The 72,089-nt window shown below is 45.9% G+C and overlaps 1 long non-coding RNA gene across 1 annotated transcript; it reads right to left on the bottom strand.

Moving 5' to 3' along the window:
• Positions 1 to 46,380: 46,380 nt before the first annotated feature.
• On the bottom strand, positions 46,381 to 47,995 carry LOC125541350. Its single transcript, XR_007297494.1, has 2 exons — positions 47,341 to 47,995; positions 46,381 to 47,224 (listed from the first exon to the last, which is right to left on the bottom strand). It is a non-coding gene; the product is annotated as an uncharacterized LOC125541350 (long non-coding RNA).
• Positions 47,996 to 72,089: the final 24,094 nt, after the last annotated feature.

Below are 72,089 nucleotides of genomic sequence, written 5' to 3'. Positions count from 1 at the left end.
CTTCACAACATGAATGTATGATCTGTTCGGCTTCATAACTTATTCCTACCTGATCCTTATTACACTGAAGCTGTTTGTCATTGCGCTTTCACTCTATTGAATACATGACCATGGCTGGCCTAGTGTAATCCAACTTCCGCTGCATAGTAATAGGTATAATTTTCACTGTTTGTCTTCATAACTCTCACGTATTGAAGACGTTCATAAAAATCGCCTATTCACCCCCCCTCTAGTCGATATAACGCACTTTCAGAGCCCCTCAAAAGTCTCCTCATCATTTTCTGAAAAATTCTGAAATTTTTAGTAACTTCAAAATAAAAGTAAACCAAACTCAATAGTATTGATAGCAACTACTCCTACAAGTGCCTAGGGCCTATATCATGCATCAAAACTACTTTTGATCATATAAATTTGACATGCAAGCTCAAGAACAGGGTCACCTAAGCAGTAAAAATTTGCAATGAATAAAGCACTAGAACAAAAACTAATTGGACCAATGGAGGAGTCACATACCAAGGAACAATCTCCCCAAGCAGTTTTGTGACAGGTGCTTTGAGCAAGGAGATCGAAAATGGCAGCAAAACGAGCTTGGACTCAGGTTTGAGCTGGTTATTTGTGTTTGGGGGAGGAAGATGAAGTGTGTGGGTGCAAGAATAAGTGGAGGAGGGCCACCGTGGGCCCACGAGGCAGGGGGCGCGCCCTAGGTGGGTGGGTGCGCCCTCCACCCTCGTGGCAAGGTGGTTGGCCCCCTGGTGTGTTCTTTGTTCCATAAATCCTCAAATATTCTAAAAAAATCATATTTAATTTTCAGGGCATTTGGAGAACTTTTATTTTTGAGGTATTTTTATATTGCACGGATAATCGGATAGCAGACAGAGAAATATTTATTTTTATTTTATTTAATATAAATAACAGAAAGTAAAAAGTGGGGTACAGAAGGTTGTGCTTTCTACTTTCATCCATCTCATGCTCATCAAAAGGAATCCACTAACAAGGTTGATCAGGTCTTGTTAACAAACTCATTCCGAATAACATGGAACCGGAGAAATTTCGAATAACACTATGTTAACTCAACGGGGATATGCACATCCCCAACAATAAGAATATCATATTTCTTCTTGATAGTAGGAAGAGGGAATCCAAAACCTCCAAAAATAATCGATGGAATTTTTCCAATAGAGTTGATACTATGAACTTGAGGTTGTTCCCTCGGAAAGTGTACCGTATGCTCATTACCATTAACATGAAAAGTGACATTGCCTTTAGTGCAATCAATAACAGCCCTGCAGTATTCAAAAAGGGTCTTCCAAGAATAATAGACATACTATCGTCCTCGGGAATATCAAGAATAACAAAGTCCGTTAAAATAGTAACATTTGCAACTACAACAGGCACATCCTCACAAATACCGACAGGTATAGCAGTTGATTTATCAGCCCTTTGCAAAGATATTTCAGTAGGTGTCAACTTATTCAAATCAAGTCTACGATATAAAGTGAGAGGCATAACACTAACACCGGCTCCAAGATCACATAAAGCAGTTTTAACATAGTTTCTTTTAATAGAGCATGGTATAGTGGGTGCTCCTGGATCTCCAAGTTTCTTTGGTACTCCACCCTTAAAAGTATAATTAGCAAGCATGGTGGAAATTTCAGCTTCCGGTATCTTTATTTTATTTGTAATAATATTTTTCATGTACTTAGCATAAGGATTAGTTTTGAGCATATCAGTTAATCGCATACGCAAAAAGATAGGTCTAATCATTTCAGCAAAGCGCTCAAAATCCTCATCATCCTTTTTCTTGGATGGTTTGGGAGGAAAAGGCATGGGTTTCTGAACCCAAGGCTCTCTTTCTTTACCTTGTTTCCTAGCAACAAAATCTTTCTTATCATAATGTTGATTCTTTGATTGTGGGTTATCAAGATCAACAGCAGGTTCTATTTCTATATCATTATCATTACTAGGTTGACCATCATCATGGACATTATCATTAACATTACCACTAGTTTCAGGTTCATTACCAGATTGTGTTTCAGCATCAGAAATAGAAATATCATTTGGATTCTCAGGTGTTTCAACAATAGGATCACTAGAAGCATGCAAAGTCCTATCATTTTTCTTTTTCTTCTTTTTAGAAGAGCTAGGTGCATCTATATTATTTCTCTTAGAATCTTGCTCAATTCTCTTAGGGTGGCCTTCAGGATACAAAGGTTCCTGAGTCATTCTACCACCTCTAGTCATAACTCTAACAGCATTATCATTATTCTTATTATTCAATTCATTAAGCAAATCATTTTGAGCTTTAAGTACTTGTTCTACTTGAGTGGTAACCATAGAAGCATGTTTACTAATAAGTTTAAGTTCACCTTTGACATTAGCCATATAATCACCCAAGTGTCCAAGCATATTTGAATTGTATTTCAATTGTCTACCAAAATAAGCATTAAAATCTTCTTGCTAAGCCATAAATTTATCAAACTCATCTAAGCATGGGCTAGCAATTTTAGTAAATGGGATTATAGCTTTATCATATCTATAGAGAGAAATTACCTTTACTACCTGTGTCGGGTTATCAAGACCATGAGTGTCTTCAATAGGTAATGGATTTGGATTATATGTTTCTTCAACAGGCGGTAAATTAAGACCATGTATTTCTTCAATAGGAGGTAAATTCTTAACATCTTCAGCTTTAATACCTTTTTCTTTCATAGATTTCTTTGCCTCTTGCGTATCTTCAGGACTGAGAAATAGAATACCCCTCTTCTTCGGAGTTGGTTTAGGAATAGGCTTAGGAATTGGCTCCGAAATTGGCTCCGGAGGTGTCCAATTATTTTCATTTGTCAACATATTATTCAATAGAATTTCAGCTTCATCCGGTGTTCTTTCCCTGAAAATAGAACCAGCACAACTATCCAGGTAATCTCTGGAGGCATCGGTTAGTCCATTATAAAAGATATCAAGTATTTCATTTTTCTTAAGAGGATGATCAGGCAAATCATTAAGTAATTGGAGAAGCCTCCCCCAAGCTTGTGGGAGACTCTCTTCTTCAAATTACACAAAATTATATATATATATATATATATATATATATCCCTTAAAGCAGCTTGTTTCTTATGAGCATTGAAATATTTGGCAGAGAAGTAATAAATCATATCCTGGGGACTACGCACACAACCAGGATCAAGAGAATTAAACCATATATTAGCATCACCCTTTAATGAGAACAGAAATATTTTAAGGATATAAAAGTAACGAGTTCTCTCATCTTTAGTGAACAGGGTAGCTATATCATTAAATTTAGTAAGATGTGCCACAACAGTTTTAGATTCATAACCATGAAAAGGATCAGATTCAACCAAAGAAACTATATCAGGATCAACAGAGAATTCATAATCCTTATCAGTAACAAAGATAGGTGAAGTAGCCAAAGCAGGGTCAGGTTTCATTCTATCATTTAGAGATTGCTTACTCCATTTAGCTAATAATTTTTTAAGTTCAGTTCTATTTCTGCAAGCTAAAATGGCTAAATAAGCATCTTGATCAAATACATAACCCTTAGGAATAGCAAGTGGTTCTTCATCATCACTTTCATCAGTATCATCAGATTCAATATTTTCAATTTCTCTAGCCCTAGCAAGTTGTTCATCAAGAAAAGCACTAAGTGGCACAGTAGTATCAGGCATAGAGGTAGTTTCATCATAAGTATCATGCATAGTAGAAGTGGCATCATCAATAACATGTGACATATCAGAACGAATAGCAGAAGCAGGTGTAGGTGTCGCAAGCTTACTCAAAACAGAAGGTGAATCAAGTGCAGAGCTAGATGGCAGTTCCTTACCTCCCCTCGTAGTTGAGGGATAGATCTTGGTTTTTGGATTTCTCAAGTTCTTCATAATGATAAGAAGATATATATCCCAAGTGACTCAAAGAATAGAGCTATGCTCCCCGGCAACAGCGCCAGAAAATAGTCTTGATAACCCACAAGTATAGGGGATCACAACAGTTTTCGAGGGTAGAGTATTCAACCCAAATTTATTGATTCGACACAAGGGGAGCCAAAGAATATTCTCAAGTATTAGCAGCTGAGTTGTCAATTCAACCACACCTGGAAACTTAATATCTGCAGTGAAGTGTTTAGTAGCAAAGTAATATGATAGTGGTGATAACGGTAGCAAAAGGTAATAGTAGTAAAAGCAATATTTTTGGTATTTTGTAGTGATGATAGCAATAGCAACGGAAAAGTAAATAAGCGAAGCACAATATATGGAATGCTCGTAGGCAATGGATCGGTGATGGAGAATTATGCCGGATGCGGTTCATCATGTAACAGTCATAACCTAGGGTGACACAGAACTAGGTCCAGTTCATTGATATAATGTATGCATGTATTCCGAATATAGTCATACGTGCTTATGGAAAAGAACTTGCATGACATCTTTTGTCCTACCCTCCCGTGGCAGCGGGGTCCTTACGAAAACTAAGGGATATTAAGGCCTCCTTTTAATAGAGAACCGGAACAAAGCATTAACACATAGTGAATACATGAACTCTTCAAACTACGGTCATCACAGGTAAGTATCCCGATTATTGTCACTTCAGGGTTAACGGATCATAACACATAATAGGTGACTATAGACTTGCAAGATAGGATCAAGAACACTCATATATTGATGAAAACATAATAGGTTCAGATCTGAAATCATGGCACTCGGGCCCTAGTGACAAGCGTTAAGCATAGCAAAGTCATAGCAACATCAATCTCAGAACATAGTGGATACTAGGGATCAAACCCTAACAAAACTAACTCGATTACATGATAGATCCCATTCAACCCATCACCGTCCAGCAAGCCTATGATGGAATTACTCACGCACGGTGGTGAGCATCATGAAATTGGTGATGGAGGATGGTTGATGATGACGATGGCGACAGATTCCCCTCTCCGGAGCCCCGAACAGACTCCAGATCAGCCCTCCCGAGAGGTTTTAGGGCTTGGCGGCGGCTCCGTATCGTAAAACGCGATGATTTCTTCTCCCTGATTTTTTCTCATCGAAACTCAATATATGGAGGTGGAGTTGGAGTCGGAGACGCAACAGGGGGCCCACGTGGTAGGGGGCGCGCCCTAGGGGGGCAGGCGCACCCCCACCCTCATGGCAAGACGGTGGGCCCCCTGGCCTTCATCTTTGGCAGGTATTTTTCTTATTTTCTGAAAAGTGTCTCCGTGAAGCTTCAGGTCATTTTGAGAACGTTTGCTCCTGCACATAAATAACACCATGGTAATTCTGCTAAAAACAGCGTCAATCCGGGTTAGTTCCATTCAAATCATGCAAGTTAGAGTCCGAAACAAGGGCAAAAGTGTTTGGAAAAGTAGATACATTGGAGACGTATCATGTTGCTTCTTATCTCTCTTGTTTTTGGTTTGGTTGAACTTCTTGATTGTGTGCTTGTGTGAGATACTTTATGTTCTTGTGAAATACTTGTTTGATCATGTGTTTGATCATATGCTACCCTTAATGCTTGGTGGATGATATTATCTTTTATATCCTTATATGATCATTCACTTGCTTGGTGATGAGTGCATGCTTTTAATTTCTATCATTTTGAGCGCTCCACCAAGATGTATGTGACATGGAAGAGTAACCCATGATCCTAATCGATTGTGCATTTGCATTCAAAAGCAAATTTTAAATAATGCACAAATGTAGGGGGAGCTCTTGCTTATCACATACTTCTCAAAGTGACGAAGTTTTTCAACCTTATTATCATTTGTCGAAGCTTTGATCTATATGTTGTCATAAATTACCAAAAAGGGGGAGATTGAAAGTGCAACTATCCCTGGGTGGTTTTTGTAATTCCTAACAACTATAGCTCATTGAGCTAATGCTATTTCAAGAAAGCTCAATGATTGGCATGGCATGGATTAGAAAAGTGGACCCCTCAAAATGCCAAGGACAAAAGGATTGGCTCAAGCTCAAAGCACAAGACTCTACATTTTTCATTTTAGTGATCCAAGATCACATTGAGTCCATAGGAAAAGCCAATACTATCAAGAGGGGGTGAGGTGCTGCTTAATGAGGTTCTTGCTCAAAATGCTTAGTGATATGCTCCAAAGCCCTCAACTACTTTCTCATATCCACATATGTCCCAAACCAAAAGTTAAACTCGACCCCACCGAAATTTTCTATCTGGCGCCACCGGGTTCTCTTGACATAGCCACTGCCAGAAACCCTGGTCTTTTCGGTCTCACTGATAGGGATCTCAGTCTCACCGAGATGGGATTGTAATCTCTCTGCTTCCCTTCGTAACGTTTCGGTCAAACCGAGATGAGCGATCGGTCCCACCGAGATTGCAATGCAAACTCTCTGTTTCCCTTTCGTAACGTTTCGGTCCAACTGAGATGAGCGAATCGGTCCCATCGAGTTTGCCTAGCCGACTCTCTGGTTAGTCTATTACCAAAATCGTTCTCACCGAGTTTGTGTAATCGGTCTCACCGAGATTAAGTTATGCCCTAACCCTAATGACATCGGTCCCACCGAGTTGACATGTCGGTCCCACCGAAAACCCTAACGGTCACATTATGAACCAAATTGGTCCGACCGAGTTTCATGATTCGGTCCCACCAAGTTTGGTAAATTGTGTGTAATGGTTAGATTTTGTGTGAAGGCTATATATACCCCTCCACCCACTCTTCATTCATGGAGAGAGCCATCATAACATGCCTACACTTCCAACATACATTTTCTGAGATAGAACCACCTACACTTGTGTTGAGGTCAAGATATTCCATTCCAACCACATAAATCTTGATCTCTAGCCTTCCCCAAGTTGCTTTCCACTCAAATCTTCTTTCTACCAAATCCAAATCCTGTGAGAGAGAGTTGAGTGTTGGGGAGACTATCTTTTGAAGCACAAGAGGAAGGAGTTCATTATCAACACACCATTTGTTACCTCTTGGAGAGTGGTGTCTCCTAGATTGGCTAGGTGTCACTTGGCAGCCTCCGTCAAGATTGTGGAGTTGAACCAAGGAGTTTGTAAGGGCAAGGAGATCGCCTACTTCGTGAAGATCTACCCGAGTGAGGCAAGTCCTTCGTGGGCGATGACCATGGTGGGATAGACAAGGTTGCTTCTTCATGGACCCTTCATGGGTGGAGCCCTCCGTGGACTCGCGCAACTGTGACCCTTCGTGGGTTGAAGTCTCCATCAACGTGGATGTACGATAGCGCCACCTATCGGAACCACGGATAAAAATCTCCGTGTCAACATTGCGTTTGCTCCCTCAAACTCCTCCCTTTACCTTCATATGCAATTGTTTTACTTTCCGCTGCTATACTCTTAGAATTGTATGTGTAGGTTGATTGCTTGACTAGTGCAAAGTTGCTAAAATCTGCCAAGAACTAAAATTGGGAAAATGCTAGATTTTTATTTGGTCAAGTAGTCTAATCACCCCCCTCTAGACATACTTTCGATCCTACACCAATGCCTACGAATTTATCCTTATTGATATTGTTGCGTTACTATTGCTATCATCACTGTTACACTTGCTACAAATTACTGCTATCACTTTTACTGTTACCGTTGCTACTGTCACTACTATCAAAACTATCAAACTACTTTGCTACTGATCATATTGTTGCAGATAATTAATCTCCAGGTGTGGTTGAATTGACAACTCAGCTGCTAATACCTTCAATTATTCTTTGGCTCCCCTTATGTCGAATCTATAAATTTGGGTTGAATACTCTACCCTCGAAAACTGTTGCGATCCCCTATGCTTGTGGGTTATCAGTAGACAGTAATTTCCATCTCGCAAACACTTGCTTCGGGCAGCCCACAAATGATAGTGGGTTTTTAGTCGCTTCGTTCAAAACTTGGGCGAATTAGCATTCACATCTGCCCTGGGCCCTGGCAACTAAATTCAAATCCAATTTGTATTTGATTACGAATATCCACAGATAATTCTATGTTTTGTTATTTATTTCTTGAAAACCACAACAAAGATTTATTCCACCTTTATATATGATTATGATTTAGAAATGTCGTGATCTTCGAATTCAGTAGGTTGGATACACTTTGAGTCAAACAATTATTTCATCCAATACAATATGCTCACACGAAAAATAGTTCACCTTATGTCAATCATACAAGTACTAAGGATTACCTCGCCTAAAAATTCAGATCATTACAACACATGGACAATATAGGGGGTCTTACAACATAATCCATTCAGAGACATGACACAACATGCAAGTACAATAATCTAATGACAGTTTCAACTGGTATCTAAACAAGAACTGGGATTATCCTGGGCTTCAGATAGCAGAAACAGCAGGACCTCCTCCGTCTTCAAATGCAACATCCTTACTTCCTCCAATTCTTGGGTTGCTTGCATAATGCGTGCAACTAATTACATAATTTCCAGCTTCAAGATCAAGATTACCTCATTCATGGCAGCCACACCACCTCTTTCTGCCTCTAGTGGAGCCTCGAGAACTATAATATCTGTGCTCAGACTGCTCTCCGGCGGTGTTGCCTATGAACTGCTACCATCTGGTAACATGGATGGCGCACTGCTTCCACAAATAGATTCTGGGGTTGTACATTGTCTCCTAGTGTGAACGGCATCCTGAAAGGTTTCCGCTGAACATAAGTAAGATATAGTTATCGAACGATCTAGGCAGTAAGCTTACATGGCAAACGACATACGAATTATTGCCGAGCATGGCAAGCTATATTTAAATGGTTCAAAGCAGCATCAGCCGAAAAGAAATTAAAATGGTAAGATGAAACTAGGGATGTAAGTGGAAAATAAATGACATCCGCCAGTCCCATCTAGTTAGTTTTTGCTAGCTCCCTAGTTCATTTTCCTCAAAAAACAAAAACTCGTTTGAACTATCATACCACTAGTGGACTTCAATCGGGATTAAATGGGACCCCGTTAACATCCCTAGTTGAAAGGGAGTGTACCACTGCTATATTTAAGTTGCCAAGGCATCAAAGCAGTTGAAACAATCTGAGAAAGCACTTAAAAGTGTGGCCTCACATAAACTATGAAGACAGTCTTGTGATGAAGTTCAGAAGAAAAGTTAAGGACTCAAATGAACTAGGCGTGCATTTCTTTATGATAGTACAGTAGGCACTGCTGACATATTAGCCAACTCAGGTATAGCCTAACAAGTAACAAACAAGCATTCGAATCAAGCAATACAACAAAGCAGACAACTGAACTAGTTGTAATTTTGTAGGATTATAGGTTGAGGTTACAAGCCAAGAAAGCAGCCCACACGCATTACATTTCACATGTACTAAAACACACTGGCTTACCATATGTTGCTGTGAAGCCTTGCTGCTATTGCAATGTTCTTTGAAGATATCGTCAGCATCCCGTGGTTGCAAATCTAGTTGTTGTAGTTTATTCTGCACCCTCTATTTAGGTAAAATTAATTTTAATCGCATGCACTGGTTCGAATTGATCATCAATGGTTCATCTGAACTAATGAAAGAAGGGTGTGTGCTTACACGACAATATATCTGCTTCACTCTATTTTTATGCTTGTTCGAGGTGCCAGCCCCAAAAGAACAAATATTTTTCTTGATGGGGTTGGCAGCTCCATAATTAATAGAAGCATAAAATTAGTCATGCAACTTGGGAAGATCAAGAACACACAAAAAAGTAATGAAAAGAGGCTCAAAGCAGTGATGTAATAGCTAGCATCCGAAAATGTAGGTAAAACAAACAAAAAGCAACAGTACCACATGCTAGTTTGCTGATGTGTAATTAAGCATAGAGAACATGAAGCAGTCTGATGGAACCAACAGGTGGCATCAGAACAACACCATTATCATAAATATAGCGTGCAAGAAGTAAAATAGTAGGCAGTGATATCTAGGAAGTACAGTAATACTTAGGACAAAACTAAAGCATATTAACTATATGTGCACTGGTATGTAATTTAGCACATGTAACATGTTCACTGCCAGAAGTATGGCCCTACAGGTGCAAGCAGAATAACACGTCTCATGAAAAGTTGAATGATGCCCTAGAAATTCAAAGGTGCAGTGCTTATGCTAAGAAAGTGAACGTAGGCGCCGGCCGTTGGATAAAAGTACCTGATTCTCGGCGGCGTATGGGTATCGTTGTCATACTTGATAGCTAAGCATCGTCGATGGTGCTCATGTTGCAGTTGAGTTTCAGCCGGATGTCGCCATCGCTGAAGCGGCTCCGGTGCTTCGGTTGCAGCGCATGTCAACATACAAGAAAGCTCATCTGTGGTAAGTGAGCAGTTGCATGATAAAGCAGAGAAAAAACGAAGGGGTACAAATCGAAATAACCTGATGAGGCTACGAGGTTAGTAAAGCAGGTCCGGTGGAGTTGAATATGGCCTCCGTGGAGCGGGTCCGGTGCAGTGGACGAAGGCTATGGAGGGCGCGGTGTATAGTGCTTTCGGTGAGGCGGATCTGTTGCAGCGGACAAGGGCTTGTATGAAGAGCCCGCGATGGGGTGGATGAGGGAGTCAGTGAAGGGCCTACATTGTGGTGGACGAGGGTGCCGGTTAAGCATATCCAATGCGGTGGACCATGATGGCGGTCAAGGAGATCTGGAGCGGTGGACAAGCCAGTCATTGAAGTGGCTCTAGTGAAGTGGTGAGTTGGCAGTTGGAGGTTCCAAGGTGCATAAGGTAGATCTGGCGGGGTGTGAGGTCCACCGCTACAGCGGATGACTAGATTCGGCAGCTTGTCGTGGTTGGGGGTCGGGGAGGGGAAGGGGAGGGGCTCTGGGGAAGAATGTTGGGGGCAAAGAGGGGAAAACAATGGAGTTACCAAAGCAGCCCTTCTCCGTTCATGTGACAGGGGTAAAACATGAATATCACAGGGCTAAAATTTCGGATGCGAGATATTTTGATGTGAGCGGAAGTTTGAAAGCTTTTGGTGCATGAAATTATAAGTGTTCTGCTCTTGTACAGCCGACTATGATATCATGGCCGAGAATTATTTGTTTTGCACGCAAAAAAATTGCAAGTTTTGAAAATCAATGTCTCAAACTCGAAATTTAGATTGTCAATTCAATTCAAATATGGATCATTGAGCTAGTACAAGCAAATACCATCATACGGTCCAATTCAAATGAAATTCCAAATGTGTTTATCCTAAATATGATGACAAAAGCAAAATTGTGTATGTGTATGAATAAAGTGGATGATTATAAAGTTTGAACATGCCTGTATGTGTATATCTCTAGGTTTGATATATGAATTTGAAATCACGAAATCCCGGCTTAAAAAATGTACCTCCGTTTAAATGAATTACAAAAGCTAATGATGGAGTCGAATTCCAAAATCCCAATCTTGGGTTTGTAATTCTGGTACACCAAGGTATATCACGCATGTTCAAAAGTATCGTTATCTCATAGTCCAAACTATGAAACAAATTGATCAACCAAGAGTGCACACACTATTGACCATATATATCTCAATTACGCTAAAGTCCCTCAAATATAGACACCTAACTCTTTATCTGAAGCCCAACCCCACCCCCCACACACAAGTCGTTCTCTCCCCCAGACACGAACACACGAGCACATTAACACCCCCCTCTCTTCTAAAGTCCGGACACCAATATAGGTCTCTATCACTTTGTCTCTCGGCCATGCACACATCTCTTCCCCAACTCTCTAGGTCTCCCGGCATCTCTCTTTCCCAAGAACACGCACTATGTAGAGTGTATCTTTCCCATACACACAAAACGTCGCCCCCAAACGTCTATCTCCCTAGTTATGTCGTTCTCGCACACTCACCTCACACACCACCCCCACTGCAAACAAGCACACTTTGTGTCCTTGTGCACCACTCTCCTCTTTCTATCTCTCCCACATGCGGACCCGCCCAGCTCCTTCCATGTATACATATATGATGTGACTCTTTCCATAGCTCCCTAATGTATCATCGTTCTCAATCTCGCACATTGTTCTCTACACCATCTATTCTAGATCTCTCATGAATTCCCTATCACACACACGACGACTCGCTTCCCTTGCGTCTCTGTACATAGGCCAATTTCGAACAACATCAACATTGTCTCCCTATCTATACGCCACTTATGGACACAAACGACCCCTCTCTCCCGCCTCTCTTCCTCTCTCTCTCACTCCGTTGCTAGCTCTCTCTCTCTCGCTCGCTCGCTCTCACACCCCTCTCCCACACACACTCGATGTCTCTTCCAAATAGTCTGCTCCCCGCCCGCACCCATGCTATCCCACTACTACACATGCCTTTGTTTCTCTTTGACACACATGTCACACCATTCCCCCTTCCCTTATACTAGGTTTACATCATTAGTGGTATCTCTACTCCACATACACACACTCCCTCTCACACACAAACGCGCGCACAAACACACACAGACACACACAAACACCCATCTATCTGGATCCTTCTTTTAAGACACACACCCTTGCATATTCTCTCCAGCTCTAGGTATGTATATACCCCCCTCTCTCCAGCTCAGATGCACACCAAAATTCTCCATCTCTCTAACTCACACATCTCTCCCCATGTCCGCATGTGTATCTCACACACTCACTCTCTGATTATGTCTATGTGTATCCATGTTACACAACACAAAGCCCCATGCACATGTCTCTCTCTATCCTCCAAACACATAGACACAAAGAATCTCTTATCATTGGCTCAGTCTCTAGACATATCACACACGCACATTGTCTCTCTCTCTCTCTCGCAAACACGCTCAACAAGGGTTTCCCCATGAATAACTTACCGTCTATTCATCAACAGTCGTGGCAGTACGGCGAACACGAGACGTGAAAAAGAATAGATCTACACATGCGTAGACCACCTAGTATGAATACTAGGACTAGAGCAAGCCGAAAGCGCTCCGCCGTCACCCCCTCCTTATCGGCGACGGGAAAAACTTTGTTCTACACAGTCGAGAAGTCATTGTGCAAAGGCCCCACATATTGAGTCATTGAATAGAATATAGATCCTAGTTTACAGAAACAAGTATCGATAATACGTTCGTATCTCCATACTTATATTTCTTCTCTTATAAAAAACCGAGTTGGTGATGATGGATGCGTGCCATCTTGCAATATAGACCGTCCGATCTATATCTGACGGATGGAAATTAAACTAAAAGATACCCGCACCTCTTTCCACATTTGCAGACAAGGCCTTCCCTCGTTCATCCTTATCTCCAACAACCTCATTGTTGAGCAATTAAAAAGGGAAGCCTTTGGAACAAACTGGCCTGGTGGTCGCTGTCGGCGTCAAAACCGGCGGATCTCGGGTAGGGGGTCCCGAACTATGCATCTAAGGTCGATGGTAACAGGAGATAGGGGACACGATGTTTACCCAGGTTCGGGACCTCTCGATGGAGGTAGTACCCTACTTCCTGCTTGATTGATCTTGATGATATGAGTATTACCAAAGTTGATCTACCATGAGATCGTAGAGGCTAAACCCTAGAAGCTAGCCTATGATTATGATTGTTTTTTCTATCGACTAGCCTGACCCTGGTTTATATAATGCACCAAAGGCCTAGGATAACAAGAGTCCTAGCCGAATACGCCAGCGGGGGAGGAGTCCTTGTCTTGACCACCAAGTCTTGTGGAATTTTCCTTGTATGCGGTAGCTGTCCGAACTGGCCCATGAGTATACGGCCATGGGGGTCCTCGGCCCAATCTAACTGACCGGGAGACGACGTGGTGAGTACCCCCTAGTCCAGGACACCGTCAGTAGCCCCCTGAACCGGTCTTCAAGTTGGGGATGCTCCTCGATTCTTCTGAACTGTTCTTCATCTTCGGTCGTCGGTCTTGAAAACTGGTTCAACAAATCTTCTTCGATCTTGAGGATCACCAACATGCATCCGAAGAGTTTATACGTCGGGTATCCGAGGAGCCCCTTTAAGTTTTCGGCCTTTATCAATGCCTTGTTATTTTTATGCCACGCATCGGGTTTGAAGTTGTTCCTGGGCGGCAGCGCCCTCTTGTGTCTGAGCTCCAATGCCGGACTGCATTCGAGGTATCTTTTGTAGACGAGCACCAATGCCGGACCGCTTCCGAGCTCCAACGCCGGAATGTATCCGAGCTCCAACGCCGGACTATATCCGAGGTGTCATAAATCACCTTGGTTCAAAAAGGTTGAAGGAGTTTAGCCGAGATTAATGCCGGAAATGCCCTCTATGGAGCCAGCCACTAGCACCCGAGCTTTATGCCAGACTGCTTCCGAGGTGGTGCACCACCCCCGACTGTGGGCCGATTTGTTGTCAATATTTTTTATTGGTGCAATTTATTCTCTGCCGAGATATATGTTGGAAATATGCCCTAGAGGCAATAATAAATTGATTATTATTATATTTCCTTGTTCATGATAATCGTTTATTATCCATGCTATAATTGTATTGATAGGAAACTCAGATACATGTGTGGATACATAGACAACACCATGTCCCTAGTGAGCCTCTAGTTGACTAGCTCGTTGATCAATAGATGGTTATGGTTTCCTAACCATGGACATTGGATGTCGTTGATAACGGGATCACATCATTAGGAGAATGATGTGATGGACAAGACCCAATCCTAAGCATAGCACAAGATCGTGTAGTTCGTATGCTAAAGCTTTTCTAATGTCAAGTATCATTTCCTTAGACCATGAGATTGTGCAACTCCCGGATACCGTAGGAATGCTTTGGGTGTATCAAACGTCACAACGTAACTGGGTGACTATAAAGGTGCACTACAAGTATCTCCGAAAGTGTCTGTTGGGTTGGCACGAATCGAGACTGGGATTTGTCACTCCGTATGAACGGAGAGGTATCTCTGGGCCCACTCGGTAGGACATCATCATAATGTGCACAATGTGATCAAGGAGTTGATCACGGGATGATGTGTTACGGAACGAGTAAAGAGACTTGCCGGTAACGAGATTGAACAAGGTATCGGTATACCGACGATCGAATCTCGGGCAAGTATCGTACCGATAGACAAAGGGAATTGTATACGGGATTGATTAAGTCCTTGACATCATGGTTCATCCGATGAGATCATCATGGAACATGTGGGAGCCAACATGGGTATCCAGATCCCGCTGTTGGTTATTGACCGGAGAACGTCTCGGTCATGTCTGCATGTCTCCCGAACCCGTAGGGTCTACACACTTAAGGTTCGATGACGCTAGGGTTATAAAGGAAGTTTGTATGTGGTTACCGAATGTTGTTCGGAGTCCCGGATGAGATCCCGGACGTCACGAGGAGTTCCGGAATGGTCCGGAGGTAAAGATTTATATATGGGAAGTCCTGTTTTGGTCACCGGAAGAGTTTCGGGGTTTATCGGTAACGTACCGGGACCACCGGGAGGGTCCCAGGGGTCCACCAAGTGGGGCTACCAACCCAGAAGGTTGCGTGGGCCAAGAGTGGTGAGGGACCAGCCCCTTAGTGGGATGGTGCGCCTCGCACCAAGGCCCAAGGCGCAGGGAGAGTGGGAGGGGGCAAACCCTAGGTCCAGATGGGCCTTAAGGCCCACCCTAGGGGCGCCTCCCCCTCTCCCCTCTCTTGGCCGCCACCCAAGACCCATCTAGGGCTGCCTCCCCTCTAGGGGTGGGAACCCTAGAGGGGGCTCAGCCTCCTCCCCTTCCCCTATATATATGAGGCCTAGGGGCTTCCCATAACACACATGATTCGATCTCTCGTTGGTGCAGCCCTGCATCTCTCTCTCCCTCCTCTTCTGTGGTGCTTGGCGAAGCCCTGCAGGATTGCCACGCTCCTCCATCACCACCACGCCGTTGTGCTGCTGCTGGATGGAGTCTTCCTCAACCTCTCCCTCTCTCCTTGCTGGATCAAGGCGTGGGAGACGTCACCGGGCTGCACGTGTGTTGAACGCGGAGGTGCCGTGCGTTCGACACTTGGTCATCGGTGATTTGAATCACGACGAGTACGACTCCATCAACCCCGTTCACTTGAACGCTTCCGCTTAGCGATCTACAAGGGTATGTAGATGCACTCTCCTTCCCCTCGTTGCTGGTCTCTCCATAGATAGATCTTGGTGACACGTAGGAAAATTTTGAATTTCTGCTACGTTACCCAACAATATATAGCCATTAGCCCTCAAGGTGTATATCGTTCTAAAACCCGAGATGCACCTGAAGGATGACATAAGACCACTGATCCCAGTAGACTCAGGTTGATTTGCAAAATCGGTCTGAGGATCAACTCCTAGCTCGGTAGAATACTTCGGGACACAAAAAGCGGTGTGCAGAGTCCTTGAGACTCAGGTTGGGTGCGGTCGACCAACCTGAGGATCATAATCTCCTCAAAAACTATATTGCACTTAAATTTTCCGCACTGGATTGCCAATGCAGTAGCCCCCGAGACACTGGTCGGGTGGCAACACTAGATCAGGGGATCGATACGCCCCTTTAGTATTAGTAAATGATAAGCCCGAAGCCCAGTAGCCCCCGAGCCTTAATGCGGGCACGGGTGGCCGAATTAAGGATCGATATCCAGAGTAAAATCACAAATTATGTGTAATGATTCTATGTATCCAAGTACTTTACATCATTAATGCTCGGATCCGCATTGTACAAAACTTTGTTGACCGACCATCGGCTTCCACCTCCTCGGCCAGTAGCCGAGGAGTGTTTGTCCTACTTTATAAAGCCTTTATGAGGGCAAAGATTTACGACAAACAAGGCAATCTGGCCATACGGTTTTATAAACAAAGGTACGCAGAGAGATATGTTATATCACTGTTTAAAATAAGAAATGTCTTCCAAAGAAAATAGTCCCGCTATCGGTTCCTTTCTTTGGGTTTTCATGCTAAGCATGATCATGAAACCTCAGCTCTAATGTAAGAGCAAAATATTGAGGATTTTGTTTGGGAGGCGAGTTACTAGCCCCCGGTAGTGTTTGGCGACAGTCGAGGTCAAGCCGTAAACACTTCGGCCAATGTTATGAATGGCCCGTCATTTAACACAGTCATCGAATCGCTGACCAGTTTACGCTTATTGTGACAGTCAGTTTTCAGCTTTCTCCACTGAGGTGCTTAACCATGTGAGCTAGAAGCACAATCGCAGTGCTTCTCCCTTTGCACACCTAGCCGAACAAAGCGGAACGTAGGAGGCAAGCGCAGGAGCCGGGCAACCCAACTATTGACCAAAGACACAATTCGAAACCGATGCATATTTAGCAATATCCGAGAATGTTTTTGCCGAATCTCTATAGGTGTCCGGCGTTGCACTGCGAGACTTGTGCTGAAAACACACAAATAGTTTAAAAGTGCCATAAGCTTAGAAAACCAAAAAACGTCAGTAAAAACTTGACGCCCGAACAAGATCAAGTGTTCGGTGCCAATCCGAAAATTGGTCTTACTTTTGTGCTTCTATCGTGCATTAATATGACACATCCGATCTCAAGACTTCAAGCGGGTCAGCCTACGGCTGCAGCCTCCTATCCCGAAGGCGGAGTGTTGCTTGTTAGACCAGTTTAGCGAACTAAACTCGAGCGGCCACTAGAGAGAAAATGGGTTATATGGCTATTGACCACACACTCGCGTCGAAAAAGGAGTGATAGAAAAAGATTTTGCAACGACTAGGAAGAAAACACATTTACTATAAAACAACTCCTATAGATTTTAAGAGCCCCCAAGTGACTTGGGTAAAAGAATTTTATGTATAATGATTGTATGTACCGAAGTACTTATATCATATATGTGTTCACCCGAACTTTAAACGCGTCTCAACCGACCGTCGGCTTCTCCCTCTTCGGCCAAGGGCCGAAAAGTGTCACGTACTCCACCTGTCGAGAGTATCAACGGTGTGTCCGATGATCGGGCAATCAGGCCATAAGGTTGTAACAGACAAATCGCGCTTAGGGAACTTATGCTATATTACTAACGAAGTGTAAGAAGCATCTTCGAAGAATATAGTACCTCCACCGATACCTTTCTTCGGTTGCTCATTGTTACTATGAGACTTGTGCAATAGATTTTTTTTGTACTTATGAGTTCCGTTGTGTGCCGACCATAATTGAAAACAATAAGAGCGCTAGCTTTCGGCTTCATCCAGTCTGAGGTACTAACTCGGATGACCCGGTAGTAACAATTGCAGAGGTGCTCCCTTTACTCCCTAGCCGAACAATCAGGAATATAGGGGTAAGCACAGGAGCGAGGCAACCCAGCATGCAAATCGGTTAGGTCAATAAGGTGCATATTGTGGTGTAATACACAAACAAGGAACGAAGCCGTACAAGTATAATCATATGCAAGAGGAAAAGCTCCATCAAGGGAGCCCCCAAATAAATGGGGTATTTGAATATGCGCGTCACAAACAAAGTTTTGACAAGGAACTTTGTCACAAACAACTTTGTGCCGAAAATTATAATGCTTGGTCGAACCGAACAAAATTTAAAACTGGAAGTTTTTGAGCATGAAAGCAACTTAGCTGGTTAATGTGCTCGGTGTTGATGACGCGATTCGGGCTTGTGGCGGGACGAAGACGCCCATTGATCTGTGACAGATCCGACAAGGTTCGCAGTCCTAGGCATGGCCAAGTTCCAGCCCCCAGGCTCGAGGTGTCCGAGCAAGGAGTTCGGCACTCCGGAGTAGTGACCACCTAACGCAGTCAAAATCGATTACCTGCACACATAAAACAGTGCGGTCCAGGAAATAATATATATATATATATAATCCTTGCATAATTGCTTTACGCAAAAATAATTTATTTAAAGAAATGTGGTCTGGCGCCGAAGCTAATGTCGATGCAGGGCGTCAGCGTGATGCAGTGAAGGCGTGACAAAGCCTGAATTTATAGGGCAGTCCAGGCTCCGGATGCGGCATTCGCCGAACTATGTATGGAAACTGACCTAACCACCACACGACTGTTTTTAATGTGGCCGCCGTTTGATAGACCTGTGTACAGATGATGGAACAAACTAGAGTAATAATTCCTTAAGAAAAATAATCTCAACAAGCAAAAATTGTTAGGATTAATAGCATCTGGTTTATTTGTTGTAGCATTCCGAAGAAAAGCGACTCCCAAAATCGGGAATTGATCCGCACACCCATTTCCAGATGGGCGATAAAGCGATGGCCTGGTGATGCTAGCAAAGGTTGGCTTGCCGAAGCGAAGCCCTCGGTCTAGCTAATGTGACGAAGCTGGTCGACTGGTGGCGCCGAAGTCACCGGAGTATGTTGATGAAGAAATAGCCAAGTCCCCGGTCTAGCCGAGGTGACGGAGCAGGCCGGTGAGGAGTTGTTGTAGCTGCCATGTCAGCGGACGTGTTGAAGTAGTTTGGCGTGATGGACATTGGCTCGAAGAAGCAACAGTGCGGCCATGCCGACCTAGGTCGTAACTTGTGACGCGGCCAATGCTGGTTTGATGAAGTGACCATGCGGCAATGCCGGTGTGCCTGCTCCGTGTAATCCGTGGGGCGGTGATGTTGGTGATGATTTATCCTTGGCGATTCCGAACTCTTATTTGGCTCGCCGAGGTGAGGATCTGAAGAAGTTGACCTCGGATTAAAAAGCGATGACATGTCTAGCGCAGGTCGGCAGTCGTGAAGCTATATTACCAGACTGGTTTGACACCAGCGTGATGGCGAAGATTACCTCAGAGGAGGATTAAAATTTTATGGGCACATGTTAAAAACAATGCACAATACCTTAGAGGAAAATTCCTTTTGAAAAGGTTGTCAAATATCACGTTCATAAAGAAACATGAATTCGGGTCGGATCCGTATTCGCGCAGGAAACAGATCTGAAAAGTGATGCACTAATCGGAAGGTTACCGGAGTTTGAATGGTCGGATCGAGCTGAAATTTTGAGGGGTGGTAGATATGGGAGTTCCGCAGCAGATGAACGGTTGGATCTTCCAAAGGACTTCCGAGCTACGCTCTGGAGACCACTCCCTAAACTCGTCCAGATTCCCGTCTGGATTTGACAGGGCTCTGGTATATCGTAGATTCTCAGAGATTCCTACATCGGAACTCGATGAAATTTTTCAGGGTTGTTGTAGAATCGATTCCGCACAATTCCAGCGAAAGCGATCGTTAAAACGACACTCGAGGAGGCGGTGGCGGCGGATACACGTTTGCTGTCCAGAAAAACAGCACGGTTGCCCAAGGGCAATGTTGACGTTGAGCCCCCAGGCTCCATGGACGATTCCTCCATGATCTTGATAGAGATCGGAGTTGGTGTTGATGAAGGCCCTCATCCTAACATGACGATCGGAGGCAGGGCACAGTCCTCGGTCAAGCCAAGGTGACCAGTTGAGCCGGTGACGAAGATGTCGACGTCGAAGTTAATCTGCAGACAAGCCGTCGGTCCTTTTGCCGATCACACAACGGAACTCTCAATGAAAGCATCATTGTCGGTGTCAAAACCGGAGGATCTCGGGTAGGGGGTCCCGAAATGTGCATCTAAGGTCGATGGTAACAGGAGACAGGGGACACGATGTTTACCCAAGTTCGGGCCCTCTCGATAGAGGTAATACCCTACTTCCTGCTTGATTGATCTTGATGATATGAGTATTACAAGAGTTGATCTACCACGAGAGCGTAGAGGCTAAACCCTAGAAGCTAGCCTATGATTATGATTGTTTTTTCTATCGACTAGCCTGACCCTGGTTTATATAATGCACCATAGGCCTAGGATAACAAGAGTCCTAGCCGAATACGCCGGCGGGGGAGGAGCCCTTGTCTTGACCACCAAGTCTTGTGGAATCTTCCTTGTATGCGACAGTTGTCCGAACTGACCCATGAGTATACGGCCATGGGGTTCCTCGGCACAATCTAATTGACCGGGAGACGGCATGGTGAGTACCCCCTAGTCCAGGACACCGTCCGTCGCTGCCGGCATCATCCATCCCCATGCCTCCGCTCAGTCTGACCACCAATCACCACCACGCCCCACTCCTCTTCACCTTATCTCCTCTTTCTCGAGATATCATTAGTTTTTACACATGGGATTACTCCCGCATGGGTTAATCACAACAAGTGTTTTATAAAAAAAATGCATCTTGATGTTCTGTGCAATGCATGGACATCTTCCTAGTACTCCTACAGAAGACTAAGTTGGTGATGATGGTGTGTCTGACATCCATCATTTCTGACCATTAGATCTACATTTAACGACCGTGAGGTAAGTTGTTGCCTTTACTCACCAACATCCCACTTCTCTACCAATTTGTAGAAAAACCCATAATTAGTATCTTAAAACCAACCACACCCCTCCCTCCCTCACCTCACCAAAACAGCCCAAGGAATATTTTTTGATTGAAACATAATATATCTCTAGTGATATATGTATATCAAAATTAGAGTGTTTTGTATCAAGTTTGTGAATAAGTATTATTGTAATTATGATCTGTTGCAACGCACGTAAACATTGCTAGTATTTCCAACCATGCAAAAAATGCTAGTATTTCAATAGTTTTGAGTTTTCCATCAAGATATTAGTCACTCATGGTTGATATTTACTTTCAATCACATACACAAAGGCACAATGCAACTAGCCTTGCTTATTGCCTTCCAAAGCTTAACTTTCCCTCCTACTTACAATATGCAGAGTATTTAACAAAAAACTACCACTTTCAACCAGCCCTACGAAGAAACTATTGTACAAAAAATAGCAAAAGCATACCCACAATTTCTTAATCCGCGCCAAAAACTACTACCTAGTGTCGATTAGGCTCATTTAAACCCGTCTATGATAGTGTTGGCCCACACGTCCGCGCTGACGAGGCAGCTTAAACCAACACATTTTGTTTGATCGTTGACACGAGGGACCCACATCTGACCTTCTATCCTGTTATTCCCCCTCAAATCATTATTTTTCCTGAACATTACTTCAAACAGTACTGATGCGTGTTCGTCGGTGGTGTCGGTGATGAGCGAGTTGGCCGCCGCTCCGCCGGACGGGCCGAACGCCATGCTGGCCTTAGCACGGTGCACGCGAGCAAGCCACCGCGCCGCCGTGCCAATATAGCTAGCAAACCTTGCAGACAAGCAGCTGGACGGAGTTATCTTGGCTAGCTAGCGGCCGCGAGCGCCGGACGGAGCTGGCATCCGGGCTGCCGCAAGATGGGATCCACGCCGCCGGCGATTTTGACCTCGCCTTCTGCCGGCGGCGGTAGCTGCGTCCCATGGTCGAGGATGACTGGGTGGATGGACCGAAGGTATGTAGGAGGTCACTCGGGGATTTTTGTGCAGACTCACATGTAGGTCCCACAAGTCATAATGCCTAACTTGCATGTCGAAACGTGCCTATAACGACACTTTGTAGAGTAGTCGTAGCTTGGTAGGGCTGGTTGGTAAGGGCATGAACAATGGTTGATAAGGTAGTCTTATCTTAAGTCTGTCACGTATGCAAGTGGTAGTAGTTTCTTGGCATTATTAGTGGTTTCTTGGCATTATTAGTGGTTTCTTGTAAGGAACAATGTACTACTAGCGACAAAAAGGCGGTTCTAGGTTGCGTTGTACTCCAACGAGTACTACTAGTGGTCGCGGGAGTGTATACCTCGTTTTATGGGTTCAATCCCGGCCGAACGCACGGCGGCCTTTTTTTAAATAGTAACTTCGCTGCGAGCCAATATTGTACACAGGTAGTTTGAGTTTTGAAGTCGAACGGACGTGTCGCACCACAATCTGGGTGCACTAGATAGCCCAGCCACGTGAACGGGTTTTCCTTCCCATCATCTGGTGGCTCGTGTGCTCGCCCTAGCCGCACCTCGCTTGAAGCTTCCTCATCAGCTAGTAGCATATTTAAACTAGCACCTCCCAATTAAGCCCGAGGAGCCGGAAAAGCCTGGCACGGCATTGGGAAATGTGCAATATGGCTATGTACATAAAGTGCTAGTACTCTACTACTCTGTAGCTTGATGCATTGCATGCATGGACTTCACTCCATTATCGGCTCTACAAAAGAAATTCCTCTTGACATGATTTTTTGTTTTGAAACGAAGGCAAAAGCTTTGCCTCATCTCATTCATAAAGAAGGAACTACTAACAAAGTTCAACGAGATCCATTACACCTCCACAAATGGAAGCGAAAAGCCTAGTCTTGCTGTATCAAATAACTCAAATGTTCTGCCCTCGCTGTAACCGTCGCTCATAAACAGGCTGCTAGTGTGTGCGTGAGAGGAGCGGCTGAGTAGGCCAGCTACGCGCTTGAATAGAGCACCGAGAGTACCCACTACGCAGGTGTACTTTCCCTGCATTGATAGTACAACGATGGTTCTAGAGAACAGTACTACCCTCCACTTCCAACTATAGCTCCTTGGCCCTGAGATTCAAGAGTTCAAAACTGGTGCACTATACTAGAAGTACAGTACATCGCACTACTAGTTGAGAAAGTAGTGCTAGTACCGCTACAGTATGAGTACGTAGTAAATAATAGCCTCACCCCTTCGCTAAGGAACGATCGAGGAGCTACAGTTGGAAGGGACGAGGCCCTGCGGTTACTACGCTCTTATCTCCTCCTCGCTAGTTCCCCTCCCCTCGAAGAGAAGGCAGTTCGTCGCTGCTCCCATGGATTCGCCAAGCAGTTCTCCTCCTTGTCGGGGCTGGGAGTCATGGATTAGGGGGTCTCCAGATAGACGGACTATATCCTTTGGCCGGACTGTTGGACTATGAAGATACAAGATTAAAGACTTCGTCCCGTGTCCGGATGGGACTCTACTTGGCGTGGAAGGCAAGCTAGGCAATACAGATATGCATATTTCCTCCTTTGTAACCGACCTTGTGTAACCCTAGCCCCTCCGGTGTCTACATAAACCGGAGGGTTTTAGTCCATAGGACAACAGACAACCATACCATAGGCTAGCTTTTACGGTTTAGCCTCTCTGATCTCGTGGTAGATCAACTCTTGTAATACTCATATCATCAAGAACAATCAAGCAGGATGTAGGGTATTACCTCCATCAAGAGGGCCCAAACCTGGGTGAACATCGTGTCCCCTGCCTCCTGTTACCATCCGCCTTAGACGCACAGTTCGGGACCCCCTACCCGAGATCCGCCGGTTTTGACACCGACATTGATGCTTTCATTGAGAGTTCCACGGTGTCGTCACCATAAGGAGCGATGGCTCCTTCGATCATCGGTAGCGATGCAGTCCAAGGTGAGGCTTTCCTCCCTGGACAGATCTTCATATTCGGCGGCTTTGCACTGCGGGCCAATTCTCTTGGCCATCTGGAGCAGATTGAGAGCTACGCCCCTAGCCATCAGGTCAGATTCGGGAACTTGAACTACACGGCCAATATCCATGGAGACTTGATCTTCGACGGATTCAAGCCCATGCCGGACGCGCCGCGCAGTCACGACGAGCGAGACGTAACTCTACCATCGGACAGTGTTCGGGAGATCGCATCCGCAGCTACTCCGGCCTTAAATCCGGAGCAAGTCGTGCCATCTGAGAGCGGAGGGATGGACCCCGCCATGGAGGCCGCACTCTTGGTGGCGATAGAGCCGGATACTGACTTCACCCCTTACGAGAGCCGTGTCGCTGAACCACTGATTTCATCTCCGGCCACGGACTCCAAACCGCTCATATTCGTGCCCGTCGAGTCCGACTGGGCGCCGATCATGGAGTTCACCTCCGCGGATATCTTTCAGCACTCTTCTTTCGGAGATGTGCTGAATTCATTAAGGTCTCTCTCCCTGTCAGGAGAACCCTGGTCAAACTATGTCCGGCTAGAAGCGGATGCGGACGACGAAGAAATTCGCTGCCCACCCACCACCCACTTGGTAGCCACTATCGACGACTTAACCTACATGCTCGACTTCGACTCCGAAGACATCAATGGTATAGACGACGATGCAGGAGACGAACCGGAACCACCACCCATAGGGCGCTGGACCGCTACTTCATCACATGACGTATACATGGTGGACACCCCAAACGAAGCCAATGGCGACGAGAAAATAGAGGATGGCCCCTCCAAGAAGCAACCCAAGCGCCGACGTCAGCGACGCCGCTCTAAGTCCCACCATAGCAAAAACAGCGATAATAATAGTCCACGCGACTCTAGAAGAGACGACAACTGCACCACCCCGGTGGCAGAAAATGATCAAGATGCAAACTACAAACATAGTACGGATCCGACGTCCGAACACGATGATGCCAAAGATAAGCCTCATCAATCCCCATCTAGGGAAGAAAACAGTCCGGACGAAGATGCACCCATCATCCCGGAAACACACTTGGAGCAAGAGAACCTCCGCAGAAGGCTTACTGCCACAACGAGAAGCCTGAAGAAATAGAAGCAAAGGCTCAAGGTCGCACAAGATACGTTCAACAACAAGTGGAACAAAGTAACAAAGTATGGTAGAAGCTACCACCCAAATAGCTATCCAAAGCGCAAGCTATTACCGGAATTCGACGATGAGGCCTTAGAGCCCATACAGTCGATAAGTGATATGGCCAACCGGCCGGATCCACCACCCTGTGAACGTGATAGAGTGGCTAACAAAGTCACGCATAAGTCAGCACACGTTCTACGTGAGAACTTGCGTCAAAAATCCGGTGCGACCAGATCTATCTATGGATCTAGGAAGCGCGCTATGGTACACAACCAACACCGAATACTACAACCGTCCAAACACTATGGCGCATCCCAATACAGGGGTGCCGCACACCCATTATGTTTCACTGATGAGGTGTTGGATCACGAATTCCCAGAGGGATTCAAACCGGTGAACATAGAGGCGTACGACGAAACCACAGACCCGAGAGTCTGGATAGAGGACTTCATCCTCCATATTCATATGGCTCGTGGAGACGATCTCCATGCCATTAAATACTTCCCCTCAAGCTTAAAGGGCCAGCTAGGCACTGGCTAAAAAGCCTCCCTGAAAACTCAATTGGAAGTTGGGAGGAGCTCGAGGACGCTTTCCGGGCCAATTTTCAAGGGACTTATGTCCGACCTCCGGATGCAGACGATTTAAGTCATATAATCCAACAGTTCGGAGAGTCCATCCGAAAGCTTTGGAACAGGTTCCTCACCAAGAAGAACCAAATAGTTGACTGTCCGGACACCGAAGCCTTAGCAGCTTTTAAACACAGAGTCCGAGATGAATGGCTCGCCAGACACCTCGGTCAAGAAAAACCGAGAACAATGGCAGCCCTAACAAGCCTCATGACCCGCTTTTGTGCGGGCGAGGACAGCTGGTTGGCCCGTAGCAGCACCAGCGGCCCAAGCACATCCGAAGTAAGGGATGGCAATGGTAAACCACGATGCAACAAAAACAAGCGTCGAAGTAAAGAAGGTAGCCCAGATAACACAGCGGTAAACGCCGGATTCAGGGGCTCCCGACCAGTTCGGCGGAAAAAGCCTTTCAAAGGCAGCAGAGAAGGACAATCTGGCCTAAACAAAATTCTTGACAAACTCTATCAGATTCACGGCACCCCAGACAAACCTGCAAATCATACCCATAGAGAATGTTGGGTCTTTAAGCAGGGCGGTAAGCTAAACGCCGAACACAAAGGGGAAGAGACACCAAGCGAAGACGAGGATGAACCTCGCCAGGAAAGCGTCGGAGGACAGAAAAAGTTCCCACGGGAGGTTAAAATAGTAAACGTGATCCATGTGACAAGGAGGAGAAGCAATCACGCACTCCGAGGCACACGCGCCATAGAGCCCGTCACCCCTAGGTCCAACCCCTGGTTGGCCTGCCCGATCACTTTTGATCATAGGGATCACGATACACATATCTAGCGCGAAGGACTGACGGCCTTGGTGTTAGACCCAATAATAAACTGGTACCATTTCACAAGGGTCCTCATGGATGGCGGCAGTGATCTCTATCTAATATATCAGGACACAGTCCGCCAAATGGGGATAGACCCGACACAAATAAGCCATAGTAATACTACCTTCAAGGGAGTAATACCCGACCAAGAGGCCCACTGCACGGGCTCTCTACTACTAGAGGTGCTATTCAGTTCTCCCGATAACTTCCGAAGTGAAACGTTAACTTTTCACATCGCTCCATTCCGAAGTGATTTTCAAGCACTACTCGGAAGGGCGGCTTTCGCTCGCTTTAACGCAATACCACATTATGCTTTTCTCAAGCTCAAGATTCCCGGTCCATGAGGCGTCATTACAGTTAGCGGAAATACCAACCGTTCTTCATGTACGGAAGAGGACGCAGCGGCTCTAACAGGCGCACACTAGACGGCCTCACCAACCAAAAAAATGGCGGGTCGTCAAGACCACAGATACGGTTAGACGAGTTCGGCGTTCCATCATACTTGCATGAGATTGGTTTTTGAACCCTCATAAAACGATACCAGGGGCTTCCCGCGTGTAATCAGGGCCAGCCCGGCTCAACTAGGCTTCTCTGGAATTCTGATAACTCATTCTTCTTTTCGGCACGGCAACTTTCACCTAAGTTCTTTCCTTTTGCAGGTTACAATCGTGCTACACCTGTCCAGGACACGGCACAACGGAGACACGGGCGCAGACGTGCAGCAGGGACCCGCCCAAAGGTTTCTTTTTAGATTAAGGCCCTGCGGAAACCTTTTTTACTATCTCTTGTTGCTCTCATCCTCTGGATACTCCACACAACCGAGAAGGGTGCCGGCGGTATTGGCATGTGGCCACGCCAGGATTTTGCACGTACCTGGACACACGGGGTTTCTTATAAAGGGCATTGTTTAGCCTGGTATATGTTATAAAGACCAAACACCTTAGGGAGTGTTCGGCGTCACGAGTTTGGCCCTATATGCATCAGCTCCGAATCATGTCTTTGGTAAAATGTTCGGTTTGCCTGGCTCCCACGTTTTGGTACCTTACGTTCCGTTATATCGGCTAAGGTAGCACTGGGAGAACTACTGCGATTGTGCCCTGGTTCATCTGGATGAGCACCTCAGTAGAGAAAGCCGAAAACTGACTGTCATGATATAGCGAGAGACTGGTCAACCACTCGATGAATAATCGAAATCTTCGGGATTCCTCCGCATTAACGAAGGACCGTTTCCCGGTCATGTACGTACGCGCACCGTATTCGGACGAGCGCAGAAGTACCAGGGGCTATATAGTAGCCCCACTATCAAACTCCTATGGCTAAGTGAAAGTGTTAAAGCAATATAGTCTGATTGCCTTGTTCGCTACGTTATCACCTCCTTAACGGACCAAGACGTTGGATCAAGTGTGGATATGCATCTTTTGCGAACACCCTCGCATTATTTGTGTGGGGACGGAAGCCGACGACTGCAAACTTTCAGGTTATATACATATATACATAAACGGCCGCACAGGAGGCATCATAGTACTTTCGGGCAAAAGTATAAATACAGCCTTGATTAATTCAGAAAAACATTGTTTGTACAATGGGACTACATGTCACTGGAAAATAATATTCTTATAGCACTAAGCCTCTATCGAACGAGCGCCTTCAAGGACTTCTTCAAAGTAGTGCTCGGCAGCCACTCGGCCTATGGCCGAACCCTGTGCTGCAACAGTGGTGGCCTCCATCTCCGCCCAGTATGTTTTGACACGGGCAAGGGCCATCCGCGCACCTTCTATGCACGCTAATCTCTTTACAGCATCGATGCGTGGCACAGCTTCAAGGAATTGTTGCACTAAGCTAAAGTAGCTACTCGGCCTTGGCCCTCCCGGCCACAGGTGATCCACAACGGACCTCATGGCAAGTCCGGACAACCTATGGAGCTCGGCCCAACCGGTCAATCACTCATTCAGCAGCAGCGGACGGACTGGAGCGTGAAACTGTGACCAGAACAACTTTTCCACTTCGGGACCTTTCTGATCCTTGAAGTACTCGGCTGCAATAGCAGCACTTGCAGCCAAATCCATGTACATGTCCGCAGAACTCCATAGCCGGTCCATAGGAGCATACTTCGGATCTCCGAACTTAGTCTGCAACAAGAAGGGCTTCCCAAACACGATATCTGCAGCTTGATTCAACTCCTCCTTCGTCGGTCTAATTTTGGAGCGAGCTTCCTTAGCAGCCACCCGGGCCTTCTCCAGGTCCGTCGCCTTCGCCTGGTTTTCTTCTTCAAGAAGCCGGTAACGGTCAGTAGCATCTTTTAACTCTATAGCCATCTTGGCTATTTTTTCTTTGCTCTCGCAATGTGCGGCCTATTCGGCCCTTAACTCTTCGGCCGCCTGTAAAGCGGCCGCATTGCTACTCCTTGCTTGCTCCTTGGCTCGAGCAAGCTCCGCCCGAAGGGTCTCCACGGTGGCCGCTCCATCTACAGTCACAACATATTAAAGATACTGACATCATGCTGCTCTTATTATGTGACGATCACTAGAAAAGTCACTCACCCTGTGCCTCGTCAAGCCGCTTGTTGACAAGCACGATATCGACATCTACCACATCCAGTTGCCGCTTTAGTTCGGCAAACCCATCAGTCCGGCTAGCCACTGGAGCTTCAACCACCTGCACATAAATGCAATCTGGTTATTACCTGGGACTATGATCATCTGTTTGCCGCCGTTCCCAACGACAACCAGTCTCAGGGGCTAATATATGCATGGTCATACCTAATGTATGCGGTACTGTTAAAGGCATACATTGTTTCACGTACCTCGAAGCCTTTCAGCAGACTCATAAAAGCTTTGTGCAAACTGCTTTCAGCGGGTGAAATCCTTTCAATCACCGTACCCATTAGCGTATGATGCGCTTCCGAGACAACAACTTGCCCCAGAAGATCCTTCAGCGCGTCCGACCGCACACTGTATGGACCCTTGCCATCGCTCCCCTCAGGAGCCGGATACTGGGGATGCCGGGCAGCCAAAGGGTTATTCTCTGGCCCTAGTGGATCCGGAGATACCTTCGCGACGACACTTCAAGGTCGCCCGCTTCTTGAGCTGGGGAGTCCGGGGGAGGCATTTCGCTCTCCATCATCTCTGGAAGAAGATCCCCCGAAGATGAACTTTGTCGAGAAGGGCTGCGATCCGGACTATAATTTATAAGCATCGGTTATTGTCTTCAGAAGTAAGATAGGATATCCTCACTATTAAGTACTTTTTGATTACTTACAACTCGATAGAGGGCTTATCCCCACGCGGACATTGTGCGGCAAGAATACCCTCCGAGGCAGGACCCTCTGGTGGAGATTTCTTCTCCCATTTGGAAACCTTAGTTTCTGGATCTTCAGAGGTAGTCCTGTTCCTTCCCCGGGGAGAGAGAATGTCAGATTCTTCCCCTTGGTTATCCTCCCTCGCGGAGGCACTCATTCCCTCGATTGGAATAGGTAGTGATGGAGGCCCTCTTTCGCCCTCTTTATTCCCCCCTTCATCTTCCTTTGAGGGCACTAGACAAGGTGCTGGCTCGAGCATCTTTTCCAGCACCGGATTGTCCAAGCCTTCAGGAAGGGGGGCCGAACACCGGATCATCTTCGCCCTTGTTATCCAGTCCTGGTCAAAGAGCGATTCTTCAGAATGATGTCATGATAAATAAAAGGACAGTGTGTTCGGCCATGGGATTACTTACTTGGGTAGGGGGGCGGTTGCAGCTCAGGCCCACGTCCTCGGTTGTGTCCGGACACTCTATTTGGGGTCCGAAGAACGATTTGTACATCTCCTCGTGCGTCATGCCGAGCAAATGCTGAATAGTGTGCGGTCCTTCCGGGTTGAATTCCCACATGCGGAGGGGCCGGCGTTTGCAAGGCTGGACTCGACGAACCAGCATAACTTGCATTACTATAACCAGACTGAAATCTCCCTCGAATAGATCTCGGATACGGCTCTACAGTATTGGCACGTCCTTGGCTGGAGCCCAGCTCAGCCCCCTGCTGATCCATGACATGAGTTGTGGTGGAGGGCCCGAGCGAAAGGTGGGGGCAGCTACCCATTTGGCACTTCGGGGAGCTGTGACGTAAAACCACTCCCGTTGCCACAATCCGGACACCTCTGGAAAGGAACCCTTTGGCCATGGAGCGTCAGCAATTTTGCTTATTAGAGCACCTCCGCACGCTGCGTACTGCCCCTCGACCATCTTCGACTTCACATCAAAGGTCTTGAGCCACAGGCCAAAGTGAGGGGTAATGCGGAGGAAGGCCTCACATACGATAATAAATGACGAGATGTGAAGAAGGGAATCCGGGGCCAGATCCTGAAAATCCAGCCCGTAATAGAACATAAGACCCCTAACAAAGGGATCCAGAGCGAGGCCTAGTCCTCGGAGGAAGTGGGAGACGAACACAACGCTCTCGTTGGGTTCGGGAGTAGGGACGACCTGCCCTCGGGCGGGCAGCCTATGCGAAATTTCGGCGGTCAGATATCTGGCCTCCCGCAACTTCTTGATGTCCTCCTCCGTGCCGGAGGAAGGCATCCACCGGCCTTGAAGGCCGAATCCGGACATGATTGTAGGTCCGAAGCACCTGACCTAAGCTTTGGGTGTTAGAACTCGAGGCGGGGGAAGGATTCGATTGAGCACGGGAGGGAAAAAAGAAAAAGCCTTGTCCCTTTATAAAGGGGATGAATATCAGGCGTCCTCCTCATGGCCGTTCGAGACTTACCTAAGATCTAGGAGTCATACCAACAGACACGGTTGGGTTACCCACGTTTGTATTGATGAGAATCCCGTGATAAGGGGAACATGGTCTCTGCTTTGACAAGACGTGTCAAGAAACCGCCTCGCGTTATGTGCGGGGTTGGTTAAAGAAAAATGGTTCAAATAATGACCGGCCCGTGGTGTGATGTCATGCTATCAAAACGTGTTAGCAGATTAGATTTGTGGAGATATTATTCTCTCTACGGTGGTGTGTGAAACTTATTTTGCAGGGTTGGACACTATCCTTGTATTCAAACTCTTTCGTGGTGTATTCGGAGGGGGAACCCACCTTGCAATGCCGAAGACAACACTGCGCGCCAGACTCATCGTCATTGAAGCCTTGTTTAGGGGCTACTGAGGGAGTCTGAATTAGGGGGTCTCCGGACAGCCGGACTATATCCTTTGGCCGGACTGTTGGACTATGAAGATACAAGATTGAATACTTCGTCCCGTGTCCAGATGGGACTCTACTTGGCGTGGAAGGCAAGCTACGCAATACGGATATGCATATCTCCTCCTTTGTAACTGACCTTGTGTAACCCTAGCCCCTCCAGTGTCTATATAAACCAGAGGGTTTTAGTCCGCAGGACAACAGACAATCATACCATATGCTAGCTTTTAGGGTTTAGCCTCTCTGATCTCGTGGTAGATCAACTCTTGTAATACTCATATCATCAAGAACAATCAAGCAGGACGTAGGGTATTACCTCCATCAAGAGGGCCCGAACCTGGGTAAACATCGTGTCCCCTGCCTCCTGTTACTATCTGCCTTAGACGCACAGTTCGGGACCCCCTACCCGAGATCTGCCGGTTTTGACACCGACGACGATCCTCTGGGAGAAATCGCATGCCGCTCCAACGTCCTCACCGCGGCAAGACTCGGTGCTTCCTGCACCAACTTTTTCAAGACGGTGCTAAAACATGCTTGGTAAAAGGCCATGCTTGTTGTTCTTCCATGCGTACTCAAGGAGAAGGTTCTTCTATGGGACAATCCTTCGAACAGTCCACCGCTCCCTGGCCATGGTTGCATGTGGACTCCGCTAGAGTTGCCGACGTTGAGAGGTAGTCGGATTTTGTCCGATGAGCAGGTCAGTCATGGAGTTTGATCATGCAGTACTAAGTTATTCCATTTCCATCCCGTAATTTCTTCGCTGCACATCGTCTTATATATAGGTCTGGGTCGGTGCCAATGAAGATTGGCTTGCATACCTCCGGCTGGATACCAGCATCATTTTGCACAATATCCACAGCAGTGCGGCCATTCCCGTAGACCCCTTCTCCACCATTGGGATCGGCCTTCCGGACTGGCTAGGCTTGAATACGTATGATCATGAGATTGAAGAAGATAGCAATTGCGGACCTGCCGACAAAGTGATGCGGCTATGATGATTACTATCTCATCGCGGTGTTCGACATAAGGATTGCCATCAATGCAAGAGGCAGTAACGGTAGAGGCTCGCACACGTTGGTCGTGGCAGATTTGTACCCCTACACGTTCGAAGACGTCGTGCACCATCTAGGCCGCACCTTCGCAGTGACAAGCTAGGGGACGTGTTTCATCTGGTTGTCATACTATGCTACGGGATATTACAAACGGAATGCACAAACCATCATTTGCATCCCTAACGGTACTCCATTATTTTGCAGGGACCATTCATCCCCCGATCAAAATAAGATCGCTGATCCTGGATGTGCACTTGCATCCGTGATTCGGTCTAACCTGGAACCTTGTAGCTGACTTTGGCATATTGGGATCAACTATCTTAGCTGTCGTTACCCATGGTACCACTGATGTGCAACATGGTCACACAATCTACCATGATTGGACCGTCACCATCTACCCGGGTATTCCATTTAGTATTATATTTTTTAACCCTCTCACCTTCTCTTTCATTGTTGTACTAGACTTACTAGTACTAGTAGGAGTACTTTTTACCTTGGAGGACGCGTATAGCTAGCTAGGCCCTTGAAGACTTGAACCCACTAGCTGCCACCATTTTTGTTTTTCCATGTCTTACTATCTCATCCATGTAGCCAAGAGCGGCTATATATAATAAGCTAGTTATTTTACTTCCACTATACTGGAGTAGTACTATTTGCTGCACAGTATTACTGACCGCCATATTTGAGCACAACATTATTATGCATGGACCTTGACTATGTACATCACCATGTGACCAGATTTGAGATGCCACGTGTACCAGATGAACGACGCCGAGTTCGACCCCCGTGATGCTACGTGGGTGCCGAGGAACACTCTCGGAGAGTACTCGCTTTTCATTGGGGACATCTACCCCATTGTGAAGCAGATGCCACCTTTCGTGCACGACATCGAAGGCGTGCCGTTCATGAAGCATGGTTGTGTCTTCAGTGCGCACCGCTGGATGAACGACATGCTGGGACACGCTATCCCTGATTTATGCTGCTTTAGCTTGGATGAGTCTCCATCGTGTGGAACCGGACTAGAAAGCCGCGACAATGATTCCCCTTGCCCACTGCTATGTATCGTGCCATCCATGAAGAACACCTGGGACTGGAACCTGAAGGAGGACATGTTAGCCCATCTATAACGTGTAAGTGGAGTATGGTAAGTTGTGAACGGTAGCGCTGTGAATATATGTAGACTAGTCGTGCACAAATTTATCACATGAATTGGAGATGAACTTGTGTGGCATACTGGCATTTGTCCTTTAGAATTTATTACTAGTAAATGTGTTATGTGTACGTGCAACTTGTGTGGTTGTTGCACGTACTCCAACACGCTCTTTGAGAAAAAAAGGTGGCACAACTTTGGATATAGGTGACGTGGCGGCATCATACAGTAGCATCGTTCGCTATAGTTGTAGTATACTCCCACTGGGACGACAACTCCTATAAAACCTTACGCTCGGATCTTTACCTTTTAAGAAGGTTCAACAGTTCGTACTCGTGTGAACCTTGCACTTGGCTCTTCTTATCTTCGTAAGGTCCAACAATGATGACACTACAGTACAATATGCTTCTGGCAATCTGACACCGATTGAACTGCTGCACATCCACCACGAGGGCGAGGGCGAGCGAGAGGGAGAGGGAGAGGGCACTGTAGTCAAAACCCTCTCCTCGTCCTGTGAGCCACCACGCGTGTGGGCGAGGGAGAGGCGTAGTAAGCAAGCTTCTCATCGTTCGGCGAGTTCATGGGACACATCAAAGTAGTACTAGTACTAGTCCATACTGCGTCCTTTCCGATTAATATGGCTTAATTTGAAACGAGAAAAATACATTAGCGGTCAATGTATAGTCTTTCACGGACGCAGGGAGTAGGTTGAGCACTTGAGCGTGAGCGTGTGTGTTGCGTCGTGTGCTGTGTGCCGCATGGGTGCCCGAGTGTTGCGTGCGTCCATGTGTACGTGTGAGTGTTGCATGTTGCATGCATGAGGCTTTTACTCCCTCCCATTGACATGTTCATATTTCAAGCTTCCTCTATTCCCTCCATATGGTGATACTCCCTCTGTTCCCAAATATAGAGTAAAAGCCTTTCTCTGTTCCCAAATACGGAGTATTTGTCTTTCTAGAGATTTCAACAAGTGACTACGTATAGAGCAAAATGAGTGAATCTACACTCTAAAATATGTCTATATACATCCATATGTTGTATTTCATTGGAATGTCTAAAAAGACTATATTTAGGAATAGAGGAAGTAGCAAATAAACATTAAGTTCTCTTGTTTTTCCCTCCTTGGTCATGGTGCACAACCAAAGATGACTTATTCACCTGGATGGAGGGAGTAGATGGTCAAAGTTTGACACAAAATTAATGCATTGGTAAACACAATTTTTTTGAGGAAAACGAGTGCATTAGTTGAGTGTTTTTGCAAACTACAAAAATTATTCCACCACTCATCATCTACCTTGGTTGATGAGATTTTTGAATTGAGCCCTATAAACCGGAAATGCAGTAGTACTAGTACTCCTACATTATTGGCGTCGGGTGCCTTGGCCAATGTTTCATCTTGTTGGATAGGACGAGTGTACATGCAAAGGGATACTGTAGATATGAAGTCTTCGCAATCCATTATTCTCCATCTCGGTCAGAGAGAACTATTCAACTAGTCTTCACAGTGAAGTGACAATACACGCTGCAGCAGATGGGACACTTAATTAATAAGCTGAACCAGCATGTTGGTGTTACTAAATAAGCCTTACCCAGTACTGCCATCATGTTTGCCAGTGGAGCACCCTTCCGCAAATATGCCTACACAGCTCTCTCCTCCATTAATTGACATATGGGCCCTCTTGAGGTAGACCCACATGTCATCGGCGTAACTATTTACACTCCGAAGGACGGTATATCATGGTAGTAGTACTAGTAGAATTGAGATTTAATGCACTTTCTTCCCCGTATTTCACTCTTCTTCCTCCTCTCTTCCCCATCGTCGGCCGCACACCATCCCCCCCCCCGCTCACTGCTCGCCCGCCCGCGCCATCTTCCTTGGTAGCTCGTGTGTACCATATCCCCCCCGCCCACTGCTCGGCCACACAGGCCATCTTCTTCACTCGCCCGCCCGAATCCATTTCCCCGCTAGTTCGCAGGCACCGAAAACCCCAATCACTCAGCACCCTGAAAAACCCTATGGTAGAACCGACTGACACCCAGATACGCGATTGAAATTCCCTCCCCGATGTTCTCTTAGAGCAAATTTGTAATCGTATGGACCTGCTCAGCACCGTCCATCTGGTCGCATGCTCGGTGTCTTTGTACTGTCTACTCGTCTGCAACTGGCCGGCTCTTTTCAAGACACCCTACTTGTTGATGCCCGATCCTCGCAGGTGGCCCAAACACCGACTTGACGATCCTATGGAGTTTGTTGTGGTGCCCCTCGACATGCTACCACTATCCGTCCACCTGTTCTTCATGCGTGACCAGTAGTGGGCAGGCATGAAGGCCAACTGGATCGTCCTCATCCACCAATCCGGTAGTCCGTGGCGTCTCATGGATATCTACACCCAGCGAGAGATCACCCTTCCATCATTGGATACCACTGCCATCGAGCCTCGCGGCTCGCCGGACACTCCTGCCTACTACGCACGAGATGCGTCGAGCTTTTGGCTCGACCTCTATTTGCTGAAGGTTGTAATCTGCGAAGTGCCCACACCATCAGAAGACTGCATGGATTACAAGCTCATTGCCTTGTTCAACATGGGATTAGTCTATCTAGAATCTGGTCGCCATACATGGTTATGGCTCATCATCAATCCTCTTCAGCCAACATTTATGTCTGATGCTATAGTGCAAGATGGCATCGTTTACGTGTTTGACGCACAGATTAGCTGCCTATACTAGTGGAATCTATCGTCGTTTAATTGTTCTATCTCATCTTTACCTTATGAATACGACTGTCTGTTCATTGTTACAAATTTAGAATAGATAGTATGTCTATAACCACATCATTGATATATGTTCCTCTCATTTCCTAAATTTTTATGACGACACATGTTATTGTTAGAGTTGATATGAGAATAATTGGCATCTAATGATTATTAGAATAGATATTATGAGTATAACCTCATGATTGCTATATGTTACTCTCATTTCCAAGATTTTTATAACAACACATGTTATTGCTTAGAGTTGATATGAGAATATTAGTAAGTGCTATGGTAGAATATGAGTAGGCCCTGTCATAGCTGTTTTCCTCTCATTGTTACATGATGTTTGAACCATGATATATTGCTAGAATATGAAAGCCATTGGCTTATTTTTTTAACTTGGGGTATGATTATGACCACGGCATTGCAATTCTCTGTCTATGATATGTGTCACTGTTACAATAATCTTAATTCCACACATACTCTGAACATGATTGTTTATTTTTGTCCTTTGGGTCTCCAATTTGAATTGTTGCAGCAGACACAAATGTGCTAGCCTTCATGATTTCAGGACCTGGAATCATACCAGCCGATGGGTGGTGGTTTATCACTCGTTCAGCTGATGGCGGTCATTTGATGCTCATTTGCACATACCAAATTGACCAAACCATTACATCAAATCACATGCAGTACAATGCTAGGGGCGTTCGTGACATTGATGGCTATGGCTGCTTCGTGTTCGAGAAAGATCCCAACTCCGTTGGGCCAAGCGTATTCAACTGGAGGCGGGTTTACAGCCTCGGCAACCACTCCATGTTCCTCGGGCTCAATTATCCGATCATCCAACCAATCATCGATCATATCATCGGCGATGATTACCGTGCTATGCAACTTCCATTCGCCAGGGGGAACTGTGTTTACACATCATACCATGGGTTTCATGAATCACCATATCCAAAGATTTGTCGACACGGCTTGTTGCCAGATAATCTTCAGTGTGTGAAAGGCATCAAGCTTCCATGTGATGGATGGCTTTTGCAAACTTGACATGCGGCGATGTGGTTCATGCCAACAACAAATATGCACAACTTGATTCGTACTGATATCTAGACTGAGCCATGTATCCTGCTGCTGTAGCATGACCCTCTTTTGTTGGATATTATGTACTGTTGTTAGTTTGAAGCACGCCTCTGGTTTGAAGGATAGATACCTTTCTGGGATCAAGTGCATCCTAACTCACCTGCGTAGGATGTACTGATAATGATGATGGAGATGCTGTGCAAAAGCCATATGTACTCACCGAAAGAGGGTCATATATATATATATATATATATATGGTCGCGCTATTCGTCACCCTGGGTGAGGAATACTTATTCTTCACCCCCTCTCTATTTTGACATCAATGCACCGTATTTTTACGTTTCGTAAATTTTATCTTATTTCATACATAAAAAGAGAATGTAAGAAAATATGTACTCACCGAAAAATATTTTATGTTATGTAAAATTACGAATGTAAAAACATTGTGTAAAACATACATAAAATGTGATTTTTCTGGTCTTATAACCTATATTTTTGTTTTTTATACCAAATTTTACATATTAAATCAATATACATGTAACTATTTATATTTCAAACATAATTTATTTAAGAAGCGATCGTAAGATTACCTTGGGTGAAGAATAACTTATTCTGCACCCTGAGTGATGAATAATAACACTATATATATATAACAACACTAGAATTAGAATAGTTATTTGGATCACAGCGTCCTATATAAGGCCCGACGGGGGTGTTCCTGAGATCCCTAACAGACGAAAAACTAGCCCATTGTGCACCTCCCGAACGGCCCATTCCACACCCACCACCTTCTCCCGGTCACGATGGCTTCACGATCCCTGGATCCCCGCCGACCAAGCCACCCCGCCGCCCCTCCCCGCCGGCCCTGCGCCTCACCTCCCGGCCAGCCCTGCGCCTCCCCTCCCCGCCGGTCCCACGGCCGCCTGGATCGTGTCGCTACCGGACACCCACGCCGATGTCCTCTGCCCCAACCACTTCCGCCACTTACATCTGCCCCGACCACTTCAGCCGTCGTCGTCCTCCCGCCGACCACCTCCACCACCGCTCTCTGTCCCGAGCACCTCTATCGTCGCCCTCCACCCAGCCACCTCCGTCCCCACCCTGCGTCCCAGCCACCTCCGCCGCGCCTGCCCCAACCACCTCCTTCATGGCTGCCCTCCGTCCCGACCACCCCTGCCACCAACCTCCCATGCGGCGTGACCTCCCCCCTGCTCAATCGCGACCTTCCCTCTGCTCTAGCACGGCATGCCCTCTTCTCCGGTGTGTCCTCCACAACCTTCCTTCTCTCTCCACTGTGACGGTAACACAGAGAGCCATAGCTCGTCACCACCCACTCCTCGTCATCTTGTGGCTAGAGATTTGTTTTGGTTGTTGCTATTTTGTTCAATTTCTTTCGGTTTCTTGCAAGATCTGTGTGTTGGGGCAATGAAGTTTGCAAAAATTGTAGTTCACGTCATGCCTTTGCTTGAATCCGTGCACCACTACTTCCGAAATCAGCTCTACTCGTTCAAGCTACAGGTTTGATGTTTGTTTCTCCAATATTGTTTGCAAATTCATTATTGTTGGTATGGATGCTTCTCTGCTGTTCATCTTAGTATGTTAAAAAAAGAAGCATGAATGATTGGATTTGTATCTCCATAAAAAGAGAGCCCCTTTCTGAGTATTGATTTGACAATTCATTTCATATGCCGTTAAAAAAATTAACCGTGTAGAATGTGAGGAACTGAGATCTACGTGCTAATGTGTGTGTTCATGCACTGGTGTGCGTGCATCCGAGGATCTTTCTGAACTTCTTTACATCTACAAACAGAGGACCATTCAGAAATCCTAATGTGCGGTTATTCTTGTGTGTGTGTTTTGTCCTTCAGAGCATTTTCCTCAGGGGAATGGAGAGCACCCTCACCCTGACCCGATCTGCAGTGCCGCCCTGAGTCCTCCCAACGCAGCCCCAAGCCGTTCAACTACGCGGCCCTGGGTTGTTCAATGACAGAGCCGCCGGCCGTTCATGAACGCAACACAACCCTAGATACTGCTGCTCACCGTCCAGTTCAATTTCTGCTGAATCCGGTAAAGAGAGACTTCTTGTGAGAGCAATTCCCTCTTAATTTTTTTCGTTTAAAGTTCTAATTTGCTAGCTACTTCAGCTTCAGCTAGCCTGTGTATGTGGCTACCAAGGTGTCATGCATTTAGTGCTACTTTGTTTTCGTATCCACATGTCGCCAACGGCACTACGAAGAGAAAGGTCAGCATCTGGCCCTCTAGAAGTTCAGTTTGTTGATTTTCTGAAGATTTTAAAGTTGAATACAATCGTGTATATTTTTGCAGGGCCTTGTGAAGTTCAGTTTGTTTCACTTTCTAAAGTTCAGTTTCTTTATTTTCCGAAGTTCAGTTTGTTGATTTTCTGAAGAAAAAAGTTTGCTTCACTTGCACTCCTCTATCTAGTCCAGTGTGGTGATCTCCTCGACTCCTAGGTTAGGCACAAACTGAGAATTGTAGGCATCTTTTGAGTTTAAAATGCTTGAATCTACAGTACATGATTAGATAACTTCTAGAAGGTCTATAGTTCACACCCCGCCATGACAGCAACGAGCGGTCGTAGGTCGTCTGGCATGCTCTTGGCTTCTTCTGTTGAGAAAAGTTTAGAAAACTAACTGAACTCTTGGCACGATCTGGCGGTGTTTGGTTGCATCGGCCAGCAGACTGCCAGCCTCCACCACCTAACGGCAATGAGCCATGGGGGTGAGCTGTCGACGCTGGCACAACACCCCGACGCAAGCCGAGTCAATTGTAGCCAACGCAAGGAGAGATTAGTATAGTGGTTTGTAGTGTTCAAATCCATACATGGCGTTTTCTGGTGGAATTGGTCAACATGAAGGAGCTACGGGTTAATACTAAAAGCGCTTCACTTGAATAGTCCTAGTTGTCCGCCAACTTTTAGTCATTCGCTTTTGCAAGAAGTGCTCATCTTTTCCTATTGCATGATTAACTTTCAATGGTGATGGCTCTGATTTTTTTGGAAGATGTATGAGAACAAAGGTGCATGTGTGGTAGAAAAAAGATTTCTTTGTACATATATACCGTGGTCATTTTGTTCTTTGGACTATGGATGTTTATGACATTGGAGTGCTCTGGTTTTATTGAACATAAAAAAAATATTGACACTAGATTGCTTTGGTTTTATACACATTTGTTTACGTTTATCCTCCGAAAAAATTGGCCATTGTTGTAGGCCGGCTTTGCCAGATTCTTGAGTTCAGCCCTAAAAAAGGAGCATTATATGTTGTTTTCTAGTTTGCTCAATTGTTGGAATGAAAAAATGGCTGAAGGTCAATAGAAATTGATCCTGAAGGTCAATAGAAAGTGTTCCAGAAGGTCTGTAGTTGTAGGCATCTCCTAGGTTCATCCCACTAAATCATTCCATGCTTGCTCCTTATATCTCCTCGATGAAGAAGTACAACTACAGTACGGGATTCAAATCAGCACCGGGCGTCAAAAGAACGATGGAGATGCTGTGGTGGCGTTTGTGCATGCAATGGTTGTGTGTGTGTATGTGTGTGTGTGTGTTCTTTGTGTGTGTCTTCGTGGAAATGGGTTAAAACAATTCATGTTTTGTGTATAAAAAGGAGGAGGTTCAAAAATAAGAAATGTAAGAGTTCAAAATATGTAACAAAAAAAATTGTGTAAGAGAAATTCATGTGCGAGAAAAACATGTAAATTCACAAATAAAAAAATATAAGTCATGTTTATGACTACGACTAGTGCGTGTTTAGCCATATTGTTTAATTTGTTGTTGAAGCCTCTGGGAGTTCAAATGAAAGATGCTAAACAAAAAGTTCTTGGACGATTTTTTAGAAGAAAAGAAAAAACATGTAATTTTTTGGGATACACTAGAAGTTCGCATAGTAAAAATACAGAAAATCTTATTGCACTGAAAATTGTAAGAAGTTCATAAATATCAAATCAAGTACAAATTAAAATAACTGAGCAATTTAATTTTTATAGAATATCAATCACATTTTCTAAAAAGATAAAACAAAGAAGTTTAGATAAAAAAGATTAGTTTGATGTGTTTTTTAAAACCATTCTTTCTGTGCTCTACTGTAAAGCGCGACGTACATTTTGAAAGCACCGCCACAGCCACCTCCCATCGGCCCCAACTCCTCCCCCCCCCCCCCCCCCCCCCCCCCCCCCCCCCCCCCCCCCCACCCCCCCCCCCCCCCCCCGCGTCACCGGCAACCGCCACCCTGCTACGGCGCGCCTCCTCGCCGCCTCCTCCTTCCAGGCGCACCGCCGGCCCCGGCTCCTCCAAGCGCGCTGCCATCCAGGCCACCTTGAAGACTATTATGTCGTATCGTGTCGCGTCGCACCAAGTCTTGTTACAAACCCAAAAAAGGTCATTAAAAAAGCATCTCAAACAATTTTATAAAAAATATTTTCTCTCTTAAAATAAAACTAGAAGTTCAAATTTAAAAACGGAGCGGCTCGATGTCTATCAAAAAGTAGGATTTTTTCTGTTACTAAAAGAAATAAAACCAGGAAGTCCATATTAAAAAGATGGAGAAGTTTGATGATTATAGAAAATTCGGATTTTCCTCACTATTAAAGAATGGAAACAAGAATTTCAAAAATTAAATAACAAGAAGTTCAACTTTTAAAAATAGAGCGCTTCAAAATTTCATCAAAAAGATTAAGAAATAAAACCAGGAAGTCCATATTAAAAAGATGGAGAAGTTCAATGATTATAGAAAACTCGGATTTTCCTCGTTATTAAAGAATGGAAACAAGAAGTTCAACTTTTAAAAATAGAGCGCTTCAAAATTTTCATAAAAAAGATTAAGAAATAAAACCAGGAAGTCCATATTAAAAAGATGGATAAGTTCGATAATTATAGAAAACTCAGATTTTCCTCGTTTTTAAAGAATGGAAACAAGAAATTCAAAAATAAAGTAACAAGAAGTTCAACTTTTAAAAAATAGAGCGCTTCAAACTTCATAAAAAGGATTTAAGAAATTCAGATTAATATTCATAAAAAAACTCAGATATTTTCACGTAATCGAGAGAAGTTCAGATTGATAACTGTCAGAAGTTCACGTACTACACGGTGTACATTTTGTATTAAAAAGGAATAAAAAGCAAGTATTAAAAGTTTTGTTGTTATAAGTTCAAGTCCTTGGTCAAAGAAAGTTAAAAAAATTATTGTGAGAGGGGTTTGTGCAAAAGGAATAACATCTGTGTAACATTAACGAATGGATGAGAAAATTACAAACGAAAATACGTCACAGAAATTCAACGTGAAAACAGCAGAAAGTTCAACTACTACAGTGAATGAATTTCATATGAAAAACTTTTAAAACCGTCGCGAGTATAAAAAATGATCAATACGGGAAAGTTGCGTGTTTACAACAACTTTCCACTGGTATATCACTTGCTCAATTCTGCTGATTGTTCCGGTGAGTGGATGGAGAGCTACGGGCAAAAAAATCACGTGAAAAACAGAGTGAAGTTCAAGTAGACATGCCGAGAAGTTCAAGTTCTTCACGCGGTGCCTTTTCGAAGAATCTGTTTCGCTCTAAAGGCGGAACAAATGATCCCGCCATTTTCGAAATTACTTGAAAACGGCTAGGACTTAGAGAAAACCATCAACATGAAAAAGTTTCGCATTTTCCTTAGCTTTTCAACGGTATATTATTTGTCCCATTCCGATAAAGTTTGTAGAAATTATGGAGAAAATACGTTTTTATCCATTTTCCAAATTGACTTAAAATAGTAAGGAATTGGAAGACACAATATATACCAAAAAGTTTGGCATTTACTAAGCTTTCCAACACCATATCATTTGCTGCATTCGGACGTACGGTTAAAAAATTAGCTCGAAAATACAAACTCGTTGCAACTTGGACCATTTTCTAAATTACTTTTAAACCGTTCAAAATTAGAAAAAACTTTAAACATGAAAAAGTAGCGCATTTCATAAGCTTTCCAGCGGCATATCATTTGCCTCAATTGGATTAGTCGTTTAAAAATGACATCGAAAATACGAACTCGGCTGTTCGGTTTGTAAAATTTTACAATTTTCCAAATTCCTCTTTAACCATAGGGAATTATAGAAAACTTTCAACATGTGGAAGATGCGGTTTTTCAGCAGCTTTTCAACGCTATATTATTTGCCTCATTCCGATAAACGGTTTAGAAATACGATCGAAAATACGATTCATGTTTTTTGTATGAAGAAAAAACGGTTTCCAAAACTGCTCTTGAACCGCTTACATTTTGCCAAAAATTTAAGTTGCGTCATGATACTGGTCTCCATAACTTTCCAACGGTATATCGCAAGCCCCATTTGAGCAATGTTGGCTGAAGTTCAACCTAGCACATGGGGAAGTTCAGGTCGAACAACTCAGGCAGTAAAATTGCAACAGAGGCTTGTTTCATCATGATCCGAGAGCAAATCCGCCAATGAGCGAGATTCCTATTTAAAACAGGCATTTAGTTGCTAAAAACCGTTTGTAGATTACACTTACATCACATAGAACATGACTGACCAAAAAAATTCATGCGGGGAGACACGGTTGAGAAGATAGCCTGAAGGTCGGGTTCCTACAGAGAGAAGTTCACGCGTGTAACTCAGGAAGTTCATGTTGTGATCAGAATAGTATTCTGACAACACTTCTGCACTGCACGCTCAACGCAAGTGCACATCATTCTTTGAACCAAGTGTGCTGCAGTACTCATACGAGTGAACTTCTCGTCGGAAAAAACTGCACGCTCTGTTTTCTCGGTACTGTTTTCGCTCTAGTTTTTAACCGTTTATCGAAATGAGGCGTGTAATATACCGCTGAAAAGCTATGGATTAGGCGCAACTTGGACATGTTGAACACTTTTTGAGATTCCACATGGTTTAAGAGCAGTTTTGAAAATGGTGCGGCCCATGACGAGTGACAGCGAGCGTTTTTTGCGATTTCTTCTAAACCACTCATCGGAACGAAGCAAATGATACACCGTTGGAAAGATATCGCCGAGGCGCATCTTTTTCATATATATTATTTTCTCTAATTCGTTACGGTTTAAGAGCAGTTTCGAAATTACTAAATCGCAGAATTCTGTTTTTCAATTTTTTTAAAGTTTTAGGTACTGTTTTCGCTCCAGTTTTCTAACCGTTTGTCGAAATGAGGCGTATGATACGCCGTTGGAAAGCTACAGACGAGGCACAACTTTCATATGTTTAAATGTTTTTGATATTCCTTACGGTTTTTAGTTAATTTTAAAAATTGTGCGGCTGGCGACGAGAGGTAGCGGTTGTTTTTCACGAATTTTATACAAACCGCTAGTTGAAATGATTCAAATTATACGTCGTTGGAAAGATATCGATGAGGCGCAACTTTTTCATATAGAACACTCTCTCCGATTCCTTACGGTTTAGAAGCAATTTTGATTTTAACAAAATGTGAACACTCTATTTTTTCATGACATCAAAATCGTTGTATGTACTGCATCAGACGGAAAACCACACTTCTTTTAGACTAAAAACTATACTTCATCGGACAAACAAGTGCACTGCATGATTTCTTTTTTATGGGAAGTAAATCTTCCTAAACGAGGTGGAGTGCACTTCATATCAAGTGTTTGGTGAACCGCAATACTATGAAAAGTGAACCTCGGGACTATCATAAACGGGTCGTACTGCATCAGACAGGAAACCGCACTTATTTAGACTAAAAAACACACTTCATTGAACAGACAAGTGCACTGCATGATTTCTTTTTTGTGGGACGTAAATTTTTCTAAACGAGGTGGAGTGCACTGCTTCAGACTAAAAACCACACTTCATCGGACAGACAAGTGCACTGCATGATTACTTTTTATGGGACGTAAACTTACCCAAACGAGGTAGAGTGCGCTGCATCGGACGAGCAAGTGCACTTCATGATTTCTTTTGTCGAACGTAAAAAATTCATGAGTATACTACAAAGTCCTTCGGAGCGGACTTTTTTAAAGACCGGAGTGCACTGCATTTTTCTTTTTCTTTTTCTCTACAAACTTTTGATTTTCCCGTAGTGCACTCCATATATCTATTTTTGGTTTAAAAATGAAGCGGGGACGAGGCGAGTGGACTGCATTGTTTGTTTGCACGCTACACATTACACACAAGAATTCATCCACATCTCTTTACTCTCATTTCCTCTCTGCATTTTCTCAAACAACAAAATAAACTTCTTTTTAAAGGGAAAGTGATGCTCTCCTGTCCTTCGTTATCGAGTGCACAACAAATTATGTTTCCAACAAATGACAAACATGGGTGTAGTGGGCTGCATCAATCGGCTGCAATAACCCTTTTTTCATGAAAATGAACCTCTCTAACATACCAATTGAACTGCACTGGACCAAACTTAAACAAAAACAAAAAAGAGTTAACTTGTAAAAGAAGCGAACTACTCCAACATACACAACAAACTGCATCATCACTGGACAAAAGTATTCTTTGCACGTTTTTGAAGCTATGCCAACGAGACACAGGGAGTTCGTTATACTTTTGATACTCTCTTTTTTGAAGCTACGCCAACAAAGTTTCGGTGTGTTTTAACAGAACAGCAACCGAATCATCGATACTTTTTCCTTGAAACACCAAAACAAGCACCCGTGGACAAACTGCACCTCGGCAGGGCGCCCAACCACACTACAATTTTTGCAATTTTGCATGCCAAAAAAAGAACCGCACCGCCCCATGCACAGAACCGCAAAACACTGAAGACGAGCTGCACGGCCACGATCTTTGCAAACGGCACACCACGAGATGAAAATGATGAACAACTGCAGTGCACTAGGGGGAAGAAGATGGGTCGGAGCAGGATCAGGAAGCTCCCGTCCATGCAAGCAAACTGCACGCCGCTCCCTACCAAACTGCCCGACGCCGCGCCAAGAAACTTGTACGTACAATTTTTTTCATTTCAACAGTGCACTACAAAACAAAATTCAGTTAGCTTCAACAAAAAATCAAAGGAACTGCAACAGTTGGAGGAGGGAGCTCGTTACAGGCCATTGGGGGGATAAGGAGGAGCATGCCACCACAGGCACCGTCCTCCTCGTCAGCCACAGCTGCGAGAAGTAGCGGAATAGATGGCGGAGGCCTTGGCAGCCGGATCAGAAGGAGGGGAAGCCGTGGCGGCCACCACGCCGGGAGAGCATCTTGACCTCACCATCGAAGAGACATGGGAGAGGTCGGGGAGGATGGGTCGTCGTCAGGGTGCACCAAAAACACACTCTGCACTGCAGCAGTTTCCTGCACATCCAAAATCCCCCAAAAATTAGCAAAAATGTTTTTTTGAACTGTACGGGCTTCGTCCCCGCCGAAGACAGGGTCGCCGGCATCGGGACTAGGGGATGGGGGACCAGCACCACCGTCGTTGACTGCTGCGTGGCAGGATGTGCACTGCACGCGCGGGAGGAGGCAGTATAGTGTTGATGGCGCGGGGTGGCTGAGCTCCCGATCTGACGACGGAGGCACGACGACGGAGCCAGAGGAGGATCTGGCTGAGCTTCTCGCTGGTGTGGTACTGGCCCGCGGATGTCAGCGGATGTCGGAGAGGAAGAGGCCAGGGTAGCCCGCTGGATCCCATGTCGGATATCCACAAAAGAAGGTGAGGAGAGGGGCGGGGCTCCCGGTGGTGCGTGGTTGGGCAGGGATGGCTGGGCACGGCGGCGCATGGCGATTGGGGGGAGGGGGCTCCAGCAGCGCGGAGCGGGGCGAGGCTCGGGCGGCGTGCGGCGTGTCGGGGCTCCTGCGGTGCGTGGTGGGGATGGCGCGTGGTGGGGGCGGGGTCCGGCGGCGCAGGTGGGAGCGGGGGTGGGGATGGGTCGCGGGGAGGGAGGCCGGCAATGGAACCTGGAGGGGAGGTGGGGGTAGGTGCGGGGGAGGAAGAAGGTAGGAGGGAGGGCCGGGTCGACGGTGTTAGCAGAATAAGGTCGGTGTCGTTAGAATAAGGTCTTAAGGTGTTGTTAGAATAGACTCATTTGATATATATATATCAATTAGGCTTCAAATGTGTTGTGAAAGTGTTGTTCAATGGGAAATATATTTCGTACTACTCATGTAGCCTAAAAGTCTGTCGCATAGCCTATAACTTGTCACTCCATTTATAAATTTGTACTAGTCCTCTATACCGTATATTACGCTACTCATACTACTACCTCCCTCCTGGTTTATTGCTCCCCTTCATAATTTGTGTCAAATTTTGATCATAAATTTCACTAACTAAATGTTAATGCATGTCACAAAAAATTATATCGTTTTATTCGTATCTATACCCCTATATAGTATGCGAATAACTTTGAAAGTTGGTCGTTGGATGAAGCCAATCCGACGGTACAGAGATGGCAAATCCAAGCACTACTAGCCCTTGGATATCATCTACATTCCACCAGACTCTTCCATATGTACAATCTAGAAAACTCCATGGTTGAACTTAAGCATAATGCACAAACCTCAAAAAACAAGCACTTCTTCTTTGTTCTATAGAATCTTTCATATCTTAATTTCCCAAACTTTTTTTCTAAATGAATTGTCACTTTTTGTTTTTTTATTTTATGCATTACAATGCACAATTCCATGAATCTTAAAATATTTTTTTATAAAACTAATTGATTTTTGGATGAGATGAACTATAAGAATTAAACGAACATCTACATCATGCATATATGACTCAAAGCTTACATGCTATAGTGTGGTATTTCTTCATAATTTGGTTACCAAATCTCATGTGTGCAATGCAGGTGTACCTTACTAGTTTGAACATAATTTCCAATGGAATAATTTTCGGTGACATGCATTGACATTTTGTTAGTTAAACCTATGGTTAAAATGTGACACTAAATACGACTAGTAAATAGTACAGTAGCAGTATTAGTATACGTCGGTCAAATTATTCATCATGTCCTCACATTGAATTGACGTGACAACACGCTGCACGTGAGGTGACACAAGAATCCCGGCGGCATGTTAGGGTATTATGGACTTCAGATTTGGAGTACTACCACTTATCTGTCGAAATCTTTCATCATTCACTTAAAACAGTCGATTGATCATACATTGAGTACCATATAACTGGAATTAACCGATGTAACTCTAAGAAGGATTGGCCGGTGCTGCCGGCTGGCGTCAAGTTCGATCCCACGGATCAAGAGCTGATCGAGCACCTTGAGTCCAAAGTGAGTGCTGACAACATGAGATCTCACCCTCTCATCGATTTGTTCATACCAACCATCGACAGCGAGCACGGCATATGCTACACCCATCCTGAGAAACTTCCAGGTAAGACACCGATCGGCCGTCTACTTGCACAAACATATTCCTTTGTTTATAGCTCTATTTTTCTTTTTAGACGCAGACCTAGTGAAACAATTACAATTTAACACTTAATAAAAAGTGAAACAAGTGACTGCAACATGCCAAAGATGTTATGAAAATACCAACTACGTACACTAAAACATGTATTCGACAATACTGCAGGTATCACACTGAGTGGCCTAAGCAAGCATTTCTTCCAGTGCAAATTCCAGGGCGTTCAAAAGGGGCACGTGGACGCGTTGTAAGATACAGTTGGAGTGCGGCATGCACGCGATGTGGCACAAGACCAACAATACCTTCCCGGTGATGGTCAACGCCCGGCAGATGGGCAGCAAAAAGGTTTTGGTGCTGCACACCAACAAGAACTTCGACCAGCAGAGGACCAACTGGGTGATGCACCATTACCACCTCAGGGACCTGGAGCAAGAGAAGGAGCGGGAGATGGTCCTCTGCAAGATTTTCTACAAGACAAACAGTAGGGCCAGGACTAAAAAGATTATAAGTTAGTTTGGTATTGGTACTTATACTACCTTGTCGTCTGCAAGTTGGTATTATTGTTAACGATCTTTCGGTATGAACTTGGCATTTGCTTCCAACCATCATGCCGAGAGTCGACATGGATATAAAGCTGAATCATTTATTTGGAAATGAATTTTCAGGCACCTGATTTTTATTTGATGGGTAGCATAAGCACCTGCCGTTCGAATTCCCAGTTCTCCAAATTTTTCGAAACAAGTGCATGCACTTATTATCAGGATGAAAAAACAATATACCTGCTGCGACCCAGTTATCAGTCTGTACTTGCAGAATTCTCTCATTTGTTGAGCAGGTATATTATTTTTTCAGGTCGAGCAAGTTTCAACTGGGATGTAGACTGCCGAGGCTTGGTTTTGTTTTTAACAGGCCCACTCCATGACAACAACGGGACAGAAAGATCCAGCATGTATCTATTGGCCTCTGGCCCACCGGCGTTAGTTATATTTTGTCTTACAACATCCGCAGGTAGTTTTTTTACTGAATCAAACACACAGCCCAGTTCTTTTTTCCTCTCGAAACGCCATGTCCTACTTCCGTTTTCTAATCTCTATCTATAGTTTTACTAGTTCATATACACATATCATTATATTGAAAATACATAAAGTTCCCTTTTCATATTACATCCTTATTTTTGTTGTTATTTTCCCTCCCAGCGCTGATTTTTTTACCACTGGTTTTTCCTTAAACCAACTCAATTGCCCCACATCTTGTTTTCTTACAAAAATAGAATGATTTTTTGGCAAATCAATAAGTTCTTAAAAATGTTTATCATTTCGGGATTACAACAGTTCGGACTCCATCGAAATATGCAAAATAAGGTTGAAATTTTTGACCGTGGTCCTGGGCAGAAAATGGGTTGTAATAAATTACTTAAGAATTAGCAAATGGACTGCGGATTATTAAAAAAATAGCAAATGGGTTCTATGTTGTCTGCCACGGATTTGGAGGCTGAATTGTGGGCCTACTAAGTTCATTCATACACAAGGTTTCTCAAAAAAAGAAACTTAGTCAACAATTGACTCTACCAGCGTCAAACCGTTAGATGTCAATCTAACGACAATCCTGCTTCTTCAGTCTCTGATCTTCTAGCTCCAGCCGCCCAAACCAGCGTCGGCGGAACCGCCTGCTCCCGCCTCCCGTGGCCAGATGTGCTGCTGGGCAGGCCTCATGGCCCCACCATACTCGCATCCATGGCCTGGCTATCCCTCTACTCACCCACACCTCATGTTATTTTCCGACGACGGCAGCCGAACCAGTCAACCCTCGTACTCCCCACCGCGTGGGCAACCACTGCCGTGTCTTCCCCGGCTCCGTGTCGTTCCCTTCGTAGGCCTCGCCGTCGTCCACCGCCCTAGTGCTCTCGGCGCGGCGTGGTCAATGTGGTCAACGAACGACATCTATCGGAATTGGACTGCACGTGGAGAGGCTGACAGCTGGGTCCATGATCGCACACAAGAAAATGCCTCCTTATTACACGCAAAATAATGATTCCTCCACCTGACATCTTGGACCCACCGGAAGGGCCTTTGCATTTCGCGAAGAAAATGTTCCCGCCGCTGACAGCTCGGACCCACCAGCTATATCTTCGCACGCAAGGAAGTGCATCCTTATTATGCACAAAAAAATGAATACTTTCCCTGCTAGCTAGGACCCACCATATGGGAGGCTGACTTGTGGGCCTACTAAGTTGATGCAGACGGAGGGCTTTGTCAACTTAGTCAATATGAATGATTCTAGCTCCAGTGACCGTATGATGTCCACCCAACGGCCGTAGTGCTTCCTCAACCTCTAGTCTTCTTGCTCCAGCCGCCCAAAGCAGCGCCGGTCGTGCCGCCTGCTCCTGCCTCCCGTGGCCGGATGTGCTGCCGCGGAGGCCTCACCGCCCCCTACTACTCCCACAGCTGGCCAGGCCATCCCTCTACTCACCCACACCCCCTGTTATTCTGTGGTGACGGCAGCCTCACAACGCAGCTGAACCAGTGAACCCTCGTACTCCTCTCCGCATGGGCTTCCACTGCTGCGTCTTCCCTGGCTCCGCGTCGTCCCCTTCCTAGGCCTTGCCGTCGTCCACCGCCCTGGTGCTCTCGGCGCGGCGTGGTCAACGTGGTCAAGGAATGACTTCCATCGGAACAGTACTGTACGTGGAGAGGCTGACATCTGGGTCCACGACCGCAACAAGGAAGTGCCTCCTTATTACGCGGAAAATAATGATTCCTCCACCTGACAACAGGGACCCACCGGACAAGCCACCGTATTTCGCGAAAAAAATGATTCGCCCCTGACTGCTAGGACCCACCATCTACATCTTCACATGCAAGGAAGTGCGTCCATATTACGGGCAAAAAAATGATTCGCCCCCTGACTGCTGGGACCCACCAGCTACATCTTTGCATGCAAGGAAGTGCCTGACAGTCGGGACCCACCTGGTCGAAGCATATGTAGCGTTGTCATTCTGGTCGCGAACGTGTACGCACATACGATCGGTCTATCTGCAGGCTGCGACAATGAACTGTGGTCGTGTAAGGAAGGGCACGTGTCATAGTATAGGCGTGCACGTGTCGTAGTAGAGGCACGCACATAGCATGTACACATATGTACAGCCAGGGTGCAAGAAAGTAAATACGGCAACATATGTACATACGGGGAGGATCTCAAATGCCTACTTGCGCATACGTATGGCCATGGCTCGTGTATATGGCTAGGTCGGAACGGAGAAACTGTGTCGTCGTGTTCATGGGGAGGCAACAGAATGTGTCGTGTTCATCGGGAGGCAACAGAATACGTCATGTTCATCGGGAGCCAACCGGCTTGGACGGAACAGCCGATCAAAACGAGGCCTGGCGTACCACAGAACGAAGGAAACGACCTTGTGTTCGACCGGCCACGGTCGAAACAGGATCCTGTTCATCAGGAGGGGTCTGGCGTACCGCAAAACGGAGGAAACGAACTTCTCTTGGACCTCCTACGGTCGAAACGGGGTCCTGTCGGGAGGGGTGTGGCGTACCGCAAAACAGAGGAAACAAACTTGTGTTGGAGCACTAGGGTCGAAACGGGGGTCCTGTTCATTGGGAGGGGTGTGGCGTACCGCAAAACGGGACTCCACGGGATACTGTTCATCTCCACCGTTGACCTCCTCCAGCCTCCATGGGCTACTGTTCCTCCACCGTCGACCTCCTCCAGCCTCCACCTACAACTGTTCATCCGCGGGCTCCTGTTCATCCAACCTCCACGACTCCTCCACCGGCTACTATTCAACCAGCCCTCTCCACCGGCTACTGTTCAACCACCCCTCCATGGGCTACTGTTCAACTAGCCCTCCACGGGGTCCTGTTCATCCAACCCTCCATGGGGTCCCGTTCATCCAACCCTCCATGGGGCCATGCTCATCCACCATCAACCGGCTCGATCGAGGTCCTGTTCATCCAACGGCAACGGTCTCTACTACCACGGGGTCCAATTCATCCAACCCCCCACCGGGAACTATTCCTCCACCCCCCCCCCAAACGCTCACTGTTCATCCAGAGGCAGCATCGATAGACTTCAGTTAGCAGCAGTAGCGAAGGAATCACTCGGGTTCGGTTAATAGCAAGGGATCGATAGGGGTTCAGTAACGTAGCTAGTGCAATCGCTCGGGTTCGGTTAGAGCCCAGCGCCTCGCTCGGGTTCAGTTAGAGCGCAACGCCTCGCACACACACGCGTACGTGTATGAGAGAAACGTGCATCGCTCGACCCCCGACCACCCACCGTAACCGGGAACTCCCCGATATTTTCCTCGCCCTTGCTTCTACCATGGTTTTTTCCATCATGGACGGCCCAAAGAATGTCATGGAGCTGCGTATCCGGCCCGCCCAGGACGAAAAGCCCATTTTCTATCATGATTTTTTTTCATAGAAGTAGGAGCCCACCACATCAATGATGATACAGGGGTTTGTCACAATTATCGTCATAGAAGTGTCATAAGCATGACAGGAAAAAAAACCGTTCGGCCCAAATGTCACGGATGTGTCTTTTTTTGTAGTGTGGAATTAGTACTGGTTTCGAAGTGGTTGAACTACAACCTTGTGTGTTTCGTTTTTCGGTTGCCAACAACAAGGTGGGACACTTCATATACCGTCTTAAGGATTGCATATGGCCGGATTTCATCTGCCATTTTCATTTGTTGTGACGCCCACATAATTAATCTATAGTGAACCTCTGCTAATGATGCCATGTCACCTCGGTTACTGTTGATAAAATCGTGTTGATTTAAAACCGATTCAAATCCAAATTCAAAAGCAAGTCAAATGGTAAAGGTTTTCAAATAATAAAAATAAAATGTTCGGGTTGTGCCAAATAATGCATAGGTAATTATGGTGGAGAAACCACACTTTTATGAATTGTTTAAATACTATAAAATGAATAAAACACAGGCTAAATCAATTATTTAAATGCTTTTAAAATAGTAAATGAACACAAGCTAATTAATTAATGTGCCAAATTATTTGTGGCAGTGGAATGTTTTGAAACACTATTTTAGGTGCTACTATGGTATTTTATAAAACTAAGTTTATTAGAATATAAACAGAAAACAGAAAAAGACAATAAACTAAAGAAAAATAAAAACTAAAAGAAAAAGAAGACAAAAGGCCCCCTTCCCCACTGGGCCTCTTGGCCCAGTCGGCTCAGTCGACCAGGCTAGCCCTGCCGGCTCCTCCTCGCTCCCCTTAACCCCACCTCGCTCGGAAACCCTAGCCCAGTCCATCCCCACTCCCCCACGCCTCGCTCTTTCCCTCCCCCGATCCGGATGGAGATCGGGGGCACGACGCCGACGCCACTTGCCATGGCCCCGCTCCCTCTCCACCCGTGCTCGCGCTCGCCGCGCGACGACCACGCCCGTCAGCACCCCCTCGCGCCCCCGCTCGTCCCTGTTGGCACTAGCCTCGCGCCCACACCAGCTCCTGGCTGCGCCCCGCATGCTCGTTGCTACCGCACTACCTTGCTCCTACTACCGCTGCTCGCCCGCCTCTGCACCGCTCGAGCGCCGCGTCTGCTGGCCGACTCCATGGCCGCCCCGCTGGTCGCCGAAGGCGTTACTGATCGCGCCGCACCCTCCCAGCACCTCCAGTGGGCGTGCCCCTCATCCAGCACCTCATAGCCACAAGAGAATATTCTGTTTTTAATTTCGAATTTAAAATAATCCAGGAATTTTATAAAATAAATTAGAACTTTCAAAACTAATGTAAAATAAACGGTATCTCGGATGGAAATACTTTGTACATGAAAGTTTCTTAGAAAAACGTGATGAATCCGACTGCGCAGTTTGTTCGTCTACCACACGTCCCTAGCATAGCAAACATGAAACCGTCCCCCTCCAGTTCATCTATCGAAAAATGCCAAACACCGGGGATACTTTCCCGGATGTCCGCCCCCTTCGCTAGTAACACCTAGTACTGCGTTAGGGCACACCTAGCACCGCTTATCGTCATGTCATGCATCATCATGCATCTGTTTGCATTTTTTTTCATTATTTCTTCCCCCTCTTCTCTCCAGTAGACTTTGAGACTGACGCCGCTACCGAGACCCCTGTGATCGACTACATCGACGACGACCCCTCCTTGCCAGAGCAACCAAGCAAGCAAACCCCTCTTGGTCATCCCAATATCGCCTACTCTTTCCCTCTACTACTTGCATTAGAGTAGTGTTACTGTTTCATTGGTTTGATCCTATTCTGCTGCATAGCCTGTCCTTGTTACTACTGTTGATACCTTTACCTGCAATCCTAAAAGCTTAGTATAGGTTGCTAGTATAACATCAGTGGCCCTACACTCTTGTCCGTCTGTCATGCTATACTATTGGGCCGTGATCACTTCGGGAGGTGATCACGGGTACATACATACATACATACATACATACATACATACATACATACATACATACATACAATACAGGTTACATGATGTGACTAAAGTCGGGTCGGCTCGTAGAGTACCCACAAGTGATTCCGATGTGGGGGCTGAAAGGACAGGTGGTTCCACCCAAGTAGTGCTGGGCCTGGGTTCCCGACGGCCCCCGAGTGTTACTTTATGGCGGAGCGACAAGTCAGGTTGTGACCACCTAGGAGACAGGTGGGCCTGATCCCTCTCCGCACGCGCTCGCAATCGCCGCACGACGACCACGCCCGTCAGCGCCCCCTCGCGCCCCCGCTCGCCCTTGTTGGCACCAGCCTCGCGCCCACACCCGCTCCTGGCTGCGCCCCGCATGCTCGTTGCTACCGCACTGCCTTACTGCTGCTCCTGCTCGCTACCACCACCCCTGCTACCGCTGCTCACCCGCCTCTGCACCGCTCGAGCGCCGCGTCTGCTGGCCGGCTCCGTGGCCGCCCCGCTCGTCGCTGAAGGCGCTACTGACCACGCCGCGCCCTCCCAGGACCTCTAGTGGACGTGCCACTCGTCCAGTACCTCATAGGCACAAGAGTATATTCTGTTTTTAATTTCGAATTTAAAATAATCCAGGAATTTTAGAAAATAAATTAGAACTTTGAAAACTAATGTAAAATAAACGATATCTCATATGGAAATACTTTGTACATGAAAGTTGCTTAGAAAAATGTGACGAATCCGACTGCGCAGTCTGTTCATCTACCACACGTCCCTAGCATACCAAACATGCAACCGTCCCCCTCCAGTTCGTCTGTCCAAAAATGCCAAACACCGGGGATACTTTCCCGGATGTCCGCCCCCTTTCGCTAGTAACACCTAGTACTGCGTTAGGGCACACCTAGCACCGCTTATCGTCATGTCATGCATCGTCATGCATCTGTTTGCATTTTATTCATTGTTTCTACCCCATCTTCTCTCCAGTAGACTTTGAGACTGACGCCGCTGCTGAGACCCCTGTGATCGACTACATCGACGACGACCCCTCTTTGCCGGAGCAACCAAGCAAGCAAACCCCCCTTGGTCATCCCGATATCGCCTACTCTTTCCCTCTACTACTTGCATTAGAGTAGTGTTACTGTTTCATTGGTTTGATCCTATTCTGTTGCATAGCCTGTCCTTGTTACTACTGTTGATACCTTTACCTGCAATCCTAAAAGCTTAGTATAGGTTTCTAGTATAACATCAGTGGCCCTACACTCTTGTCCGTCTACCATGCTATACTATTGGGCCGTGATCACTTCGGGAGGTGATCACGGGTACATACATACATACATACATACATACATACATACATACATACATACATACATACATACATACATACAATATAGGTTACATGATGTGACTAAAGTCAGGTCGGCTCGTAGAGTACCCGCAAGTGATTCCGATGTGGGGGCTAAAAGGACAGGTGGTTCCACCCAGGTAGTGCTGGGCCTGGGTTCCCGACGGCCCTCGAGTGTTACTTTATGGCGGAGCGACAAGTCAGGTTGTGACCACCTAGGAGACAGGTGGGCCCGATCCCTCTCCGCGTGCGCTCGCGCTTGCCGCGCGATGACCACGCCCATCAGCGCCCCCTCGCGCCCCCGCTCGCCCTTGTTGGCACCAGCCTCGCGCCCACACCCGCTCCTGGCTGCGCCCGCATGCTCGTTGCTACCGCACTGCCTTGCTGCTACTCCTGCTCGCTACCACCACCCCTGCTACCGCTGCTCGCCCGCCTCTGCACCGCTCGAGCGCCGCGTCCGCTGGCCGGCTCCATGGACGCCCCGCTCATCGCCGAAGGCGCTACTGACCGCGTCGCGCCCTCCCAGGACCTCCAGTGGACGTGCCGCTCATCCAGTACCTCATAGGCACAAGAGTATATTCTGTTTTTAATTTCAAATTTAAAATAAGCCAGGAATTTTAGAAAATAAATTAGAACTTGGAAAACTAATGTAAATAAATGATATCTCAGATGGAAATACTTTGTACATGAAAGTTGCTTAGAAAAACGTGACGAATCCGACTGCGCAATCTGTTCATCTACCACACGTCCCTAGCATACCAAACATGCAACAGTCCCCCTCCAGTTCGTCTGTCCAAAAATGCCAAACACCGGGGATACTTTCCCGGATGTCCGCCCCCTTTCGCTAGTAACACCTAGTACTGCGTTAGGGCACACCTAGCACCGCTTATCGTCATGTCATGCATCGTCATGCATCTGTTTGCATTTTATTCATTGTTTCTTCCCCCTCTTCTCTCCAGTAGACTTTGAGACTGACGCCGCTGCCGAGACCCCTGTGATCGACTACATCGACGATGACCCCTCCTTCTTGCCGGAGCAACCAAGCAAGCAAACCCCCTTGGTCATCCCGATATCGCCTACTCTTTCCCTCTACTACTTGCATTAGAGTAGTGTTACTCTTTCATTGGTTTGATCCTATTCTGTTGCATAGCCTGTCCTTGTTACTACTGCTGATACCTTTACCTGCAATCCTAAAAGCTTAGTATAGGTTGCTAGTATAACATCAGTGGCCCTACACTCTTGTCCGTCTACCATGCTATACTATTGGGCCGTGATCACTTCGGGAGGTGATCACGGGTATATACATACATACATACATACATACATACATACATACATACATACATACATACATACATACAATACAGGTTACATGATGTGACTAAAGTCGGGTCGGCTCGTAGAGTACCAGCAAGTGATTCCGATGTGGGGGCTGAAAGGACAGGTGGTTCCACCCAGGTAGTGTTGGGCCTGGGATCCCGACGGCCCCCGAGTGTTACTTTATGGCGGAGTCACAAGGCAGGTTGTGACCACCTAGGAGACAGGTGGCCTGATCCCTCTTCGCGCGCGCTCGCGCTCGCCGCATGACGACCACGCCCATCAGCGCCCCCTCGCGCCCCCGCTCGCCCCTGTTGGCACTAGCCTCGCGCCCACACCCGCTCCTGGCTGCGCCCCGCATGCTCGTTGCTACCGCACTGCCTTGCTGCTGCTCCCGCTCGCTACCACCACCCCTGCTATCGTTGCTCGCCCGCCTCTGCACCACTCGAGCGTCGCGTCTGCTGGCCGGCTCCACGGCCGCCCCGCTCGTTGCCGAAGGCGCTACTGACCGTGCCGCGCCCTCCCAGCACCTCCAGTGGATGTGCCGCTCGTCCAGCACCTCATAGCCACAAGAGTATATTCTGTTTTTAATTTCGAATTTAAAATAATCCAAGAATTTTATAAAATAAATTGGAACTTTGAAAACTAATGTAAAATAAACGGTATCTCAGATGGAAAAACTTTGTACATGAAAGTTGCTTAGAAAAATGTGACGAATCTGACTGCGCAGTCTGTTCGTCTACCACACGTCCCTAGCATAGCAAACATGCAACCGTCCCCCTCCAGTTCGTCTGTCCAAAAATGCCAAACACCGGGGATACTTTCCCGGATGTCCGCCCCCTTCGCTAGTAACACCTAGTACTGCGTTAGGGCACACCTAGCACCGCTTATCGTCATGTCATGCATCAGCATGCATCTGTTTGCATTTTATTCATTGTTTCTTCCCCTTCTTCTCTCCAGTAGACTTTGGGACTGACGCCGCTGCCGAGACCCCTGTGACCGACTACATGGACGACGACCCCTACTTGCCAGAGCAACCTAGCAAGCAAACCCCCCTTGGTCATCCCGGTATCGCCTACTCTTTCCCTCTACTACTTGCATTAGAGTAGTGTTATTGTTTCATTTGTTTGATCCTATTCTGCTGCATAGCCTGTCCTTGTTACTACTGTTGATACCTTTACCTGCAATCCTAAAAGCTTAGTATAGGTTGCTAGTATAACATCAGTGGCCCTACACTCTTGTCCATCTGCCATGCTATACTATTGGGCATGGGTTCCCGACGGCCCCCGAGTGTTACTTTATGGCGGAGCGACAAGGCAGGTTGTAACCACCTAGGAGACAGGTGGGCCTGATCCCTAGTCGGCGTCCGTGGTTAGTTCAAATAACACGCTTAACGAGAGTGGGTATTTGATTTGAGTTGGCCACTGGCCTATACACACTTACCACCACATGGGAACAGTTATGGGCACTCGACGTCGTAGTATTAGCCGAAGCCTTCTAGATGTCAGTGACTGAGCGACGCGGCCCAAGTTGGACCGCGTAAAGCACCCTCCTTTGTAATGGAGGCTGCCAGGTCTGCTCGCCAGCCATCCACACAACATGCAGGAGTGCAAAGGGTGATGAGCCCAAGACCCCTGCGCGCTTAGGATTTAGACCGGCGTGCTGACCTCTCTGTTAGGCATAGGTAGGGCTATGATGTGTTGATCTTCCAAGGCCGGACATGACCCAGGAAAGTGTGCCCGGCCAGAGGGATCGAGCTTGTTGGGTAATGTGGTGCACCCCTGCGTGGAAGATTGATCTATTCGAATAGCTGTGTCCATGGTAACAGGACGACCCGGAGTTGTATTCCGACCTCATGACAACTAGAACCGGATACTTAATAAAACACACCCAGATAAGTTCTAGAGATAACCCGGTGATCGCTCTTCCACATGGAGACGGGGAGAGGATCGCCGGGTAGGATTATGATATACATTGTTACTTGGTGGACTTACCAGCTACTCTCTTCTACATGCTTCAAGATGGAGGCTGCTAGAAGTGTGGTCTTCGATAGGACTAGCTTCTCCCCCTCTTATTCTAGCATTCTGTGGTTCAGTCCACAGATACTACCCATTTTATTGATACCAATGCATATGTCGTGTAGATCCTTGCTTGCGAGTACTTTGGATGAGTACTCACGGTTGCCTTGCTACTTCTTTTCCCCTTTCCCTGGTTATTGCTATCATATGATGGAGTCCAGGAGCCAGAGGATCCCAAGGATGATTCTATGGAGTTCGACTTCGAGGAGTAGTTAGGAGGTCCCAGGTAGGAGGCCTTGCCTTTTCGATCGTTGCTACTTTTGTGCGAGCCTTTGGTGACCCACAAGTATAGGGGATCAATTGCAGCTCTTTTTGATAAGTAAGAGTGTCGAACTCAACGAGGAGCAGAAGGAAATGACAAGCGGTTTTCAGCAAGGTAATTTCTGCAAGTGTTGAAATTATAAGTAACAAAGTAGTTTGATAGCAAGATAATTTGTAATGAGCAAGTAACGATAATAGTAGCAAAAGTACAGCAAGGTAGCCCAATCCTTTTGAGGCAAAGGACATGCCAAAATGGTCTCTTATAATAGTCAAAGCATTCTTGAGGGTACACGGGAATTTCATCTAGTCACTTTCATCATGTTGATTCGATTCGTGTTCGCTACTTTGATAATTTGATATGTGGGTGGACCGGTGCTTAGGTGTTGTTCTTACTTGAATAAACCTCCTACTTATGATTAACCCCCTCACAAGCATCCGCAACTACGAGAAAAGTATTAAGAATAAATTCTAACCATAGCATTAAACTTTTGGATCCAATTGACCCTTACGGAATAGTGCATAAACTAGGGTTTAAGCTTCTGTCACTCTCGCAACCCATCATTTAATAACTACTCCACAACGCATTCCCTTAGTCCCAAATATGGTGAAGTGTCATGTAGTCAACGTTGACATGACACCACTAAGGGAATCACAACATGCATACTATCAAAATATCGAACACACATCAAGTTCACATGATTACTTGCAACATGATTTCTCCCATGACCTCAAGAACAAAAGTAACTACTCACAAATGATAATCATGCTCAAGATCAGAGGGGTATTAAATAGCATATTGGATCTGAACATATAATCTTCCATCAAGTAAACTATATAGTAATCAACTACAAGATGTAATCAACACTGCTAGTCACCCACAAGCACCAATCTATAGTTCCGGTAACAAGATTGAACACAAGAGATGAACTAGGTTTTGAGATGAGATGGTGTTGTTGAAGACGTTGATGGAGATTGCCCTCCCCAAGATGGGAGATTTGTTGGTGATGATGATGATGATGATTTCCCCCTCCGGGAGGGAAGTTCCCTGGTGGAATCGCTCCGCCGAAGGGCAAAAGTGCTCCTGCCCAAGTTCCGCCTCGAGACAGCGGCGCTCCATCCCAAAAGTCCTCTCCCTGTTTTTTCTAGGTCAAAATGACCTATATACTAGAAGATGGGCACCGGTGGTGGGCCTGGGTGAGCACAACCCACCAGGGCGCGCCTGGGGCCCAGGCGCGCCCTAGTGTCTTGTGCTCACCAGGGTGGCCCCCTCTGGTACTTATTTGCCCCAATATTCTTCATATATTCCATAAAAATTCTTCGTAGATTTTCAGCTTGTTTGGAATTGTGCAGAATAGGTAGCCTGGCGTAGCTTTTCCAGATCCATGTTTCCAGCTGCCGGAATTCTCCCTCTTTGTGTGTACCTTGCATATTATGAGAGAAAATGCATTCAATTAATCCAAAAAGCATTATTATGCATAAAAACATCATAAATATCAGTAGGAAAACATGATGCAAAATGGACGTATCAACTCCCCCAAGCTTAGACATCGCTTGTCCTCAAGCGAAAACCAAAATCGAAAAACATGTCCACATGCTTAGAGAGAGAGAGGTGTCGATAAAAACAAAATACGGACATAGAAGCATCATGTTGATTATTATAACGACAACAAACTTAAACATAAGACGTTTATCATAGACTTCTCATGAATAAGTGACAATTAATCACACTATCAAAGTATAAAGCATAAACTCTATTAGAAACCAACAAACTATGTTCTCAGTCAACTTTGCAACTACAATTCATCATCTTTTCAGGAAGGGTCACGTATCGGAGCCTTTAGGCAAGTCCACATACTCAACCATCATATAGTCTTCCATGATTGCTAACACTCACCGCATACACATGAGCAAAACATTTCAACCGAACACATAGAAAGATAGGGGCTTATAGTTTTGCCTCCCAACGTATTCACCTCAAGGGCGATGTCAACAATAATAACTCATGCTACCCATATTCAGCTAGACATATGTGCCTAAATCTTTCCTCACCACATTATGCTTGCCAAAGGAGAAAAATAAAAAGGAATAGAGAGAAAACTTTGACTCTTTGCATAAAGGTAAATACATAAAAGTAAAAGATAGGCCCTTCACAGAGGGAAGCAGAGGTTGCCATGCGCTTATTTGTTTATATGCTCAACCCCTTAGTGCAAAAGAATGTCATGTTGTATTTCCCCTTGTGATGGCGAACAAGCGTTTCCTGCTCCTAGCTCTAGCTGATCCCGAAATCAGAACCCGTTGGATCTGGAATGCGGGGTCGTATTCTGCGTGTATTAGCCTCGTGGCAACCTTTATTATGGAGTATGTCACTTTTATTCTTCACCATCACAAGTTCGTACAATGCTCAATTTTCTCTTACACTAAATGATCTCACACTTTTAGAAACAATTTTTATTGCCTTATTGCACCGATGACAACTTACTTAAGGGATCTTGATCAATCCCTAGGTAGGTGTGGTGGACTCTTGAAAATAATATTTGGGTTTAAGGGTTTTTGGATGCACAAGTAGTATCTCTACTTAGTGTGGAGTTTTTGGCTAGCAAAGATAGGGGGCAAAGCACCACATGTTAATGGATCCATGACAATATGACTTCTTTGTGAATATGAACAAACATAAATCATTAAGTTGTCTTCCTTGTCCAACGTCAACAAGGGCTGACAATTACAAAAGATTTCTAGGATAGTGTATTTATATGTGAATCTTCTCTTCCCTTATTAATTCTTCCATGAGTTGCATCATTTACTAATGCTATGTTTGTCAATCTCTAATAAAATTTTCTACGTATACTTTTCCTTATGTGGTGTCATCACCTACCATAATATTAGAATATGATCTTCTTGATTTATTTCCTTTCTTTTTATTGCAACAAGAAAGTAAAGAAAGCAAAAACTCAAACTAAACTTTATTATATATCTTGAACACGATTACAAGGATAGATCACTAAGAAAACTCTCGAAAAGAAAGGATCGAACTAAACTTTTATTCATCTAAAGCAAAAGATCAAACTAAAATAAGTAAAAGCAAAAGATAGTGGGGATGATACGATACTGGGGCACCTCCCCCAAGCTTGGTGGAAGCCAAGGGGAGTGCCCATACCCAATACTCAATTTTCTTTTGGTGATGAAGGAGAAGGTGGTGGTGGTGTAGTAGAGGGTTTGTCCTTCTTCCTCAGCTTATGCTTGAGGATAGAATTTTCCTCCTTCAATTCACCGATCTCCTGTTCAAGTTCTAGTACCTTTTTGCATAAATCTTGCTTACTGTCCTGCAAAAGGCAGAAGGGTATAAACTGAACCTTAGGCCTCTTTGGTTTTCTCGGGAGGCTTGACTTCTTGAATTCCACATGCATGTCCCCAGGTTGAGGCAACGGGGTTTCGTCCTCATCTGAGCTCATCTCCTCCTTCTCCCTAGGATAATAGTCTTCCTCTTCCTCCGTGGTCTAGCCATAGTGCTCCACATCCCCATATGACTTGGGGTTTGTGATGAAATCAATAGCATAGCTTTCAGCCTCGGAGTCTTGGGATGACATGATTTCAGATCTGACAGGAAAACAATAAGAAAAGAAAACAGAAGATTTCTCCGCGATACGGTGATCAATAGGTTCGGGGGGTATATAAATATTTTTTATCTTGGGGGACAAGCAAATTGTAGAAAAACGGAGTCCGGAAAGTACCTGAGGTGGGCACAACCCTGGTGTCTTGTGCCCACCAGGGTACGCTTCCTGGTTGTTTCTTATTTTCCAAATTTTTTTATATTCCAAAACTAACAAAAAAAATTGCGGATTTTTCGGAGTCCGTTTACTTACCGTATCACATACCTCCTTATTTTCACGATTCTGGAGTGTTCCGGAAGGACTCTTTTATGTGTTCTTCCAGTGTCAAAGTTTGGATAATATTACTTTCAACATTAATGGGCGTACCTGAGATATAATGTTTTATTCGCTGTCCATTAACAACCTTCGGGTTAGTACCTTCAGCGTTATTTATTTTGATAGCTCCAGACCGATAAACCTCCACGATAACATAGGGTCCTTCCCATTTTGAGAGGAGTTTTCCTGCAAAGAATCTAAAATGAGAGTTGTACAAAAGAACTGTCAGATTACGGGTTCCGGCAAACCCTTGAGGTTCGAACACTGGGGTGCGCACGAAGGTCTCTCTCCCCTAGCTCACGGTCACGCACCGATCTCAAAGTATAGCTCGCCGAACCCAAGGAACAAGGGACACAAGAGTTTAGGTTGGGGATGGTGGATTGGGCCCTCTTGCGGTGTAATACCCTACTCTAGTGTGGTGTGGTGGATTGCCTTATAGGCTGGGGATGAACAAGTACAAGGGAAGAACAGCCTCCTGAGGAGAGGTGTTCTTGATCTCGATGAGCTTGTATGGTTGGGGATGATCTGAATCCTCCTCCCAGCTATGGTGGTGGCTAGCCCTATTTATAGAGGCCCAGGTCCTCTCCCCAAATATTAGGCGGGAAGGGATCCCACAACGTCCAATTTGAAGGGGGACAACGAGTACAGGTTATCCTGACGAAAGGTGGTCTTCGCCTGCCAAAGGCTCTGGTGGTGACGTCGTTGTGGGCTCCGTGATGACCTCCATCTTGCTGTCCTGCTGGTCTTGGTCTCGTTGCACTGATATGGAAACCTTTGCCTGACGCCTTGGGACTCCTCGCCTGCGCCTGCCTCTTTAGCACCAAAGAGTAAACTGGCACTCTGCGCTCGCTGGTGCCCGCCTGGCCTTGGTCGTCATGGCTCGCGTGACGTGAACCTCATGAGGTGCCCCTTGCCTTGATCTCTCCGCTCCTCGCGAGCCAGCCTAGTGAGGCTGCCCCTAAGAAGGTCTTGTGTCATCCGCCTCGCGAGGCTTGGCCCCTCATGAGGGTCTTGAGTTTGGGTTGATGAAGATGGGCTGTACCAGGCCGCTGGTGGAGCCACGCCCTGGGCTGCAGGCAGGAAAGTCTGGGTACCCCCTGTCGGTGTCAAAACAGGCAGATCTCGGCTAGGGGGTCCCGAACTGTGCGTCTAAGGATCGATGGTAACAGGAGACATGGGACACGATGTTTACCCAGGTTCGGGTCCTCTTGATGGAGGTAATACCGTACTTCGTGCTTGATTGACTTTGGTGAGTATAGGGGTTACAAGACTTGATCTACCTCGAGATTGTATGTTTTGGTCTAAACCCTACAGGTATTATGAGTAATGTCATAATAATCTACCGACTAGCCTGGCCTTGGCTTATATAATGTACTAGAGGCCTGGGATAACAAGAGTCCCAGTCGAATACGCCGGTGGAGAGGAATCCTTGAATTGATCACCAAGTCTTGTAGAATCTTCCTCGTGTATACATCGGCTGTCCGAACTGGCCCATGAGCATATGGCCATGGGGGTCCTCGGCCCAATCCAACTGATTGGGAGATGACGTGGTGAGTACCCCCTAGTCCAGGACACCGTCAGTAGCCCCCTGAACCGGTCTTCAAGTTGGGACACTCCTTGATTCTTCCAAACTGTTCTTCATCTTCAGTCATTGGTCTTGAAAACTGGTTCAACAAATCTTCCCATCTTCGATCTTGAGGATCGCCGAAGTAAATCTGAAGAGTTTACACGTCGGGTATCCGAGGAGCCCCTTTAAGTTCTCGGCCTTTATCAATGCCTTGTTATTTTTATGCCACACCTCGGGTTTTAAGTTGTTCCCGGGCGGCAGCGTCCTCTTGCGTCCGAGCTCCCACGCCGGACTGCATTCGAGGTATCTTTTGCAGCCGAGCACCAACGCCGGACCATTTCTGAGCTCCAACACCGGAATGTATCCGAGCTCCAACGTCAGACTATGTCCAAGCTCCAACGCCGAACTGTATCCGAGCTCCAACGCCAGACTATATCCGAGGTGTCATAAATCACCTTGGTTCAAAAAAGTTGAAGGAGTTTAGCCGAGCTTAATGCCGGAAATGCCCTCTATGGAGCCAGCCACTAGCGCCCGAGCTTTATGCGGGACTGCTTCCAAGGTAGTGCACCACCCCGACTGTGGGCCGATTTTTTGTCAATATTTTTGATTGGAAAATTTATTCTCTTCTGAGATATATAGCCAGTAACCCTCAAGGCGTGTATCGGTCTAAAACCCGAGATGCACCTGAAGGATGACATAAGACCGCTGATCCCAGTTGCCCCTGAGACTCAGGTTGATTCACAAAGTCGGCCTGAGGATCAACTCCTAGCTCGGCGGAATACTTCGCGACACAAAAAGTGATGTGCAAATTCCTCGAGACTCAGGTTGGGTGCGGCCGACCAACCTAAGGATCATAATCTCCTCGAAAGCTATATTGCACTTTAAATTTTCTGCATTGGATTGTCAATGTAGTAGCCCCTAAGACACTGGTCGGGTGGCAACACCAGATCAGGGGATCGATACACCCCTTTCAATATTAGTGAATGATAAGCCCGAAGCCCAGTAGCCCCCGAGCTTTAATGTGGGCACGGGTGGCCGAATTAAGGATCGATATCCAGAGTAAAACCACAAATTATGTGTAATGATTCTATGTATCCAAGTACTTTACGTCACTAATGCTCGGATCCGCATTGTACAAAACTTTGTTGACCGACCATCGGCTTCAACCTCCCCGGCCAGAAGCCGGGGAGTGTTTGTCCTACTTTATAAAGCCGTTATAAGGGCAAAGATTTATGGAAAACAAGGCAATCTGGCCATACGGTTTTATAAACAAAGGTACGCAGAGAGATATGTTATATTACTTAATGTAAGAAACATCTTCCAAGGAAAATAGTCCCGCTATCGGTTCCTTTCTTTGGGTCGTCATGCTTATCATGATCATGAAACCTCACCTCCGATCAATGTGGGAGGAAAATATTGAGGATTTAGTTCGGGGAAAGTTCTCGAACTCTGTGGTATTAATGAACCAAAAAATTTACTTCCGTTGTTGCCGACCAATGTGATCCTTTAAGATTGCTAGCTTTCGGCTTCACTCAGTCTGAGGTACTAACTCGGATGACCCGGTAGTAACAATCACAGAGGTGCTCCCTTTACCACCTAGCCGAACAATCGGGAACGTAGGGGTAAGCATAGGAGCCAGGCAACCCAGCTTGGCAAAAATCTGAAGGCAAATTGATGCATATTTATGGCTTTATAACGATGATTACGGAAGGTAGCCCTTGTATATGAAATACAAATGACGATGATATGTTTATTTTGACTCCGTTGCAACCGTTTATCAGTTGAAAGTGGCCCATCGTCGGCTTCTACCCCTTTGTAGATACTACGCAGGGTGTCTCAGCAATAACAAGACAATCCTTAGCCGACGTCTCGGTACCCAAAGGAGGTTGTGTTAGCGGAAACGAGGCAATCAGATATGCGGGCTTTATAACTTTCACTTAGTCATAGGAGCTTTAAACTGGGGAAGCTAGCTATGAGCCCCCGGTTAGTGTTCGGAGACATCCGAGGTCAAGCCGTAAACACTTCGGCCAATGTTATGAACGACCCGTCATTTAACACAGTCATCGGATCGCTGAGCAGTTTACGCTTATTGTGACAGTCAGTTTTCGGCTTTCTCCACTGAGGTGCTTAACCATGTGAGCTGGAAGCACAATCGCAGTGGTTCTCCCTTTGCACACCTAGCCGAACAAAGCGAAACGTAGGAGGCAAGCGCAGGAGCCGGGCAACCCAACTATTGACCGAAGACACAATTCAAAACCGATGCATATTTAGCAATATCCGAGAATGTTTTTGCCGAATCTCTAAAGGTGTCTGACGTTGCACTGCGAGACTTGTGCTGAAAACACACAAATAGTTTAAAAGTGACATAAGCTTGGAAAACCAAAAAACGTCAGTAAAAACTTGACATCCGAACAAGATCAAGTGTTCGGTGCCAATCTGAAAATTGGAAAAAAGAAAAAAAATGTGCTTCTGTCGTGCTTTAACATGACACACCCGATCTCAACACTTTAAGCGGGCCAGCCTACGGCTTCGAGCTCGCTATCCCAAAGGCGGAGTACTTCTTCGAGGTTAGTTTAGCGAACTAAACTCGAGCGGCTTTTTAGAGAGAAGACTGGCTATCCGGCTATTGACCATACACTCGAGTCAAAAAAGGAGCGGTAGAAAAAGACTTTGCAACGACCAAAAAGAAAACACATTTACTATAAAACAGCTCATATAAATTTTAAGAGCCCCCAAGTGACTTGGGTAAAAGAATTTTATGTATAATGATTGTATGTACCGATGTACTTATATCATATATGTGTTCACCCGAACTTTAAACGCGTCTTAACCGACCGTCAGCTTCTCCATCTTCGGCTAAGGACCGAAAAGTGTCATGTACTCCACCTGTCGAAAGCATCGACGGTGTTTCCGATAACCAGGCAATCATGACATAAGGCTGTAACAGACAAAGCGCGCTCAGGGAACTTATGCTATATTACTGACGAAGAAAATAGTACCTCCACCGATACCTTTCTTCGGTTGCTCATTGTTACTATGAGACTTGTGCAATAGACTTTTTGTACTCATGAGTTCCATTGTGTGTCGACCATTATTGAAAACAATAAGAGCGCTAGCTTTCGGCTTCACCCAGTCTGAGGTATTAACTTGGATGACCCGGTAGTAACAATCGCAGAGGTGCTCCCTTTACCGCCTAGCCAAACAATCGGGAAAGTAGGGGTAAGCACAGGAGCCAGGCAACCCAGCTTGCGAAACACTTAAGTCAACATGGTGCATATTGTGGTGTATTACACGAACAAGGAACGAAGCCGTACAAGTATAATCATATGCAAGAGGAAAGGCTTCATAAAGGAAGCCCCCAAGTAAACGAGATATTTGAATTTGCTTGCAACAAACAAGCTTTTGACAAGAAAGTTTTTCGCAAATGACTTTTTGTCAAAAAAGCATAATGCTTGGTCGAACTGAATGAAATTTAAAACTAATGGTTTTTAAGCATGGAAGCGACTTAGCTGGTTAATGTGCTCGGTGTCGATGCACGGCCCGAGCTTACGGCGGGACAAGGTCCCAGCCCCCAAGTCGGTCTTGAGGTGGCGGAGCGAAGAGCTCGGCACTCCGAAGGGGCGACATAGCACGGCCAATGTAGGCTGGCAGTGTGACGCCGAAGTCCCCAGCGTGGCTTAATGAAGTAATGACGAAGCCCTCGGTCCAGCCGAGGTGACATGGTACATCGGTACACCGAGGTGACAGCGCTGCCCGACCCAGATCCTTTACCTGTGCACAGAAAATAGTGCAAGCCGGAGATAATAGGAATAATAAAAAAATTATTGCATAATTAATCATTTACACAAAGTGAGTAATAAAATAAATATGGCTCGTGTGCCGAACACTCGATGAGGTAGAGCACTCTCAGCGATGCCGAAGTCCCCGAGGCAACCAAACATGTCGGTATGGCGATTCGACCAACAAGGTAATCATGCGAGCCGATTGGGACACCGACGTCGGCTTGCCAAAGTGACCACATGACGCAGTCGAAGTCGATCACCTACACACATAAAATAGTGCGGTCAAAAAAGGATAATTGCTTTTCACAAAAATAATTTGTTGAAAGAGATGTGGCCTGGCGCCGAAGTCATGTCGATGCAGGGCGTCGCCGTGATGCGGTGAAGGCGTGGCCAAACCTGAATTCATAGGCCGGTCTGAGTTCCGGATGTGGCATTTGCCGAACTGTATACGGAAACTGACCGAACCACCACGCGACCGTTGTTAATGTGGCCACCATTTGATAGACCTGTGTGTAGATGATGAAACAAACCAGAGTAATAAATCTTTGGGAAAAATAAACCCAAGCAAGAAAAAAAAAACTAGGATTAATAGCACCTGGTTTATCTGTTGTAGCAATCTGAAGAAAGGTTACTCCCAAAATTGGGACTCGATCTGCACAACCATTGCCTGATGGGCGATAAAGCAACAGCATGGCGATGCTGGCAAAGGTGGGCTCGCCGAGGCAAAGCCCCCGGTCGACGAAGCTGGTCGACTGGTGACGCCGAAGTCACCAGAGTATGTTGATGAAGAAATAGCAAAGTCCCCGGCCTAGCCGAGATGACGGAGCAGGTTAGTAAGGAGACGTTGCAGCTGCCATGTCAGCCGAGGTGTTGAAGCAGTTCAGCGTGATGGACATCAGCTTGAAAAAGCAACAGTGCGGCCATGCCGACGCTGGTCATAACTTGTGACGCGGTCAATGCCGGATTGATGAAGTGACCGAGCGGCGATGTCGGTGCGCCTGACCCGTGCAATCTGTGTGGCAATGGTGTTGGTGATGATTTATCCTTCGCGATGCCAAACTCTTGTTCGGCTTGCCGAGCTGATGATCCGATAAGGTTAGGCTCGGCTCAATGAAGAAACAACATGTCTAGCGCAGGTCGGCAGACGTGGAGCAATGTTACCAGACTGATGTGACACCAGCGCGATGGTGAAGAGTGCCTTAAACAAGGCTTAAACTTTCATGGGCACGTGTTAAAAACAACGCACAATACCATAGAAGAAAATTCCTTTAAAAAGGTTGTCCAAACACGTTCATAAAGAAACATGAGTTCTGGTCGGATCCGTATTCATGCAGAAAACAGGTCCAAAAAGTGATGCACTAATTGAAAGGTTCCCAGAGTTTGGACGGTCAGATCGAGATGAAATTGTGAGGGGTGGTAGATATTGGAATTCCGCATCTGATCAACGGTTGGATCTTCCAAAGGTCGTCCGAGCTAGGTGATGCAGACCACGCCCTAAACTCGTCCAGATTCCCGTCCAGATTTGACAGGGTTCCGGTATATCGTAGATTGCCCGAGATTCCTCCATAGGAACTTGACGAAATTTTACATGGTTGTTGTAGACTCAATTAGGCACAATTCCACCAAAGGAATCATCAAAGCGATGCTCAAGGATGTGGTGGCAGCGGATACAAGTTTGATGTTCGAAAAAACAGCACAATTGCCCGAGGGCAATGTTGACGTTGAGCCCCCGAGCTCCATGGATGATTCCTCCATGATCTTGATAGAGATCGGAGTTGATGTTGATGAAGGCCCCCGTCCGAACATGACGATCGTAGATGGAGCGCGGTCCTCGGTCGAGCCAAGGTGACCAGTCAAGCCGACGACGAAGATGACGGCATCGCAGTTGATCTGCGGGCGAGCCATTGATCCTTTGCCGATCACCCAGCGGAACTCTCAATGAAAGCACCATTGTAGGTGTCAAAACCGGCAGATCTCGGGTAGGGGGTCCCGAACTGTGCATCTAAAGATCAATGGTAACAGGAGACAGGGGACACGATGTTTACCCAGGTTCGGGCCCTCTTGATGGAGGTAATACCCTACTTCCTGCTTGATTGACTTTGATGAGTATAGGGGTTACAAGAGTTGATCTACCTC

The sequence above is a fragment of the Triticum urartu genome, chromosome 2, assembly GCF_003073215.2.
Source record: "Triticum urartu cultivar G1812 chromosome 2, Tu2.1, whole genome shotgun sequence".
NCBI classification, from domain to species: Eukaryota; Viridiplantae; Streptophyta; class Magnoliopsida; order Poales; family Poaceae; genus Triticum; species Triticum urartu.
This window is presented reverse-complemented; position numbering and strand designations above follow the sequence as displayed.